At 34.9% G+C, this 60,948-nt stretch overlaps 2 protein-coding genes and 2 long non-coding RNA genes across 5 annotated transcripts; 1 reads left to right on the top strand and 3 right to left on the bottom strand.

The window, feature by feature from the left end:
* Window positions 1-16,809: 16,809 nt before the first annotated feature.
* Window positions 16,810-17,629, bottom strand: LOC133669198 (agamous-like MADS-box protein AGL80). The gene has a single exon (XM_062089249.1). It carries the CDS (start codon window positions 17,610-17,612, stop codon window positions 16,878-16,880), a length of 735 nt encoding a protein of 244 aa, XP_061945233.1. The 5' UTR covers window positions 17,613-17,629; the 3' UTR covers window positions 16,810-16,877.
* Window positions 17,630-28,351: 10,722 nt separating this feature from the next.
* Window positions 28,352-29,449, bottom strand: LOC133669327 (hydrophobic protein RCI2A). Of its 2 annotated transcripts, none has more exons than XM_062089418.1 (3): window positions 29,163-29,449; window positions 28,931-29,047; window positions 28,352-28,621 (listed from the first exon to the last, which is right to left on the bottom strand). In XM_062089418.1, the coding sequence occupies exons 1-2, from the start codon at window positions 29,241-29,243 to the stop codon at window positions 28,964-28,966; spliced, it is 165 nt and encodes a 54-aa protein (XP_061945402.1). In that variant the 5' UTR covers window positions 29,244-29,449; the 3' UTR covers window positions 28,352-28,621; window positions 28,931-28,963. The 2 variants fall into 2 exon arrangements, with proteins under 2 accessions (XP_061945402.1, XP_061945401.1); XM_062089417.1 differs by having other exon boundaries at window positions 28,352-28,625; window positions 29,163-29,435.
* A 2,547-nt stretch (window positions 29,450-31,996) lies between these two features.
* LOC133669210 (uncharacterized) lies at window positions 31,997-34,290 on the bottom strand. Its single transcript, XR_009833852.1, has 2 exons — window positions 33,597-34,290; window positions 31,997-32,690 (listed from the first exon to the last, which is right to left on the bottom strand). It is a non-coding gene; the product is annotated as an uncharacterized LOC133669210 (long non-coding RNA).
* LOC133669211 (uncharacterized) lies at window positions 32,669-34,411 on the top strand. The gene is made up of 2 exons (XR_009833853.1): window positions 32,669-32,794; window positions 33,010-34,411. It is a non-coding gene; the product is annotated as an uncharacterized LOC133669211 (long non-coding RNA).
* The last annotated feature ends 26,537 nt before the right edge of the window (window positions 34,412-60,948 follow it).

The following is a 60,948-nucleotide window of genomic DNA, read 5'->3' as shown; positions in this document are numbered from 1 at the left end:
CCTGTTCTGCAGATTTTATTTTGCAAAAAAGGGAGCAACCCGGAAAGCAGTCACTGCTTCTTTTCTTGTTTCTCTTTTCTTTTTTCACCTTGGTTTTCTTTTTTTTATGTTCTTTTTCCTCTCCCCCGCTAGGTCATTAGAAGGGCTTATATATAGTCTAACTATATGTCTATTTAGGAAAGATTCAATGCATTAATTCTAGGATGCAAATCCCTACTGATCTGCAGTAACAAAACGCAAAAAAGGAAACTAAAATATCATGCTTCCTATTCTGATTTCCGCAATTAGTTTTCATTGATCAAAGGGTGGTACATCTCATTTCTTTCCTTCCATAGCTGGGACCATGAGGCACCGACTGTTTCCTTTGAAATGAGGAAATAAAAACGTGGTCTGCAGCTCTCCAATCAGCAAGACAAACATGGAAACCAGCAGGAAATTTGCAAAGAAAAAAAAGAAAGAAATCAGATGGGTAAGGGTGCATGTTGTAAAGTCTTATTTTCCTTATTCGATGTGGTAGAAATCTCGTCATTGATGATGATCCAGCCCCCCTCTCCAGCTTTCAATATCCTTCTTTAATTAAATCCCTATTTTAGCACTTTTCAATTCAGACCTTGGTCCAAAAAAAAATCCTTTGAACAAAGCCCGCGAACTTGGGTTAAACCTTTCTTGCGGTAGGATTCTCTGCTTTCTTATTCAAATAGGAATAGCTTAGGCTTCTGATATTGAAATCACATGATTCAAAATCCTAAATTCATCTACACACCTAGGACTACAACTTTCATGAGGAATTCAAAGTGAGAAAAAATTGTTTTACAGAGCAGAATTTGGTAGTAATCTGGTTGGTCAAAAAGGGTCTCCTGATCTAATTCAGAAACTGACAATGTCAAGCATCTCAATATGACTGGGAGTATGACTTAAGAACAATAATCACCAAAATTGTGATGGAAGCAGAGTTTTTAGTGCAAAACTCGGGTCAGGATCCTTCTCGCGACAGAATTCTCTACTTTCACGTTAGATATTCAAATAGGAATATTATGAGCTTTTGATATCGAAATCAAGCAATTCAAAATCCCAAATTCATCTATACTTGTAGAGCTATAACTTTCATAAAGGATAAAAAATGAGATAAATTTGTTTTGAATAACAGAATTGCAACCAAACTCAACTAGAAACCTTCTCGCGACAGGATTGTATGTTTTCACGCTAAATTTCAAATAGAAATATCTTGAGCTTCTGATATCGAAATCAAGCAATTCAAAAGCTCAAATTTATCTACATGTCCCGGAATACAACTTTGATGAGGGATTTGAAGTGAGATAAAATCATTTTAGATAACAAAATCTGGCAGGAATCTGGTTGGTCAAAAAGGTTTTCTTGATCTGACAATGTCGAGCATCCAAATCTGACTGAGAGTCTGCCCTAAGAACAGTGATCCCTAGGACCCAATAAAGGTGTAGGTCAATTTTTCAACATGTCATGAGTGACAGAATATAGTTAGGATGGTCAGATATCATACGAAACCTAGTCAGAATCAGAGCCTAAGTTGGAAAAAAAATTGCAACAGCAGCAGAACCAGTTTTTTTAGTGCAAATTCTGAGGGATTTATCCAACCTTAAAGACCAAATAAAGAAGGAACGAATTTAACATTATGAAGACTCCTGATCAATCTAAGAAAACCTGACAAATTTGGCAGCAAAGGTGAAGAATAAAGAGAGTAGAAAAAAGCTCAGAAATGGTTTCAAAAAAATATTTCTCTCTGCTTTTATCAATCTTCCAGCAAACATGAGTTAAACTCCTAAACTCAGTTCAAAAGAGGTATACATCGTCTCCAACGTGGGGTCTAAAAATAAGTAACAAGAAGAAGAATATGAGTATTCAGGAGTTTTATTCTACTATGGCAGATCTTTGAGATCAATTGGTTCTTACAGAATCGGCAGAATTAAAAGCATGTGGTGCCTATATTGAGCGTAGAGAATAGCAATGTTTGGTACTGTTTTTAATAGCACTTCGTAGTGATTTTGAAGGACTTAGAGGTTTAATTATGCATCGTTCTCTACTGCCTTTTGTTGACTCTGTTGTCAGTGAGTTATTGGCTGAAAAAATACATCTTCAGTCTTATTCTGGAAAAAGAAATTCTTTCTGCTTCAAATTCTTTTGTAGTAGCAATACCCTCTGAGCCATCCTTTAATCATCAGAATAAGCCTTGCACAAGAGTTGGCTTTGATGAGTGCAGTTTTTGTAAGCAAAAAGGTCATTGGAAGGCCCAGTGTCCAAAGTTGAGATAACAAAATCAAGCTTGGAAGCATGGCAGCCAGTCATAATCTAATGCTCATAGACCACCTCAGGGTTATAAACCACTAAACCACAGTACTGCAGCAGTAGCTTCATCAAGCTTTATCACTAATCTTAGTACTCTTGCTGAGCAATTGAAGAAGTTTCTCTCCTTACAGCCACAAGCATTGTCTGCTTCTTCTTCTATAGGTCAGTTACCTAATAGCTCCCCTAGTATGTCACATTCTGATTAGGTCTTAATTTCTAGTGCTTCCCATCATATGTCTCTAGATTCTTCATCTTTTACCCTTATGTCCCCTTCGTCCTCCATTCCTGTTATGATTACTAATGGCAATCCCATGCCTTTAGCAGGTGTTGGTTCTGTTGTCACACCTCACTTGTCTCTCCCTAATGTTTATCTTATTCTGAACCTCAAATTGAATCCTGCTTCTATTGGTCAAATATGTGATTCTGGTGATTATTTAATCATGTTTTCTGGTTCTTTTTGTTGTGTGAAGGATCTGCAGTCTCAGAAGCTGATTGGGACATGTTGTAGGGAGAATGGACTATATATTTTGGATGAGTTAAAAGTGTCAGTTGCGGCCGCCGCCGCTACTACTATTGTTAATTTGTCTTCCTTTCATTTGAGTCCTTCATCTTCTTGTTTTTATTTATAGCATTCTCGTCTAGGTCATGTTTTGTCTTCTCGTTTAAGATTTTTGGCATCCACATGAGCTTTAGGAAATTTGAAAACTTGTGATATTTCTGATTGTAGTGGATGTAAACTGACAAAATTTTTCGCTTTACCTTTTAATCAAAGTATATTTGTTTCTTCTTCACCTTTTGATTTGATTCATTCTGATGTGTGGAGACCTTCTCCTATTACCATTAAAGGAGGGTCTCGATATCATGTTTTATTTATTAATGATCATACTCGTTATTGTTAGGTTTATTTAATGAAACAACATTCTGAATTAAATAAGATATACACAACCTTTCGAGCCCTTGTGAAAACTCAACATTCTGCTGTAAACAAATGTTTTAGGTGTGATTTGGGTGGGGAATACACTTTTAATAAAAAATTTCAGTTGCTTGCCTTAGATGGAACCATTCACCAAACTTCATATATAGATACTCCTGAGCAAAATGGTGTTGCTGAAAGAAAACATAGGCATATTGTTGAAACTGCTCGTTCTCTCTTGTTGTCTACTTCTGTTCCTAGTGAGTTGTGGGGAGAAGTTGTCCTTAATACTGTAAGTTTGATTAATACAATCTCATCTTCTCATAGTTCAGTTTGTCTCCTTTTGAAAAGTTGTATGGGCATGTCTCTGATTATTCCTCCTTTAGAGTTTTTAGTTGTACTTGTTTCGTTCTTTGTCCTCATACAGAACACAATAAGTTATCATCTCGTTATGTTATTTGTGTCTTTCTTGGTTATGATGAAGGTAAAAAGGGGTATCGTTGTTTTGATCCAATAACTCATAAACTTTACGTGTCTCGTCATGTTGTCTTTCTTAAGCATATACCTTTTTTTATATTCCATCCACTACTCATAACTTGACTAGACCTGATATTATTCGTATATATCCTTTTTTAGAGGATTCTGATAATATATCATCACAGGTTCCTAGTACCTCAGATAACCTTTCCCATGTTCAACCAATTTGTACTCATCATCCTACAAGTACTAACACTTTACTCTCTAGCACACCTGAAGCTCAATTCTCATCTACAGCCCCCCAAACTTCTTCTGAGATTGTGGATCCACCTATACGTCAATCCATATACATTTGTAAGTCCACAAAACTACCAGATTTTGCTTATTCTTGTTATTCTTCATCATTTACTTCTTTTTTAGCTTCTATTCATTGTCTTTTTAAGCTCTCTTCCTATAAAGAAGCAATTCTTAATCCTCTTTGGCAGCAAGTTATGGATGAGGAAATTTCTGCTTTGTATAAGACAGATACTTGGGACTTGGTTTCTCTACCTCCTAGTAAGAGTGTTGTTGGTTGTCGTTGGGTGTATAAAATCAAGACTAACTCTGATGGGTCTAATGAGCGATACAAAGCTAAGTTGGTTACAAAAGGATACTCTCAACAGTATGGTATGGATTATGAGGAGACATTTGCCCCTTGTTGCTACCCAATTTTTGACCCATATTTTCGGTAAATTTTCAAAAAAATCCAAAAATAGCGAAAAAAAACATTGAAAATCCAAAAAAATACATTTTTGATATATTTGCATTGTTTTTAGCATTTTCAATGTCATCTCAAAAGAATTTAAATTTTCAAAGGTATTTGGAACGCGTTCGAGTTTTAACGCGTAAATTTTATGATCACTGATTTTCCTTGTTGAGTTGACGTTGATATTGCTCGCTTTCAAAAATACAAAAATAAAAAAAAACCAAAATTTACAAAAAAAGAGGAAAAGAGAAGGAAAGGAAAAGTTGAGGGACTAGTTTGAAAACCTAGCAAAACTTTTTCTATAAATATCATGCTACACTGAATTTCCAGGGGGGGGCAATTTTGACAACATCAGAAAAAAGATACAAAAAAAAACCTAAACCTAAACCCATCTTTTTCTCTAAAGCCGCCCCCCCACCTGTTAAATTTTTTGGCCAGAACCAAGGCTGCATACAGCCCCCCCCCCCCTTTGTTGATTTCTGGTTGCTTCCCACCATCTTCTTCAGCTCCCACCCCCCGAAGCTTTTGATTTTTTTTCTTCCCCACAACAGCAGACCATAACAAACCAGCCACCATCTTCCTTGTCGCACGTCGGAAAAAACCCCGCGCGCGGCGTCGGCCCGTCCTGGCGATGGCGGTTTTTCTCTCTGTTATTTGAAATTGATTTTGTTTGGAGTCGCCACCTAGTATTTAATTGAGGGTTACTAGGAAACCCACGTTGACTGGTCTTGTCAAAGATTCAAGGGTAAGGGACTGATTGTAGTTAAGGAAGGTATTAGCACCCCTAACGCACCCTACCTGAGGTAAGCTGCTTCGTGGATGTGATGTGTTAAAGAAGTTTTAAAAATTTTGTCTTTTCATCGGAATTTAGAAATACAACTTCCGTACAAGTTTGTACTTCTACACCGCGATCCAATCAAAATATTAAATCCTTCTTTATTCTTTTGCCGTCTCATTATAAGAGGATCCCTGAAATAAATACAAACATGCATTTTTTTTTCTTTTTATAATTCAATAACATAATAAAAAATTACAAACACAAACACACATTTTTTTATTATATTATATTTTTTCTTCTTTTTCTTTTTTCTTTTCTTCTTTTTCTTCTTTTTTTTGCTTTTCTTCTTTTTTTTTTACATCCACAATACAAATTACAATATTCAAAAATAAATAAAAATTACACAAAATAATTTCAAATTTACAAAATGGTCCCCTAAAACTCCAAAAATTGCAAGGAACCCTTCTGCACAGGAATTGGAGGCAGGAACAGCTGGCGGCGCGTGTTCCAACGCGCCCCGCCACTGGGGGCGCGTGAGACCACGCGCCGCCGCAAATGACAGGAATGGGTGGGTCTGCAATTTTCTTCTCCCTTTCCCTTCCTCACCGGCGTGGATAGCCCCGGTCACCTGCAAGAAACAACAAACGCAACAACAAAACAGTCCAGATCCACTTTCAAATTTTGTTTCCCTTTTTTAGATCTGTGAATCCCATGTCTTCTTTCTCTTCTCAACTTCATGTTCCTCCTTCCTGCTGGTGGCGGATCTGACGGTTGCTGTCGTCCGTGGGCGCTGCTGCGGCTGGCGGAGAAGCTGTAGGCTGGATCTGCAGGCGCCACCGTAGGGAGAAGGCGGACTGCTCCGCGCCTGTGGGCAAGGCCGCTGTTGCTGCCGCCGTTGGGAGGAAGAGATGGGGATGGAGACGGCGCTGCTGCACAGGGGGGCGCCGTCGCTGCTGGAAGAAGAAGGAAGCGGCCGGCTTGAGGGGAGCAGATCGTGCTATGGGAGAAGGAGAAACCGAAGGGAAAACTTGGGGAATGGGTTGCAGCCGAGAGAGAAGATGAGAAGGAAAGGGAGAGATGACCGGCTGGTGTGGTTGTCAAGAGGGGAAAAGGAAGATTGTGCCGGTTTGAGGGAAGAAGAAGACGCTGGGACGGCTGAGCAGGAGGGAAAAGACGGAGAGGGAAAAGACGGAGAGGGAAGATTGTGCCGGTTTGAGGGAAGAAGAAAATTGGAAACCACCGGGTGGGGGGCGGCGGCTGCTGCCAAAAATGGAGAAGAGAGTGATGGTTTTAGGGTTTTTTTTGATTTAGGGTTTTTTGTATTTTTTTCTGATATTGTCAAAATTACCCCCCCATTTAGCTGAAAATGTAGGCTATTTATAGGCAAAATAGTTTTTCGGGCTTCAAAATTGGTCCCTCAAGTTTTGTGTTTGGCCCCTGATTTCAATTGATTCACTTGGTAAAAATTAAATTGGGTCTCTTAAAATTTCTGATTTTTTAATTAAGTCCAAATTAAGCTCCCAAACTTAATTTTTCACCAATTAAGTCCTCCAATTAATTTGACCCTCTTAAAGTATAATTAAGTCCTTGCACTTAATTAACTCCTTCAATTGGACCCAAATTAATTCTCAAACATAATTAAAATTCAATTTGGCCCATGATTAAATCAAATTGACCCATTAAAAATTTAATTATGTCATTAGACTTAATTTTTATGCAAATTCGTCCAATACTCATTTAATTTGACCTTGAATTTGCATTTTTCTACTTTTGGGCATAACAGCGTACAATTGGGCCTTGAAATTCTTCCGAAAATTGCAGCCTGATTTTCGCCTATTTTTGCAGCCTTTCTTGGTCGGTTTTCTCCGCATTGCCAGCCTTTATTTTATTTTTTGATTTTGATTTTTTTGATTTTTTTTTATTTTTTGGAAAAAAAACGAATTTTGGGGAATCACCCAAAATTGGGTGATGACATTCCTCTCCTCTCTCCCAGCGAGCTTGGCTTTCTTCTTCACCCGTAGGAGCCAGCAGCGCCCTCCTCCAGCAGTAGCGTTTCCTTCCTCATCAGCAACGTCTGCTTCCCCTTCGGTTTCCTCAACAACAACGGCCACAAATCAGCCAAGACAGCCCCGTTCTCACCAGTGAGCCAGCAACCCACACACGGCAGCGCCGGGGTAACACTTTCGTCATCTCCTTCAACCGGTCAGCAGCAGCCCTTCTCCAGCAACGGCACCCACAGACCCACGACTTCCCTCTTCAGCTGCAGAAGATTCTTCTCTCAACTGTGACGAACAGAAGCCGACCCACCTCCAGCAAGCACCTTCAGCAGTGCCCACATACCGACCACCAGCAGCAGCAGCCGATCTCCTTCACCGTCGGTCGCCAGCCTCCAGCACTCCTTGCTGCCAGTACATGGAACAAGGGAGAAGAGGATGAGCAGTAGAAGCTGATCTGCAACGAAGCAGACCCAAAAGAGGCCGTGGCAGATCTGAAAAAAGGAGAGCCAGAATTGTTTGTGTTGTTGGTTTACTTTGCAGGTGACCGGGAGATGCACCGCCGGTACGGACGAGAAGAGAAGAAGGAGACGATCCCGATCTCCTAGCTTGCCGGTCTTCACCAGCGGCGGTGCGTGAACCCACGCACCGCCACTGTTCCTGCGGCACTGTTCCGGCTTGTAGAAGTCCTTCCCTGCAATTTCTGGAGTTTTAGGGACCATTTTTGTAATTTTTAAATTATTTAATGTAATTTTTGTTTAGTGTTGAATTTTTTTTTAATTTGTAATGTGGATGTAACAAAAAAAAAAGAAAAGAAAAGAAAAGAAAAAAATATAGTGAAGGCGTATGTGTGTTTGTATTTTTTTTTTATGAATGTTTTTTATGATAAAATTGCAAGAATAAAGAAGAATTTAAGATTTTGATTTGCTCACGGATAAAGAATTATGAACTTACATGTAAGTCGTATTTCTAAAATTCGATGAAAGAACAGAATTTTTAAAACTTCTTTAACACATCAAGTCCACGAAGCAGCTTACCTCAAGTAGGGTGCGTTAGGGGTGCTAATACCTTCCTTAACCACAACCAGTCCCTTACCCGCGAATCTCTGATAAGACCAGTACCCGGGTTTCCTAGTAGCCTTCAATAAATTACTAGGTGGCAACTCCAACGAACCAATCAAAGCAAAATGACAAACGAAAAATCACTAGCCGACGCCGCGCGCGCGGATTTTTTTTGACGTGCGACACCCCTGTTGCAAAAATGACTACTATTCGTACTCTTATTGCTGTAGTTTCAGTTCGTCAATGACATATCTCACAACTTGATGTCAAAAATACCTTCTTGAATGGAGATCTTCAAGAAGAAGTTTATATGGCACCTCCTCCTAGTGTTTCACATAACTCTAGGTATGTTTGTAAGCTCAAGAAAGCATTATATGGTCTCAAACAAGCACCTCGTGCTTGGTTTGAGAAATTTTTTGTTGTGATCTCATCTCTTGGATTTGTTTCTAGTAGTCATGATTCTGCTCTTTTTATTAAAAGCACTGATACAGGTCGTATCATTTTGTCCTTATATGTTGATGACATAATTATTACTGGTGATGATATTGATGGTATCTCAGTTTTGAAGACAGAGCTGGCTAGACAATTTGAAATGAAAGATTTGGGTTCTCTTCGATATTTCCTGGGTATTGAGGTAGCTTACTCATCTAGAGGTTACCTTCTTTCTCAATCAAAATATGTTGCAGATATTCTTGAGCGGGCTAAACTTACTGATAACAAGACTGTAGACACTCTCATTAAAGTTAACACAATGTATTCTTCTTATGATGGTTTGCCTTTGACAAATCCTACTTTATATTGTACTATTATTGGGAGCTTGGTATATCTCACCATTACTCATTCAAATATTGCATATGTTGTTTATATTGTTAATCAGTTTGTTGCTTCTCCTACTACTGTTTACTGGGCAGTTGTTCTTCATATTTTATGATATCTTCGAGGTATAGTCTTTCAGAGCCTCTTACTTTCATCCATCTCTTCCTTGGAGCTGCATGCATACTCTAATGTTGATCATAGCAGTGATCCACATATCGTAAATCGGTTACTGGTTTCTGTATCTTTTTAGGTGATTCTCTCATCTCTTGGAAGAGTAAGAAACAATCTATTATTTCTCAATCCTCAACCGAAACATAATACTGTGCTATGGCATCTACTACCAAAGAGATTATTGGGTTACGTTGGTTACTTGCGGATATAGGAGTTTCACTTTCTCATTCAACTCCTATGTATTGTGACAATCAGAGTTCTATTCAGATTGCTCACAACTTAGTTTTTCATGAACGAACTAAGCACATTGAGATTGATTGTCATCTTACTTGTCATCATCTCAAGCATGACACCATTACTTTGCCTTTTATTTCTCTTCCTTGCAGATTGCAAATTTCTTTACCAAGTCGCATTCCATTTCTCGTTTTCATTTTCTAGTTGGCAAACTCTCGATGCTTGTAGCTGCCGCATCGTGAGTTTGAGGGGAGATGTTAAATAATATATTTATCTTGTTTTATTTATTAAGGGTAGAATAGTATTTTTAGCTTAATCTATATATAAGCTCTTTATATTTAGGTTAAAGGAAGAACAATAATGCAAATCAATTGAGGAGAATTCTAGCTTCCTTCCCTTTCATATTCGTATTTATTTTTGTGTGAATTGAATTGTTTTAACATAAGTATCAATAACTCAGAAAATTAATCTAGATTGATTATAAGGATACTATATAGTCTAGCTAACATCATATATAATCCTTGAAATATATAATTAATTTGATACTCTAATATGATCAGTAACACCTGGACATATATAAACTGTTTGGGGTTACCTCACTGTCAACATCTTCTAAATCTCGACTATAATTACCATAGATAGCTAGACTACTCATTCCCTCTCTCCCCCTGACCCCTTCTCCTCGATAGTCGATCTCTTCCACCTGCTACTGATTTTTTTTTCCTCTCCTAGCTAGGCAAGTCTTTATTTCTGTCTTTGATTCCTCTCCTCTCCCGTAACCCTGCTCATATTAGTCATCAAAAACTTAGCTTGACAAAAGAAAATTACTAATCTATGATCTTACGTATATTTTGTTGATTGGAGTGGGAAACCAGTGATATATAGAACATAATACTTGTTATCAAATACAGTGGGGGAATGCTTTGAGGTGTGAGGGCTAAAGTTCTAGAGCTGATGAGGAAAATAGTATTTCTTTTTTGGTTTTTGTGAATGCTTGCTTTGTTGATATCATATTGTAAGGTTAAACTCTCTGTGAGTTAATTGAAAACTGCTTTCTATGGTGATTGTGAATTTGTTATGGATGGATTTGATGAATTCCTAAGGTGGCTTTCGTGGTTAATTTATCTAAGAAAAGAAAATTAGATTTTGCCAATTTTTGTTTTAAAAACCCAAACTAAATCAAAATCAGTTGATTTGAATTAATTTTTAGTTTGGTGCAATTCTAATCTTGATCATTAAGATAAGTGCAAGAGGTTCATTAGTTTGGACATATACATATAAGTAAGTGTTGTTGAGATTAATGAATTGATTATGAGAATAAACTTTTAACCAGCGCATGAAATAACTTTAATTTAATATATGTTTTAAATACATATTTTATTTAGTTTTCCTATATATGAATCCCATAAAAGTGTTAATAAATCCAATATGATGGGATTATTTTTTTCTTAGATTATTTAGGAATTCAATATAAGTATTTGTAAGATTGATCGATGATCATGAGAATAAAATTTTAGATAATTGTATGAGATAACTTTATTTTACTATATTTGTTGTACGCATGTAATTGTTTAGATTTTCTATACATGAATTTCATAAAAGTGTTTATAAATCCAATATAATGGGTTTATTTTTTGTTTATATTATTTATGAATCTCATATAAATATTTGTAAGATTGATCAATTGATGATAAAAAGAAAATTATAGATAGTTGCATGAGAGAATTTTAATTTAATATATGTGTTGTACATAAATACGCATTATGTTTAGATTTCTTAAATATAAACCTCATAAAAGTTTATATAAATATAATATAATGGGTTTGTCTTTTATTCAAATTATTTATGGATCTCATATAAGTGTTTGAAAGATGAATTAATTGATCATGAGAGAAAATTATAAAGTTGTTTCAAATAACTTTGATTTAATATATTCATTGTACATATGTATCCCGTTCAAATTTTTTATATATGAATCTCATAAAAATGTTTATAAATCCGATATAATGAGATCGTCTTTTGTTAAGATTATTTATGGATCCCATATAAATGTTTATAAGATTGAATGATCAATCATAAGAAGAAAATCTTAGATGGTTGTACGAGAAAACTTTAATTTAATATATATGTTGTATAAATATATTATGTTCAGATTTCCTATATAGAAATCTCATAATAGTGTTTATAAATCCGATATAATAGAATTTTATTTTGTTTAGATTATTTATAGATCCCATGTAAGTGTTTGCAAGATTAACTATTGGATTAAAAGAAGAAAGTTTTAAACACTTATATTAGATAACTTTAATTTAATTTATCTCTTGTACATAAGTATTTTGTTCAAGTTTCCTATATATGAATCCCATAAAAATGAATCCAATAAAAATGTTTATAAATTTGATATAATAGGATTTTTTTTTTGTTCATATTTAATTATTTATGATTCTCATTTAAGTTTCAGTAAATTTAGTATCACGGGAGATGAGCTTTTTAAAGAGTGGTTTGAAATAAAAATAAATAAAATAATAAGTAGATATATTTGTTGTACATACCTTTTCTTGTTCAGATTCATCATTTATAAATTTTGCATATCTAAGTTTGTAAATCCAACTTAACGAGATAAACTTAAATGAGATTCTCACATAAGTGTTTATAAATCTCATATAATGAGATCATTTTTTGTTCATATCTCATTTCAGTTTGAGTAAGTTTAAAACAACAGGAGATGAGTAAGTCTAACAAAACAAGATAAACTTAAATGAGATTCTCACATAAGTGTTTATAAATCCGATATAATAGGGTCATTTTTTGTTCATATCTCTTTTAAGTTTGAATAAGTTTAAAGCAACGGGAGATGAAAGTTTTTAAAGAGTGATTTGAGTTTAAAAATGAATTGATATATTTGTTGTGCATACCTTTTCTTATTCAAATTCATTATTTATAAATTCCACATATCTATGTTTGTAAGTTCAACTTAATAAGATATACTTAAATGAGATTCTCACATAAGTTTTTATAAATCCGATATAATGGGATCATTTTTTATTCATATCTTATTTAAGTTTAAGTTTAAAGTGATGGGAGATGAACTTTTTTTAGAGAGTGGTTTGGGATAAAAATGAATTGTTATATTTGTTGTACATACCTTTTCTTGTTCAGATTCATTATTTATAAATTTTACATATCTATATTTGTAAGTTCACATAATGAAATAAACTTAAATGATATTCTCACATAAGTGTTTATAAATCTGATATAATAAGATTTTTTTTCATATCTCATTATTTATGGATATCATTTAAGTTTGAGTAAGTTTAAAGCAACGGGAGCTAAATGTTTTTAGAGAGTGGTTTGAGATAAACATGAATTAATATATTTGTTGTATATACCTTTTCTTGTTTAGATTTATTATTTATAAATTCAACATATCTATGTTTGTAAGTCCAAAATAACGAGATAAACTTAAATGATATTCTCACATAAATATTTATAAATCCAATAAAATAGGATCATTTTTTGTTCGTATCTCATTTAATTTTGAGTAAGTTTAAAGCAACGAGAGATGAACTTTTTTAGAAAGTGTTTGAGATAAAAAATGAATTGATATATTTGTTGTACATAACTTTTTTTGTTCATATTTATTATTTATAAATTCCATATATCTATATCTGTAAGTCCAGCATAATAAGGTAAACGTAAATGATATTCTCACATGAGTGTTTATAAATCTGATATAATAGGATTTTTATTCATATCTCATTTAAGTTCAAGTAAGTTTAAAGTGACGGGAGATGAATTTTTTTAGAGAGTGGTTTGGGATAAAAATGAATTGTTATATTTGTTGCACATACCTTTTCTTGTTCAGATTCATTATTTATAAATTTCACATATCTATATTTGTAAGTCCACGTAACGTGATAAACTTAAATGATATTTTCACATAAGTGTTTATAAATCCGATATAATAGGATTATTTTTTGTTCATATTTTATTTAAGTTTGAGTAAGTTTAAAGCAACGGGAGATGAACTTTTTTAGAGAGTGTTTAAGATAAAAATGAATTGATATATTTGTTGTATATGCTTTTTCTTGTTCAGATTTATTATTTATAAATTCCATATATCTATATTTGTAAGTCCAACAAAACTAGATAAATTTAAATGATATTTTCATATAAGTGTTTATAAATTCGATATAATAGGATCATTTTTTGTTCATATCTCATTATTAATGGATCTCATTTAAGTTTGGGTAAATTTAAAGTAACGGGAGCTTAACATTTTTAGAGAGTGTTTGAGATAAAAATGAATTGATATATTTTTTGTACATGTCTTTTCTTATTCAGATTCATTATTTATAAATTCTGCATATCTATGTTTGTAAATCTAACATAACGAGATAAACTTAAATGATATTCCCACATAAGTGTTTATAATTTTGATATAATAAAATTCTTTTTTGTTCATATCTCATTATCTATGAATCTCATTTAAGTTTGAGTAAGTTTAAAGCAACAAGAGATTAATTTTTTTTTTAGAATGGTTTGAGATAAAATGAATTGATATATTTGTTGTATGTGCCTTTTTTTTTTGTTCAGATTCATTATTTATAAATTTTGCATATCTATGTTTGTAAGCCCAATATAACGAGATAAACTTAAATGATATTCTCATATAAGTGTTTATAAATCCAATATAATAGGATGATTTTTTTGTTCATATCTCATTATTAATGGATTTCATTTAAGTTTGAGATAAAATGAATTGATATATTTGTTGTACATGCCTTTTTTTGTTCAGATTCATTATTTATAAATTCTGCATATCTATGTTTGTAAGTCCAACGTAATGAGATAACCCTAAATGAGATTTTTATATAAGTGTTTATAAATATAATATAATGGGATAAATTTTTGTTCATATTTTATTATTCATGGATCTCATTTAAGTTTGAGGAAGTCTAATGCAAGGGAGATAAACGGTTTTAAAGAGTAGTTTGAGATAAAATGAATTGATATATTTGTTATACATATATTTTCTTGTCTAAATTTATTATTTATAAATTTTGCATGTATATAAATTTGTAATTCCAAGGTCACAATATCAACTTGTCTTCGGATTTTATTATTTATGATTCCATGCAAGTGTTTGTAAATTTGATGTAAAGGGAGATGAAAGAATTTAAGACAATGGTATATGATAACTTTAAATTTATATATTCGTTGCACATAAAATTTGTTTTAAATCTTATTATTTATGAACCCCATACAAATGTCTGTAGGTATGATATTAATGGATAGTCTTTTATTTAGATTTTATATAGATCTTATGTAACGGAATTGTCTTTTGTTCAAATTTATAATTTATAGATTCCATGCAAGATTTTTTAAAAAAAGTTTGATATAAAGATAGATAAGAAAAATTAGAGGGCAGTATGAGATATCTTTAAATTATTCAAATTTTATTATTTTAGAATCTCTAGTTTGATGTAAAATGATATGAAAATCTTACATAGGTGCATGACATTTTTGGTTGTTTGGGTTGTGTATTCTGCTTCTATTCATTTGTGTTATTTTGTGTGCTTGTAATATTGCAGAAGTGTGGGTAATCTCTTGAGTTTGTGGGACAAATTAGTTGTAAGCAAAACACAAGTAAATGGGTGAGGAAAAGATTGAATCTAGTGAGATTAGACTATTCCGCAAGATCTATTTTTAGAATGAAAAATTGACCCCGTAACATTCTTGTAAGCGCAATGTAATGAGTTCGTTATTAATTTATTCAGATTTTATTATTTATGGATTACTATGCAAGCTTTTGCAAGCTCGATGTGAAGGAAGATAAAAATTGTAGACAATGACAAGAGATATCTTAAAAGTTTTTGTAAGTTTGATGTAAGAGTTGTTACAATATTGATGTGAGATAACTAATTCAAATTAATGTATTAGTTGTGTGTGTCTATATATATATATATATATATATATATATATTGGTTATGTTTCTTTATTTATGAATTCTATATAATTAAGTTACTATAAGTCTCATATAATGAAATCGTATTTTGTTCAAATTTTATTATTCATGTATCTCATTTATGTTTATGAGTTTAATGTAATTAAAAAGATCATGAATATATATGAAGATCTTAATTAAAGATATATGTTCGGACAACACCAGAATTTTCTCTGTTGTAAAACTAATTAATTTGGTTCCTATTATTATCAATTTTCAAAATCTTATAAGAGATTTTTAAATTAATTAATCCTTAAAATTATGCCCCTCGAAGAAAGGTGTAGTTTTAGATATATATATATATATATATATATGGCGGTATGAGAAGATTTTCCAAAATTAATATCTTCATTGTTAGACCTTAAGATTTTGTATTGATCCCTTATAAATGCTTTTTTTTTTTAATGTATATAAATCAAATAAATTAATACCTTCTAGTTTTCATGACTTTTGCATTGTATTTGTGTTCATTGCATTATATTTAGACCATATATGACTATTAATTAATTAAGTTGCCTACTCATTGATCCTTCTTCTTCCTCCCCCCCCCCCTCTCTCTCTGTTTTTTTTTTTTTTATCATGATGTAACAGAGATAACAGGCAGGACAATTTCCAGATCAGTACAAGAGGTTCATTAATTTGGACATATACATAAATATTTTTCTTCCAAATTCCTTCTCTCAATGTTTTTCTAGTTACTGAGTTGTATAACAGCGCTGTTTGTCTATTGCCTTTGATCAATTATTTTTTTGTGTTTTCACATTAATTATATAATTAGATCCTATAAATCTGCATAACCAGTTTGGCTAAAAATAAAATAATTAGGCCTTAAAAATCCTTAGTTTATATTATATCTGGTGAGAAATCATTTGTTTCAAATGGGAAAATGCAGTGTTAAATCTTATTAAATTTGTCTGATCTTGGTGGCCACTTATTGGATTTTTTTCTCTCCTTAATTACTGCATTTTCATAAATAAAAAAGAAGAAGAAGAAAATTGTCTGATCTTTCTGTCATATATGTTCATACTCCCTGCTTTAATTAGAATATGTAGAGTGATAATATTGTTGTAAGAAAATGTTTTGATTTGATTATATATTCCATCATGTCAACCAATCATAACATTTGATTCAAGAATTGATAATGGATGACACGATAAATAATATTTGAAATTAAATCAGATCGAGCAGATAGAAACAAAGCAATCGAAATACCATGAACATATTATAATTCATGTAGATTTGGTAGACAAGAAATTTATTCATAAGTAAAATACTGTAATGAAACTGTGTCCAAACAATAGCTAAAAAAGCTCAGGAAATTAAAGACAATTCATAATTAAGCAAGCAAATTAATTAACCATTTCAAGGGAAAAATGAATTGGTCCAAAGTCCATTCTGGCTGTTATCCCCAGAAGGCAGCACCATGTCTTCCCCGCCAAACCCCATATGCTCTTGAGGGGTCATCAAGTCCATGAACCATTCCTGCCTCTGCATGGCACCCACATTAACCTCAAAATCATTAGTAACCATCTGAGATGACTCCGGCGCTTGCTCTGTAGCACTGCTAGGTCCAGCCCCAGTGGTTGCAGCTGCTTCCAATTGAGAGGTATGGCCAGTGCCACTGCCACTCCCATTGTTTAGGGTCATGTCGATGTCCCTCAAGCTATGGTCAATCATCCATCCAAGGTCATTCAAGTCCATCATATGCAGGTTACCCAAGCTAACATTTCCACCCAGGCAGTGGAACATAGCATGGGTGACCTCCTTCTCACGGTTGTCCTTCCGCTGTTTCTTGATGTGATCACAGGATTTGGTGATCCTTTGTCTCAAGAAACTCTCTTGATTCACCATTTTCTTACCTTGCTCGATTTCTGGCATGGTTTTGAACTTAGTAACCACTCTTTGGACCCCTAGAGGAGAGGGCCAAACCTCAGGTTGAGAGTCATAAGGGCTATAAACGATAGCACAAGCATCAACACCACAAAGGGTGCTTAACTCGCTCACCTTCTTCATTAGGCCCTTCTTCCTTTTCTTGAAGGTGGCTTTCCTTGCAGAATCATTACAGATATATGCAAGCTTCACCTTCTTTCTAGTCATGGCTAGGTTGGGGGGCAAGATTCTTGGTTTGGGTATATCTTTCCTCAAACACTCTACCCTCTATATATAGGTTGGAGAGATGCTCATGCGTAACCCCACAGCAAGATTACGGTGCATTTTGTCAAATTCCTTCGCTGGACATTTTGATTTATTTGGCAAGTACTATCAAGGTTGCATACCTATATTGGCATTAAGAATATATATTTAGATACACAAATAATTTAAAAAATCTGTGGAATGGTGTGGAGAGTTGGTAGGAGTGTATATCATGGGCAATGCCTTATCTTTGATTAATAGGTCAAATACATGAATTATGCTGTTTTTTTTAGATTTGCTTATCTGTTCCCTTATTCAGACATTTAAGTGTTGTAAAAGCTGTGTGCTATTTTTGCTAATTATGGTTGCATATTCTTGTACTGTAGCCCCGGTGATAAGTCCTAATGTATATCCAAGGTTCATCATCTTACAATTATAATTAATATTTATTTATTTGTGGGTAATTAACCATATATAATCTTACAAGTGATTAATTATTTGATGTATGTAGTATTTTTTTTCATAATATACTATAAATATATTGGGTATTTAAATTAATTTATTAACCCATCAATTGAAAAATTGGCACACACAGCCATCATTTAATATGCCAATAAATCCCTTGAAAAGATAAGATTTACTCTATACCAATAAAAGGAAATCAAGTAAATTCTAGATATTGTTTTGCATGGTGATGATGTATATGACAAAAAAAACGGTATAATTCAGTACTATACCACAGATAAGCACAAAGTTTATCCTTCTCTATTATCCGAATATTGTTCCCTTATCCTTGCATAAGCAATTTATAGATATATTGACAAGATTATATATAAATTAATTATTCCAACGTATATTAATATATAGTCGTTAGGTTCTCGTTTGGCATTTAAATTCAAGCTAATATACACGAAAGCACCTTGAATATATATTTAAACTTTATGAAAAGTTGTTTATTTATTCATTATTTTTTAAAATATAAACTCACTCTAAATTCTATTACACAATCATCAAATTTGATTATAGTAATTGTTTTAAATATATTATAATAAAATAGATGACAATATTAAAGAAATTCTTAACCAAGCCTAATTAAAAAGTGTTCCTGGAAAAGAAAAATCTAGACTCTAGTGTGATATAATTTTTTTAAAAAATAATAATATTTTTGCTATGTTTGTTTTTTCAAGATTTCATTATTATGATTCCATATAAATATTTGTAAGTATGATGTAGTGGAATCTTCTTTTTTTTTTGTTCAAATATCATTATTTATGGATATCATATAAGTGTTTGTAACCTTTATCATAAAAAGAATAAAATTTTAAATAATTTTATGAGATAATTTTAATTTAATATATCCGTTGTACAATTTACATGTTTTGTTTAGATTTCCTATATATGAACTCTATATAAGTGTTTATAAATCCGATATAATGAAATTATCTTTTGTTTAAATCTCATTATTTATGGATCTTATTTAAGTTTTAGTAACTTTAATATATCGGGAGACGAACGTTTTAATGAGCGGTTTGAGATAACTATAAATTAATATGTTTTTTTGTTCACATTCATTAATTACTAGCTCTTTGACTCATGCTATGTTCTCGTTCTAGATCAAATCTTTGTTTTTTAAGTGTAATAAATATAAAGATGCTAAGAAGCTTAAAATACGATGCATGCTAGATGATACGCTTTTCAAATACTAAGATTATGACATACAGGATGACATTAAAAGAAAATTAAGATGATAATATAGTAGATCGATCTGAACCAACCCGCAACTTAAATCATAAGATCGGGATAACTTCATAAAACATAAATTTATATAAATTAGAAAGCCCAAGTATTTCATTCAATCAAATATTAACGGACAAAAATTAAAAAAAAATCGAATTTGAAAAAATAACTTGAATAAACCTAGAAAAAAAAAGTCATACATGTAACTCAAGTCATGCAAACAGGATCCTCCCATTATAAAATAAATAAAAAAAATATACAAAGGCAATTTTTTAACCAGCCCATTGTCGAAATATAAAATTATAAAAAATTAATTATAAAAAAAATCAAATGAATCCGGGTTAACTTACAAAATCCTCAACTTGCATTATGAGACCGAGATAACTTCATTAAAAATTTACACTTTAAAAAAAAATTAAGCAAAATTAATATTTATCCCGCTGTAATCTAAAAAACAATTATTTATGTATGAATATTTTAAAAAAATAAATTTTTTAGTTTTGATTTTATGAAAATGACGTTAAAAAAAATAAAGTAAAGCCCTTTAAAAACAAGCCCAGAAGTCTGAACATAATGGACCAGTTCCTAAGGCCGAAGCAAGGGCAGGTGTGCCTAGGCCTGCAAGGGTAGATTTTATTAATTAAGTCAAATTTCATTATTTATGGGTCCTACGCAAGTTTTTGTAATTTTTATGTAAAGGGAGATAAAAAAAAAATAGACAATGATATAAGATATATTTAAATTAATATATTCATTGTATTTTTATTTTTTTGTTCATATAAGTATTTCATTCAGATTTTATTATTATTTAAGGATCTCGTTAAAGTTTTTGTAAGTTTGATGCAAAAGGAGATAAAGATTTTTATGTAGTGATATGAGATAACTATAAATTAAATTTATGAGTTGTAGATACATTTTTATTTAGATTTTATTATTTATGAATTCTATATATGTTTTTGTAAATCCGATGTAATGGAATTGTATTTTTATCAAAACTAATTATTTTTGGATCTTATTAAATTAAGATATTGAGATGTTCAGGCAATGGTTAAAATTAATTTGGTTCCTATTATTATGAATTTTTCAAGATTTTATAAAAAATATGAAATTAATCCTTAGAAGATGTCCCCCTCGAAAAATGGTATAATTTTAGAGTGTGGTATGAGAAGATTTTCCAAAATTAATTTCTTCATTGTTAGACCTCAAGATTTTGCATTTATGGATTCCTTATAAAAGCTTGTTTCTATAAAGAGATCAAATAAATATCTTTTAGTATTCATGACTTTTGCATTGTGTATAAAAATTGCCAAGCGGCTCACGCATTTGCGTGGGTTTTTTTTATTTATTTTTTTAATGATTTCATTATTTTTTAATTTAAATGTATTTTATTTTCAAGCTTAAAAAACTTGAAAAGAAAAATCTTACTTCGTGTACATAATTTCAGAAAAATGTGGAGAGGGGAATAGGACAAAGAGCATAAGGGAAGAAAGATGTGGGAGAAGAAGTATTTAATTTTTTCTGATTAATGAGTTCAGAAAAATAAACCATAATATTATTTTAAAAAATAAAAAATATTTTAATTATAGTTACATTAATCTCATACTTTTAAACTCTCGCATTGAAATTTTTTAACACCTTAAAAAATTGCATACTTTAATAATTACAGTTTTAGTTGGTTTTGGGTTTTGGTACTAATTCTTATATAATTGAGAGAAAACATGTTAGAATCCACTATTTTTATTTAATAATCACAATTACCCAAAACAAATCTTAGATGCAATTAATTGTAAATTCTACTATGAGTAAATTGTAATTCAGTCTTGTGCTTTGATGGTTTTGGAAGTTAGTCCCTCTATTTTTTAAAATTATACGTTAGTCTCCCTATTAAAGTTGACTATGAATTTTCAATTTTGTTTTTGAAAACTTGAAATTACTCTTTTAATTTTGTGTGTGGAAGATAAAATTAGAATATTTGATTACAGACAAGGGATTTTTAGGGGGGGAAATAATTTAAATTTGATGAAAAACTAAAAAAGGGCCTAAGTTGCGTTTACAAGACAATCTTGGTTGTAATAATTGTAAAATCTATATAACCTTATTACAGAAATATAAATGAGTAAATTATAATTTAGTCCCTGTGTTTTTTTATGATTTTATAAGTTAGTCCCTTTATTCTTGAAAATCATAAGTTAGTCTCCTAACCAAAGTAAGCTGTTATTTTTATTTTATGTTCTTGAAAATTTTAATTTTTCCTTTTTAAATAAACATTTAATTCCGTCTGTAGTAGATAAGAAATTGAAAATCTTGATTATAAATGAAGGAGTTTTTAATTGTGGTAAAAAAACTAACAAAAATACCAAATTACAATCAAATATGAGAATATAGGGACTCAATATTAAATTAGAAAAACAAAACAGAGATTAACTAATTATTTCATTAAAAAAATTGGAATTAAATAATAATTTTTCCTTTAAAATCAATTGCAATTAATATTGTCAAACAAATGACATTGCAATAAATTTTACATATATATATATATATATATATATATATATATATAGCTTAAATATTTGACTTTTGAAAAGAGACAGAAAGCCCACATAATTATTATAGCCCACAAGCCCAATTGTTTGAGATTAAAGAAACACAAACAGGCCACAATTAGGCTGCAAAAAATCATCAAAAACTCAAACTTTTTTTGCCATTGATTCACAAGTTATTGTCAATCATCATGTTTTTCTTTTCTTGATATAAAATCTACCTGCTAGTTCCTGCTGCAAGAAAAATTATGGCGGGTTTTCTTAGATTCTAGTCTTTAGTATTTGAAAAATATTGGATACATAGTAGATAATACATGATTAATTTCCATGAATCTTCTTTATTTTAATCTTTAATTTCTTTTTTTTTAATCTTACTAAAATTTTTCATGTCTAATTGTTACGGTTATTGGATTTTCAACAATTATTTTTTTAATAAATTGAAAGTAATTTGAAATGCTTTATTTATACTTTTTTTGGAAAAAATAGATATGACTCATTGTACAAAAATAATAAAATTTAATTAATTTCAATACATATTGCATCTAAGGTATTACCATATGTTGGTTACTTTTAAAATTTTCTAGCATTGGCTATTTTGCAATTTTTTATTATTATTCATATATATACATACATATAATTTTCTTTTAAAAAACAAAATAATGTTACATAAATTATGATTCAATATTAATGATGTTTCAAAATATAATATGCTCCTGAATGAGATTATTTAGTATTTTAGATAGTAGTTAATCACGTATTTAGATCAATATTCTCTTTTCTAAAACTTGGAAAGTAGATGATTGATGGTAGAAAGCTCAATAACTACAAAATAGTCCCTTTTGTTAGGATTTAGGGAGCCTCGTATGATGACGTCAATGATTTTTTTAGTAAGGAATTGTAATAAATGAAAGAATAAAATTTAAATTCCAAAAATAAAAATATTTGTTCTTGTTTTATATAATAAATACTCTGATAATTAAAGTATAAATACTAGATGAGAGCAATTGTTAACCTTTTACCTAAGTGGTTCATGGGGCAATTATAATTTCTTAATCTTGTCGTTTTAATAGAGTAAAGGGGTTAGAGAGTCATTTTCTTATAATATAATTAATGAGGGATAAATATACATTACAAAACATTAATGAGAAAAAAATATCTCATACACAATATTAATGAGGGACAAATATCCCTTACACGTTAATTAATGAGATGGAAATATGATAGGCTATTGGGAAAGTTTTTATATAACTATAGATGTAGGGAAACAAATATCGTTGACATGAAAATTTCATGTTGAAAGCATTAAGAATAAATAAACAGAGTCTTATGGCCCTAAAATGGGCCTATAACAACTTCTAGACTAATTGGGCTTGGCATACACCTAAGTCCAGGAGACGTGGATTTAGCAACTAGTCAGACCGGTATCCATTTAGACGCAGCATATGGATTATCCAAGGATGTTGAACCTGAAAACTCATCAGACCTATGTTTTTTTGGACTCGGCCCATGGTTGACTTAAAAATGTTACGTTAAACAACTCGTCAATCTCATGTCCGCTTGCGCTTAGCACGTGATTGAATTCAAGTATGTTGGGCCTAGAAGTGAGCAGACATGTGTCATATGAGCTTGATATTCTACCAAGCTTAGAGATATTGGGTATGGATGCAAGCCTCACCCACATGTCAATGGATTAACATTATATTATTTAATCTTTTTAGACAGGGAACTAGGCTATTTCAAAAAACATCAAAAATATTAGTTCTTCAAATATTGATCAAAAATATTAGTTTTTCAAATATTGATTATGATTGCAATTAATTGAAAAAATTTATCATCTTATGTATTAGTAAGTGTATATAATGTAGAGAGAGCTAGAGGATTATAAAAAATGGGACTTTTTTACCTTTTGAACAACGAAAATTAAAATAAAATAAAAACAAGTGAACAACTAAGTAATATATATAATGGAAATTGGAATATTAAGAAGAAAAGAAAGATGCAAGAATTATAATCCATGATCATCCTAATTAATCACTCATGAAAGTTTCTCGGGAGACATTATAACACAAAGCTCAAATAATATAATTCTCAATTTCTCAATATCTTCCGACATATATTATTTAGGCAACGAGAGAGTTTGAATTGCCGTTTGATATTAAATAGTTTCTAGCATTAGTAGAATGGGATTTTGTTAGAGTTAATGTATAAAAAATTATTGTTAGAATATAATAAGAAGATTTAAAAGAATTGGAATTGAAAGTTTTAGAGTCTAATTTTTCTAATTAAATAAAAAATAATAATCTAAATAAAAAACCCAAATATTTAAACTTAAAAGTTTAAGATTTTTTTTATTTGAAAGTAGACACCTTACATGTAGCCTTTTTTAAATGAATTTATTTAATTTCTTTTATAAGATTAATATTTCAATTCAATGACTGAGAGGAGCAAATGCATATTTATTCAAGCAACTTTTAGATGCTACTTAACAATATCACATTGCTGAAACAAATCATCAAATGCTTAACTTATATGTTGAAATTTTGAGAGCCGAGATATGTGTTGTGAAAACAGCCTTAGGATCTCAAACCAATTGACATGTAAAGAAATATAAAAGAACAAATTCAATCAATCACATAAGAGCGCACAAGAGATTTATTTAATTCGACAACTTAGGCTTACTCCACTCGCAAGACGATAAAAAAAATTCACTATGAGAAAGTAGAAGATTACAAAATTGATTTAATCTAAAATTCAAAATTAATCAAAAACTCACTTTTTTCTCTCCTCTTTCTAACCATCTAAGTGTAGAGAATTGAAGTGCTTACAAATAAGCCTTAAACCTAAAATATGATAATTTTAGGTTTTTATACATGGATTAATTACATTACATGTGTATTTCTTTTCTTACTTGGATCTACAATTTAAGACAAACACAATAATATGCTTATTAATGGGACAAAAAGCAGGACTTTTATATGAAAATAAAGTGAAAAAAATAAATTATAAAAGAAGAAAGAAAATAAATAATTATATAAAAAGACTTTCAGTCCAGGTGGACTAAATTTAGTTTAAATTGGTTCAAATCAACTCCTCTGGCTACTGCTAATTATAGGTAATTGGAGAATCATTTTCCATAGGATGATGGGTTAAAATCACCTTCATCTAAAAGTAAATTAAGGGTTAATTTTTATTTAATTTAAAATATATGGAGGTGATGAAGTCATTAAAATTTAAAACTGGATCTAAATTTCCATAGTTGTATGATAGGCTGATGACTAACCTGCAAAATAAGTTTTTTTTGAAAAAATAGAGACCCTTCGGTATTTAAGTTAGTAGATGTAGAAGAGATAAAATACGTGCGTGAAGAAAAGATGTGTGGTACTGAGAATAATGTTATATATGGAACAAGAGAGTAATTGAATCAAATGAATTTATTTGAGCTTTTTACCTAATGACATGTGGTATTTAATGATATGTCGCACTGTTATTGAGGGATTAGGGTTGGTGTTGGAGAATAAGTCATTGGTAAAAAGGTGGTTAAGCCATGAGAGTTTGTGCAAAGTTAGGTTTAAAGATAGCCGTTGATGAAAAGGATGGACAAGCTAAAAGAATTGGTGTATCGTCAGCTTATGAATAGTCATCGGTGAAAAAGTTGGTCTTAGACAATTTAAAAGAGATAGTTATTAATTGGTGAGAAAAGACTTATTTGGAGTGAAAATTATAGTTAAATTTGACTCCAAATTGACTCATAAATCATCTATTAGCTAGGTTATGGTGATTTCATGATCTCTTTATCCTTGTGGCTTGGTTTTCTTTATACTTGGGTTGGGTTTTATGTTTTTTTTCTCATACCTTGCCTTGAAGCAAATCACATGACTAATGGCTGTAAAGTAAGTGTTCTCTAGAAATTATGATTTTAGAGCATTGCTTTGATCTTTGATCTTTGATTTTTTCAGGACGTTTTTCTATTGGAAATAATTGATCCAATGTTACAGCCAGTGAAAGCTATTATTACTATTTTTAATAATGCAACCAATAAGGAGTCCCTGGAATTGAAGAAGCAAATACATGGTTTTTTTTTAATGTGTTTTATTTGTATTCTTGTGTTTTTATGGTCACATACAAGTTCAGTTTGGTTTTTTTTATTTTTATTTTCATATCCTTGTCCTTGAACATTCTTTTTGGCTTTTTATACGTCTTATCTAGCTAGGTGTTTTCATGCATTTTTATGTTTATGAAATAAAAAAATATTGGCCATTATAGGTTAGGAGTGCTGTTAGCATAGAAGTCAATATTAGTATAGTCTTGGTCTGAGATGGTTTATTGGCAAGAAAAGGTGGTCATTGAAGGCCAGGTACAGGGTTTAGTTGGGCTGAAGATTGGATTGACCTTTTCTCCCCTTTTCCTTCTCTTCTCTCCACCTTTGGTTTGGTTTAGGATAAGAGTCGGCTAAACCAAGGTCGAAGATGGTTTTATTGGTCTAGCTAGGAAGGAAAGAGCTCAATCGTGCTAGGCTTAGAGAGGGTTCGGTTGGGCTAACCTTTCTTCTCCTCCTTCCCTCTTTTCTCTCCCTCTCTTCTTGTCTTCGCGAGCAGCCTCGGGTGGGCGGCCCTATTGTCTTTGGACATATATTTTATTTTCTTCGCACCATCTAGAGGGATTGATTTGACCAATATAAGAAGAAGTGCAAGGGCCTTGTTAGATTTTTAAATTGTCATAATTAGTTGTTCAAAATGGACGTTGAATGTTAGATAGACTCGACATCATTGTTGTTGTTTTTAATTACTGAAGGAACATAAGGTCGCGTAGACATGTTTTGAAAAGGAGGAATTCATTGAGATTAAATTTTCCAGCTTTAATAATTTAAATTACTTGGAAGGAAAAGGACATACTGAATTGTTGAAAGACGAGTAAGACAAAGGGAGGGCTAGGAATTGATAAATGAATTATATTCCTTATTATTTTTCATGGCTTCCTGTCGGCAAGGTTGTCCCGTGTTAATGTTCTGTTCTTGTCTTTATTTTATTTTGTTTTGTTAAGAAAATTGAAACCAAGATTTCTTACAAGAAGGGAAAATACTTGTATCAGTTAAGCTATAAAACATTAACTTTTAACACTTAAATGTTATGAATAACTGTAGGCGCGCAGTTTAAAGTTCAAAAATCAAACTTTTTAGGATTAGTTGGACGTCAAACATTAACAATGAGTTGCCGACAATATTATTAACAAAGGTTCGGTTTCAATGTCTTGTAACCATGAGAGAATGTCAATCTTTGGCGGAACAAGATGCTCCCATAAGATGTCAATCTAGAGAGTAGCCTGTCTATGTTTGTGTATCGTTTATTCTAATATTTCTATAAAATATATACCTGGCAAAAAGCAACGATCTTTTGTAACACACGGCTGGCTAAAGATTTCTCGTAAGAATTAAGAATTCGGAGACTATATATATCTTAAGGCAATATTTTGTTGGTGTCGGTGTGAAATCAAGAGACGGATTAGCTTGCGGGTTTCCGTCATGCATGTGTCTATTTCAGTACTATTCAATGATGGTGAAGCCGGGAAGACCGACATGCTGTTACTTTGTCAGTGGTGTGCGATTCTTGGATATATTCAACGTCTACAAGGGACAAAAGAAAAGGAATAATGTTATAAGATTTCCCATATTCCTGATTCGGGACTCTAGTAATTTTCCTTTGATTTCATGATCAGCCAAGTTAATAATTTCCGCCTCAAGTTATGACAACCACAATTCCCTGGTTGAACTAACAAATGGCAAGAGCCTCGACCTTCTAGATGAGAAATTAACACTTCTGTGATGAGCTCATCATCGATGATCATGGCTAAATGTATAACCGTAGTTGGGTTGTGGTGGGGCAGCCTGAGCTGGCTTGGGAGGGGATAGCTTCATGGCTAAGAGACCAATCATGGCTAAATGTATAACCGTAGTTGGGTTGTGGTGGGGCAGCCTGAGCTGGCTTGGGAGGGGATAGCTTCATGGCTAAGAGACAAATTAATTGGTCTCTGTCAAGAGCGAGCAATCGTCTTCTTGCAAGTAAAAGCACGAGCTGCAGCAAAGCTGGTTTCTTGGGATGAGATTCAAGACGATGCATCTTCCTTCCTTGTTTTGTCCTTTGTTTTTTGTTCTAGCCAGCTGCCACTACGTGCGTTTTATCGGATAGGAGACTGTATTTATGGTTAATTAGGTTTCGGGAATACAAGTTTCTAATTAAGAAAACATATAAATTATAGTTAATTTTTTCTAATCAATGTTTTAAAATATGATTTTAACCTCGCCGCATGATAACACTCATGAACGTACGTAATCATATATCATAATGATTAATTAAGCTGTTTCTCATGTATATGTAACCAGCAGCACTAATTGAAGGAAAATCAGAGGAACAGTCACCAAATAGTCAATGATTGCATCCACAAACAATTAGGTAGACAATTCCATTAACTAATCAAAACAAATTCGGATGTTCACAACAAATTAAGACAGGGAGATTAAGAACGAAAGAGACTTGCTTATTAAGCTTTACAAAATATCAATTAATACATTAAAAAAGAAAAAACAATTATGAAAAGGGAGTGTATTATAATCATCCAACTCCATACAAAATCAGGAGCTCTTCATTGAATCAGACGACCAGGAACTTTTTTATTGGATCAAACGGTACTGCGTCTCTCCACCTGTCTTTTTAAAGACAACAACAAATATGTTAAAAAATGAAGGGACCGGCCCCATGAATTAAATATATATAAACACATAATTCAATCATCTGTTGTGATCCTCCACTATTTATTAATATTATATATATAAATCTTCTTCTAAATTAAAACATATTTGATTTTCTCATAAAAAAGAAAGAGCACCTTTCAATATCAGAGCGCAGTATCAGTGTTTTTTTACTTAATTTCAAGAACACAGCTTCAAACTTATAGAGACAGTGGAAATAAAAGGGAGAGAAACTAATTAAGGAGGCGGATGAGAGAGCTTACAACAAGAGATCATGAAGAAGAGGGTGATATCGATCACTTGGTAATGATATAGACGGCATAAATGATTCCAGGGATGTACCCTAAAATGGTAAGCAGCAAGCAGATCCAAAACTCCGCCTGACATATTTACAAGAACAAAGGATTGAGATATACAGACACTTGCAAGTTCTATACGTACTAGCTAGCTAGGAATCGATCGAGAAACAAATGATCAGTGCTGCTAATTGCTTACCCCGCAACCAAACTTGAGGAAGACACCGAGAGGAGGCAAGATGATGGCCAGCAAGATGTCTATGAAGTTAGTACTTGACATCTTCTTGACTAATTAATTAACTGCTAATTAATTAACTTTAACAGGCTAGCGAAGTGCTCTTCAGGATCAGCTGCTGCTTCCTTCTCTGTTGGCGTAGTAATTCTCTCAAGGGCTGTTGTTGCTGGTTATATATAGAGAACCAAAACCACTCCCCCTACAATAACTTCCACGTCGTCTACACGCGTACTCCTAATTACGTCTAGATATCCACCTTTGTTTTTTTCATGTACGACGTCGAGGCAAAAGAATTAATAGATAAAGTAAAAATAAAAACAACATGCTTTTATATATATATATATATATATATATATATATATATATATATATATATTATTTTTGTTTTGAAGATGCAAAAAACAGATTAATTTTATCTGAATATTTATCTCTTATTCCTTAAAAAAGAAGTTTAATAGGAGGCAAAACAAGCATAATCTAACATTTGTAACATGACTATGATATCTTGTTTTGCGCTTCACCGATATTTTTGGATTGATTTATATATATAAATATTTGAGATTGATTTTAATTTTATATATAAAATTTCACAAATCTATCTTTTAATTCAAAAAATGATTTAAATTTATTAAGACCTCTTGTTGTTAAGAATCGTATTTGTACGGTTGACAGCCATGTTATCAACTTGTGTGGAGAGATCTTTTTAATTATTATTATTATTATTGTTATTATTATTATTTTATCTAGGAGAGTAAATTCAGAGGGCCGCTCCTAGGTTGACATGTCGTAGAGGAGGAGCAACAGCGGCGATGGAGGCTGAGACTGTGCAACGGGGACAGAAACCGATATGAATGTACGTAATTGTCATCAAGACGGACGTTACTGCCTACATAGGGCAGTCGCAGGCCCACGGGTGGCGGCTATCTTGGTCCCCCCTGACGAATTATTATTTTTGTTTGGAACTGAATTTTAATTTGTTTTTTTTTTAATTTTAAAAAAATAATAATTTAAATTATTTTTTTAATTTTTTTAATGTGATTATGTAAATTATAGATTTTAACAAAAAAAAAAAACAATCACTCAAAATCTTATTTATGAAGCGATATATTTTTCCATTGCGGGCCAACATTATCAATTTTGCTTCTACTGACTTGGAAGGACCAATTTAATTGCAAACCTTCATGTCGACAATCCCAAATTAATTCACCCCCTTGCCTCTGCGGCGCTGTCATGCATCAACCGACATCTATTTTAACCTCATGCATCATCATCATCATCATCATCATCATCATCATCATCATCTTGTTTCTTACAAAGAAAATGACCATAGAGTATAAATGCCCCCCACCACACTGAATGTTATTTCCTCTATTTTGAAAAATAATCAAATAACAAAGAAGATCTTTTGCTATTATATTATATCTTAGCGATGAAGAATTCAATATCACCAATTATTAGTATAAAAAAAACAATCAGCAAGTCCTTATTTAAGAGGGAAAGAACCCCTCCCTTGCCACGCAACAACATGGATCATCTAAGATAATCTAGATTTGTAAATAAATAATGTAAGAATGTTTTTGGTTGTGTGGTAACGGTTGCTTTTAAAATAACTTTTGGTGCTGAAATACATGTTAATGATTTTTTTATTTTTAAAAAATTATTTTTGACATCAGCACATTAAAACATTAAAACATACAAATCATATTAAATTTTAATAAAAAAAATATTTTAAATTTTTAAAAAATATTATTTACACCGCACCGTATTTCCAAATAATTTTTAAAACTGCGTATGAATAAAGAAGAAAAAAGCTGCGTATGAATAAAGAAAAAGAGTTGGGGCACATGAAGATATCATCAACGACAACTGGACAGCTGGTTCACAGGTCTAGACTTCAAGATATTTTTAGAGATAGAAAAGAAGGGGGAGGCGAGGACAGCCATGTGCCAGTGCTTAGGCCTTAAGATCCCGAGGGGGAGCCGACACCCCTTTTTTCCTTTTTTATTTAAAACATTATTAATATTCTAAATTGACGCGGCCATGAATCTAATCCCCAATGCTTTTATTAAGAAGATCATCTCCGATGCACTTAATTTGTTTTATCGGTCTTCTTTTCTTTACTAGAGGAATATAATCGGTCCCCTTGTAACTACACTTTTTTTTTTTGAATTCAAGGAAACCCCACCTCCCGGAAAGCGCATTTTGTGGGTCCAGGTGAGTGAGTAAAACCCCGGCTGTCCCAAGCTCTTACAAGAGATGCACCCCAACAAGCCATCCATGCAGTGATGAAGTATCTAATTAATCTTATCCCTTGGTGATCTTATCTTGAATCAAACATACAATTGGCTGCTTGAAACCGATGGCTGTCTTGAAAGGGCATCCATCTCCCCCCCACCTGAATACGCTACCAACAATGGGCTGGCTAGTGGCTACCTTTGTCAATCATCTACCTTTAACCTTTATTCGTCGTCTTCATGCTCATGATGGGAACCACATCTTGTGCGGGACCGCGGGAGGAACTGCTTAATTGTGTTACAGGGTGGTGTCTGCATGCTGATAATCAAAGCAAGGCTTAAATTTACATAGAGAAAGGTTTACTGACAATTCTCTTGTCCGTGAACAATTGCGAGTGTGGCACCTTGAGACATGCATGCTATCAAACTGGTCACTTTTATCATTGAAAATACCATGTTCTTGATAAATGCTGCCCGTATCTTTGCTGATAAAACAACTCTTCAGAGTTTAAAACATTTCTTAATAGTTTAATCAAAAGAAATGATAAATTGAGACTTCAACACTACTACTTAAGGGCCTAAAAGTTGTCATTAAACCCACAGACATGAGCTACATGACCCCTTGCATTATTTTGCAATCGAGGGAGAGATGTTTTTGCGTGGATAATAATCGAATAGGAGACATGCATCTAATTCGGATTTTCACTCCACTCCATAAAAATAGTCTTCAATTAGAACAAAACAAAAACAAAACAAAAAAAAGCAGAATCTTTGAACAAATACACAACCAAATCTTGGTCAACAACTTCACTTCCACTCCAGTTCTTCATCAACCTCCTTAATTTGCACTCTAAATGAGGTCACATTAACCAAACCCGGCGACATGGTCACTATTTCAAGAGATCGAGAATCGAAATGTAGTTAATTGGACAGCCATTATTGCAGCTTGCCAGCAACATGGTCATGCGAGTCGACCCATTGAACTATTTGAGGAAATGCTGGGAGAGAGTGAAACCTTATCACATTACATTTGTTTGTTTGCGTTATTTACAAGCAAGGCATGCATGTTGAAAGGGGGCATGATTACTTCAATTCCATGAAAAAGGTGCGCATGGTATGAGCCCTGGGCTTGAAAACCACGCTTGCATATGGTTGATCTACTTGGTCGTGCGGGATAAAGCTAAGGGGTTTTGCTGAATCAAAACCGGATTCAACTGTATTGCGAGCTTTGCTTGGGGCATGTGCATATCATGGCAATCTCGAAATAGGCAGAGAATTAAGTTGCAGAGAGGCTTTGAGACGGGACCAGAACATGAATAAACATGGAGGATATTGAAGCAATATGATTGAACATAATTATAGGTCTGTTATCCATCATATTAACATTACTTTTGATAACTATGTTATACTTTCTAACATGCATGCACGTAATGGGATATTAAGATCGAAGCTGATGTGCATAGTAGTGTTATTGCAGTTCTGCAAATATTACAATAATGCGGGGGGTCAAAGTTTGTTCTTTCCACAGCTGTTTAATCATGGGGTTAAGATTTGTCAGAAAAAATCTGTTTTTGCAGGCCTCTTCCATCAACCTATGCTGGCTAGTAGACACCATCAACTTAGTCCTCAACACCATATCATGAATTTAGTACTTTTTTTTTTTTACAATGGCCATTTAAAAGCTTAGTTGGGCTTCAAGCAGTCTCTTGGTGCATAGATAAGGAGATTTGGACAAGGTTTCATCAATGGTGGATCCTCTTGAAAGAGAGAGGGGGCGGGTAGCAGCAGGTTTCATCAATTTAGATTTTCCTTTGATTCAATGGTATTATGATGTATGAATTCAAAGGACTCAACTCAGGTCTGTATTAGCAATCGGATCTATAATTTTTCTTCTGAAATTCAGAACTAAACTCACTGTCTGTGTAATGTTTCATGAACAAGAACATGCAGCACTTTGAAGACAGAGAGATTTCATTTGCATAGAAATCACTTAAAAGAGTTAGATAGTGGATGAAAAGCAGTCAGGAAGATTCAGGACTATTTACAAGCAGATGAGAAAAACTAGATCCAGAACCCTACACACAAGATTCATCTATGATAAACTCAGATGCAAATAGAGAGATAGATCTAGTAGAAGCAGGTGAAGTAAGCAAACCAAGCATACTTGTAACGAGAGAGGAGCAGAGGTGAGGTGATGAGGAGAGGGAGGAATGATCGGAAACCTATGGGATGGGTGGAGTTGGGAAAATAACAAACACAGCTTAGTTATCTTCCCCACTCACCCATCCAGTAACCTTCCGAAAACCCTACTCCCTCTCCATTTCCTCCCATCCAACATCAACTTCAAGGCGGCTGACTGCCGAAGCAGTTGCGAACCCTTACCTACCCCTTGCCTTCCAGCCTTTATATACTGTGTCAACTTCAACCTAACTTAGTTGGTTACGGGCATCTGTCTGTTCTGTTGAGTGGACGAGAAAGATCCTGGCCGTTCATTCCAACATTTCAGTCAGTTAATGGAACATCGACGACCTTTGCTAGGCAGTGCCGTATCAGGATCGCTATTCCAGGATGGACTATGGATGCTATCGGTCAAGATCCTGGCCCGCTCCCCAGTTCTTGGTTACAAAAGGCCCTTTATGGGCTAATCTTTGTGACTAGTTTGGGCTTAGTCTCGTTTCATGTATGTTGATGTTGATTGAGGATACCTGCAGTGGCCCAGCCCATTATAATATATATGTGCTGTTGCAAGTTCATGTTGGCCTCAGAGTAAGAGCGGGCCCCCCTCTGGGTTTGTTTTGAGTCTAGTGATTGTTACCTAGCAGAAACATGTGTGTGTGTGAGTGTGTTTTTTAATGGCAAAAGGTCAAAGTAAGGTCAAAGAACTGGGGAGAAGAAACAATGTGTTCAGCAATGTTCTTCCTAACCTAGTTCAATTGTTCACTATATTGTTTAATTATATGAATAATGCAGTCTTTTTTCGGTTTTGGTTGTCAGGATTTTTTTTATTTACAATTTCTTCCTCTCAACTAACATTAGCATGATTGTATATTTTGAGATTTCTTTCATTTTGTATTTTCTTACGTGTACAAATTACCCGATGAATATTTTATCGATAAATAAAGGTTGATTTTGTAAAATTAAACTTCATTGCTAGCTAAAGAGAGAAAAACTAAAAGATGGAAGGTCAAATTTAACAAAAACAAACAAAATAGACCCTATTTGGATATTGTCAATAAAAGACTTCAATTTTCCATCTAAAGTTTCAGTTCGATCCCTGTTATTTTAAAACTTTATTATTTTTTTTTACACTTCAATCCTTCAATCCTTGAATATTGATAAAGAAGAGAGAAAGTTGCCAAACAATTTTAAAGAGAAAGAAAGCGCTCGATCCGATTGTGGCATTACGACCACCCAGATGTTCCTGTAGTGACTAATGTTGTAGACAGTTCTATGATATAGAAGAATATATACTGGAAGCAGCTAGCATAATTAAAGATGAAATTAAATGATTTACAGTTTTTCACTCCTGGAAGAATGAGAAAAAAGCCTTGTTGGTAGTCTTGCTGTCTGTTTGCATGCCTGATCTCACCCTTGAAAATATTAGTATTATGACAAAATCTTGAAGAAACTTGCGATTAAGGTGATGGCAATCCTTTTTCTTCTTTTTTTCCTTCTTTTTCAGCCATCCTAAACACCCCACTTTAATTAATTTAATAGTATCGTGCAGAGAGTAGAGATATTCATCTGGGCTTCATGAAAGCATGAATTTGTCTCTCTAAGGAGAAGCTATATATGGAGTATTATGTATCTTTAGTTCAAGGATCCAATATCATCATGAGTCTCTTTCAGGTGAAATTAGGTCAATTCCTTGTATAATCCCCAGTTCCCACAAGGAAAGAGGGATGTATTTTAACGTAAAAAGACGAAGTGGACAACTGGTGTGAAAAGTAGATCACTGACAAATAAATTAGCCAGCCAGCCATATATATAGCTAGGACCATGGTGGTAGGGGACCATAATTTATCGTTGTAAATCATGGGTGATGCTGAGACATGCAAGGATTCATCAAGAATGCATTTGTGGGGGCGCACGCACACACACTCACACGAAAACTTGCATTGATTGCTCTATATAAAAGAAAATGTAGAATCGAATATGGTTTCTGATTGATTTGATGCTGTTTCTGACCATGCAAATTAAGGCATCATCATGTGATCAACTTTCACAGACAGACACGATATCCTTAATTAATTAACCATGTCTCATCCTCTACTCCATCAAGATTGTCTCTTAATTCCTTTTATATTCCTTTCCCTTTATATATGATCTCGAACAGTTTGTGTACGTGCATCTCTTAGGGCTTGGTTACTTAGCTTAGCTAGGCAGGTGTCATTGATCCTCTAATGTAAATATATGTATTCTTTGAAGATATTATCAAATCTACTGAAGATAATACTAATACTAAAAATAAATATAATCAGGGATTACTATCATGATCAGGAATCACTGATACTGAAGATAATCATGATCTCTGATCATATCTGCACAAAAGATTATTACTGATACTGAAGATAATAATAATCAGTGATTATTGATACTGAAGATAATATCATATCTACTGAAGATAATACTGATACTTAAGATAATCATGATCAGGGATTACTATCATAATCAGGGATCTCTGATACTGAAGATAATCGTGATCTTTGATCATATCTGCACAAGAGATTACTGATACTAAAGATAATTGTAATCATATCTGCAACAGATATTCCAGGAATTAAGTGTATATCTTATCATTCATTGCATTCTTAATGATAGGATTTTTGAATCAGGGATTGTAATATATAAAAAACCATGATGTAACAGTATCGTTTAATTTAAGAAAACATATTTCTGTAATTCTTCTTCTACACATCTTTCTCTCTTCATTCTTTTATCTTACATGGTATCAGAGCCATTGAATCACGTCACACAAATGGCTTCTTCTTCACTAAACACCTCAGATGCTGCTACTAATGGCAATCCTCCACTTGTTTCTCCTCCAGCCATAAATGTTACAAAACTATCAAAAGACAAATATCATGTCTGGAAAGCTCAATTAATCCCTTTCTTCCATGGGCAAGGTCTCTTTACATACCTTGATGGAACCATTCCCGTCCCACCCAAAGAAGTTTTAATGGCTGAAACCTCCTCTGTCACCTTCAACCCTCTTTATGAACATTAGCAGCAACAAGATGCCATCATTGTTGCTATTCTTTTCCCTATAATTTCAAAAAACATCCTTATTCAAGTGGTTTCTCATACCACCTTTGCTGCAATCTGGTGTGCTCTAGCCAAATCCTTCTCCTCACAATCACGTGCTCGGGTTATTCAACTCCGCACAAAACTTGTTAACACTCATAAAGGTGCACAATCGGCACATGATTTTTTTATGCAGATCAAGCGCATGACAAATGAGCTTGTTGTCGCCGGCCATGCTCTTCACTTTGATGAAATCATCTCCTATCTATTATCGGGTCTTGGCCATGATTATGACTCCTTTGTTACTACCATCACAACCCGCACAGATCCTGTCACTTTAGAGGAAGTATATGCTCTCTTACTCGCCACCGAGTCACGTCTGCTGCACAACAATTCACCCATGTCCAGCCCACTATTCACATTACTACTCGTCAACCCCTGTCTTCTTCCTACAGAGAACGAAATCCATACAGAGACAGAGGCCAGAATTACATAGAAGTCTCCTTCTATAATGGCTCCAATGGCAGGAACACATTTCATAGAAATACTATGATATGTCTGTAAAAAAATATTATCATCAGTTTGATGTTACCTATCGTGACAATTGTTGTAACCCATTTTTGGGTCCCCCACAAAATATATATATAAATATATATATATAGCCAAAGGAGGTTAAGAAAAATAACAGGAGGCAGAAGCGCTCAGAAAATGGTCGGAAAATTGGTCAATGAGGTTAAAAATACAAAGATTGGATTTTTGACAGTATATTCTTGAAGGAGGAGAGCCCTGTTGAGGAGGAAATTTGAAATTGGAGGAGAAAAGCCCAAATTTGGATGATTATGGATTTAATTGGATTTTTAAATGAATTTTATAGGGGATTTGATTGCAAGAAAAATTGATTTTTAAGTCAATTTGGACTTTAATTAGAAGAAATTTAAGTTCTGGGGCCAAAATATATTTTTTAGGAATTTATTAGGGCAAATCAGGGGCTCAATTGCATAAATCAGAGACCAAGGACTAAAGTGAAAAACGCGGCCAACAAGAGGGACGGAGACCGAAATTGGCAGGGATGCAATTGAAAAACAAAAAAATAATTGAGGGGGCTGTTTTGAAACGTAAAAAAAAAAAAAAAAAAAAAAAAAAAAAAGGGGGAGGAATCAGGCGACGCGTCGCCCGGTACTGTTCATTTTCTTCCCCACCAAGCTGCCCGAGTGGCCGACTTCCAGACGTGTTTTCTGCCTCGTTTGGCCCCCAAATCCGACAAAGCATGCACCAACATGTCCACCTGGAACTCCTTTACCCCGGGGAGTGGTCCGGTCGGGTCGAAAAGGTTTGGAACGGCTCCGTTTATTGGGCCAAAACATGCACCTCGGGCAGTCTGCAAATTTGGCAGTTCGAGGTGCACACTTTGAACCGACGGTTTGGATTGCTCGAGTCGAATCAAGGGCTGAGACTTTTTCCCCATTGAAGAAAAGATTACCCTCTTTCCAGCCCTATAAATAGAGAGAATTTTCATGGTCAGACGGTTAGAGAAACGGAGCTCAAAGTTGGCACAAAATAAGCTTTTCCTGCGTGTTTTTTCCTGCAAACATTTTTCTTTTTCCAGTTTCTTCTCCCTCTGCTCCGCCAGCATCAGCGCCTCTATTTTTCCTTCCATCAACAGACCCTCAGCAGCCGAACAACCCTCACACACATCTCCCCTCCCTCTTCTTCATTTCTAGCCGCCAGCCTTAGAGCCACCCCCCTGTTTTTTTGATTTTTTTTCTTCTCCCTCAACCTGCCCCATCGTCTCCAGCAGCCCCCCAAAACACTGTCCCCTCTCCTTCCCATCAACACAAAGCCAGTAGCAGCTCCTCCCTCAGCTGCTCCTTCACCGCAGCTTCAGCAGTCCTCCTTCCACCACCGGCCTCCCAGCAACGCACCAACTCCTCCGCGCCAGGTAAACTTTCTTTCCTCCTCATTTTATTTGTGTCATCTGGGTTTCCTTCTGCATGCAGAAGGATGGGGGGAAAATAATTCCCCCCCCCCGTTGGATTCTTGTGCTGGGCCAGACTTGTTCTGGCCCAGCTGGTTTTGTTGATGGGCCAGGCTAATCCTGGCCCAGCCCTGTCTTCTGGGCCGGGTCTGGCCCAAAAAAAGAAATATCAGATTTTTGTTGGGCCGAGATTTCGGCCCGACATATTTTGGGGCTGAGTCCGGCCCAACGAATTGGGCCGGCCCAGCCCAGCCCAATTATATATTATGTACATTATATTGTGTTTTGTATTATTTATATCTAGATACATATAAAAAAAAAATTAATAATTTTCTTCGAAAATTATTTCCAAAAATATGTGATTTTTCTGTAAGTTTATTACTGTATTTTGATCAATATCGGTTTGTATTTTTATACTGTAAAGATACAAATCCGGTATTAAAATACCCGGTTTTCATCAAAACGTCAAAGATTTTCAAAATAAAAAATGTCTTTTGCTTTCAAAAATTTTCCTAAATATCTTTAAAAATATTGTTGATTTTTCTGCTTTTTTGTTAAAGTGGATTAATATTGGGTTGTATTTTTATACCGTAAGGATACCAACCCCGTATTAAAATACCCGATTTGCGTCAAAACATCAAAAAAAAATACATAATTAAAAAATGTTTTGTTTTAAAATACGGCCTAGTCTCTCCAATATATATATATAAATATTATAACATCATATTTTCATACAACAAAGAAAGTTTAAAAAAAAAAACAATATATGTACTAGCATGCATTTTGGCTTTTATAACCAGTTTATTCAAGCCATGAGAACTAGGCCAATATTTCAAAAATTCTAAAAAAATCTTTTTGTCTTCTTTTAGTATGTGGGATTACGAATTTATACGTAAAACGTATTCCTGATTAAATATGTTTTTACGTTGACGTTAGAACGGTTAGGCTTTACCCGATAAGATAAGGATCTCCTTATTGAGGAGGACTTTTCTTGAACCAGAGACGGACCAACAACTAGGAAACAAAACGAGACCTTGAATTTTATCAGACAAATAAACAATGCAGCTTACCTTAGGTAGGGCGTATTTGGGGTGCTAATACCTTCCCTTTACGCAACCAGTCCCCGTACCCAATCTCTGAGACCAGTTAGGGTTCCTAGTAACCAAAATACTAGGTGGCGACTCCCGTTCCATTTTCTACCAACAAAAGACAATATTTTTTGTCTCCCCACACTTGCCAAATAGATACCACACCTATCCTAGATTTTAAAAGTGGAATATTTCGCCGCGACGCCGCGCTCCCGCGACATGAATGGCGACTCCACTGGGGACCTTGTGGACTAAGCTTTGTTTTTTGTCTGATTGATTTGTGTTTTCATGTGTTTATTGTTAATTTGCTTTTTTATCTGCTTATATGCTTTAAATATTTTTACGCAATATTGTTCATGCATTTGTATAGAACTGTCACATGCATCACATACGTTAATTTTGAGAAGCACACACAAGCTTTAAGTTAGGTGGGGGAGTAGCGATCTGCCCTATGACTATTGGTCAGGGTTCAGATGCGTGAAACACCCAACTCATATCTGAGTGCCTGCTCGGTAATGGTGGGTATACTTACCTTAACTATTCCTTGCAACGCCCCCATACTGTCTTTACGAAGAACGTCACTGGGCAGATATGAGACCCTTCGAAACCAGATAGAAAACCTACCCGCTCTCACGTAATACATAGAACCTGTCCTTAGGATATGTATCTTACTTTCCTTTGCATCAAGATTAATAGTTCATCAAACCAGGTTTTTTGAGCTGGAATCATGACTAAATGCATCATACTTTCATCACGCATTTGTTTATAAATTATCATATGCACGTCCAGATCGTGAAACATAGGTCCCACATCCAAAATCCACAACACCCGGTCTCGAGCAAGAATGGAAAACGAAGAGAGAGCTCACTTAGAGTCACATTATCAGACCGAGTTGGAGTCCGTAAAGAATGAAGTTTCTCGGCTAACTGGCTTACTGGAGCAGCTTCTAAGAGCTAAGAATGGGGAGGGAACATCAGCACAACAGCTTGAAGAAGCACCAGCAGTTCACATTCCTCAAACATCTCAAAACCAGGGGGCAAACTCGGCCAATGGGCAGCAGTTTGTGCCTATTACTCCTATTCTACCAACTCATGCTCCAGTCACTGTTGACTTAACAGCGGAAAGAACCCCGGATAATAGGTCTCCCAGTCTGGTGGACCAGGACAAGTTGTTTGCTTTGGAAGAAAGATTAAGGGCAGTTGAGGGTAATGACTGGTTTGACCCTATGCGAGCAGCCGAAGCATGTCTGGTACCAAACATCGTGGTACCAAAAGATTTCAGGATACCAGAGTTCATTAAGTACACTGGTTTGGAATGCCCAAACACTCACCTTCGTTCCTACTGTAATAAAATGGCAGAAGTGATCCGCGATGATAAGCTGCTAATCTATTTCTTTCAGGATAGCCTCTCAGGGTCCGCTTTGAGTTGGTACATGAGGTTAGATAGTGTCAAGATCAGAAGCTGGAGAGACTTGGTGGAGGCTTTCCTCAAACAATACAAGTTTAACATGGAAATCGCTCCTGATCGAACAAGTCTAATAGCAATGGAGAAAAAGAGCCAGGAGTCGGTAAGGGCTTATGCGCAAAGATGGAGGGATGAGGCAATGCATGTCCAACCCCCTTTGATAGAAACGGAAATGGTGAGCTTGTTTGCCAATACCTTCAAGGCACCTTATTATGAGCATTTAATGGGTAGCTCATCTCAACATTTCTACGATGCGGTACGCATAGCTGAAAGGATAGAGCAAGGGATTAAAGCTGGACGTATAGCTGAGCCATTGGAGACGAAGGGTTTTATTGGAAGAAAGAGAGAAGGCGATGTTAACAACTTGGAAGGCGGGTATAAGGGCAAGAAAGTATATTCCCACAATCCACAAGTACCTACCTCTCCATTCTCACACATGAACTTTAACCCACCTTTTTCCCCTAATCGAACAAATAACCAGTCAAACCACCAAAATCAAAGACCCTATATAAGATACCCTTCAGAACAACTACCGCCCCTACCCATGCCTTTGAAGGACATGTACGCCAAACTTTTGAGCATTGGGCACATCGCTCCTATCCCTACACTACCATTACAACCACCATTCCCAATTTGGTACAAGCCCGAGTTAACTTGTGAGTACCATGCGGGTAATCCCGGGCATGGGATTGAAACCTGTTATGCTTTCAAGAAAAGATTGTTGGAGCTTATTAAGATAGGATGGGTATCATTTGAAGACAAGCCCAACATTAATTCAAACCCGTTGCCTAAACATGCCTCAAGTAGTAGTGGAATAAGCGTGATAGAAGTTGGAAATCAAAGTAAGATGTTGAAGGTGTCTATGGAAAAGATGTACGACATGTTAGTACGATCAGGATTTCTAGAGGTGAATGTGGGAAGCCATCCGGCGGTGGGTGATTATTGTGAGTTCCATGGAAGAGATGGACATCATATTAAAGATTGCATCGAGTTTGGGGAAATAATTGCAAAAATGTTAAAAATGGGGCAATTAAGAATTGAACCCATGGAGAGCAGGGTTGAGGTGAGCATGATGGAAGGTCAAGATGAGATGACAGGAGTATGCAGGATCCAACAAACGGCTAATGGGCCCCCAAGGCTAATCTTGGTTAAACCACCCTACACAAAAGGAAACCACAATGCCATGCCTTATAATTATGGTTATTCCTCCAACGTTCGAGCTCCTCTTCCTTTGTTCCAGACTGAGATAAGTGGTTTGACCAGGAGCGGTCGTTGCTTTACGCCTGAGGAGTTGAGAAAGGAAAAGGGTAAAGAAGTGGTAGATCTGGACAAAGCACTAGAAGTTAATAAGCCGGTAACGGAAGAGGAGTCGAATGAATTCCTGAAGTTGATCAAGCATAGTGAATATTGCATAGTAGATCAACTAAAGAAAACTCCAGCTAGGATCTCCCTGATGTCCTTGATACTCAGCTCTGAGCCGCATCGAAACGCCTTGCAGAAGGTATTGAATGAGGCATATGTACCCCAAGACATTGAACACAAAACCATGGAGCATCTCGTGGGGAGGATCCACGCAACTAATTACCTGTACTTCACGGCTGACGAGCTTGATGTTGAAGGTACCGGACATAACAAGCCCTTATACATTACGGTTAGGTGCAAGGACTACCTTATAGGAAAAGTACTCATTGATAATGGCTCGGCCCTTAACGTGTTGCCAAAGCGTATTCTGGAAGAAATGCCGATCGATGAATCCCATATAAAGCCGAGTACTATGATGGCCAGAGCATATGATGGTTCACCTAGGCCAATAATTGGAACTTTAGAAGTGGAGTTGTATGTGGGACCACAAATGTTCCTAGTAACACTTCAGGTTATGGATATCCACCCTTCCTATAGTATGTTGTTAGGAAGACCTTGGATTCATGCAGCGGGGGCAGTAGCTTCGTCATTGCACCAATGCCTGAAGTATATCATGAATGGGATGTTGGTAACTGTCAAAGCCGAGGAGACAGTATCCATGATAAAGAATGTGGCTGTACCTTTTATCGAAGCAAAAGATTGCAAAGATAATAATATCCATGCCTTTGAGATTGTGAACACTGACTGGGTTCCGGAGAACACAGTGCTAAGAAGGCCAAGGATCTCAAAAGCAGCAAGGATGGCAAGTCTATGCTTTTTGGACCGCGGGATCCCATTTCAGTACAACCTTATTATCGGGATACCAGGAGGGGTTAATCCGGCAAGGATGAAAAGTGCTGCTCAAAGATTTGGGTTAGGATATCAACCTAATCAAGAGGATTATCGGTGGGCTGCTGGTCGGAGAAGGGCAAGAAGGATGGCTAGAATTAAAGGAAGAGAGCCTGAGGAAGAAAAGCTAGAAGTCCCTCCTCTTAGCGTGTCATTCCCAAAAGCTGCATACATAATACAACATGATAAAGAAGCCGAAAGCCTTGGTCGAGAACTGTCAAACATGGGCATAAATACCTTGGGGGAAAACAAGATAGAAGAAGATGACATGAAGACAGTAGCAAGAAAGAGAGATGAAGCACTCCCACAACTGACGGTCTACACCATAGAAGACGTCTCCGCCAAGACCTTTATGTGTAAGTTGGCTCAGGACGAGAAGTTTCAGAACTGGGTAACCCAAGAAGCTCCAGTAGTTTTCAAAATGAATCCTGAAAGCAGATCTCCTACAACATTACATACATTCAACATCAAGAATAAATGGCCAAACTTGAATGAACATGTGATAACTATGGAAGAAGAAGAGTGGGATGAAAGCAATATTAGTGAATTCACCAGGCTAGTAGAACAATAGGAACAGACTTGGAAACCTGCTGCAGAGGAACTTGAAACCATCAATGTAGGCAGTGATCAGTTCAAGAAGGAGTTAAAAATAGGTACCCTAATTACTTCTGAGCAAAGGATAAAAATGATCGCCCTATTACAAGAGTATTCAGACGTGTTTGCTTGGTCCTATGAAGATATGCCTGGTTTGGATACAAATATCGTAGTACACAAGATACCATTGGAGGAAGGTTGTAAGCCAGTCAAGCAGAAGCTGAGGAGGGCCCACCCGGATGTTTGGATGAAGGTCAAGACAGAACTCGAGAAGCAATGGGATGCTGGCTTTCTAGAAGTAGTTAGGTACCCACAATGGGTATCTAACATTGTTGTGGTACCTAAGAAAGAGGGGAAGATTAGAGTGTGCGTGGATTTTCGGAATTTGAATAAATCCAGTCCCAAGGATGATTTTCCGCTACCGCACATAGATGTTTTAGTGGACAACGCTGCCCGGAGTTCCATATATTCCTTTATGGATGGTTTTTCAGGGTACAACCAGATAAAAATGGCTCCGGAGGATAAAGCAAAAACAACTTTTGTCACACCTTGGGGGACATTCTGCTACAAGGTCATGCCATTTGGATTGAAGAATGCAGGAGCAACCTATCAAAGAGCAATGGTAACTTTATTCCACGACATGATGCACAAGGAAATTGAGGTGTATGTAGATGACATGATTGCCAAGTCTAAAAAGGGAGAGGATCATGTTGAAGTTTTGAGGAAGTTGTTTGAGAGGTTGAGGAAGTATGAATTAAGGCTCAATCCTGCAAAGTGTTCATTCGGAGTTAAATCGGGCAAGCTGTTAGGATTTGTGGTAAGCGATAGAGGTATCGAGGTGGATCCAGATAAAGTAAGGGCCATCCAAGGTATGACATCCCCTAAGACGGAGAAAGAAGTAAGAGGATTCTTGGGAAGGTTGAACTACATTGCTCGGTTTATAGCTCAGCTAACAACAACATGCGAACCTTTATTCCAACTACTAAGGAAAAAGAATCCGGGGACCTGGAATGAGGAGTGTGAGGAGGCATTCAATAAAATCAAGCAGTACTTACAAAATCCACCTTTACTGGTTCCTCCAGTATCGGGAAAACCCCTCGTATTGTATCTAACAGTAACTGAAGTAGCCATGGGATGTGTATTGGGTCAGCATGATGAAACTGGAAGGAAGGAAAGAGCTATCTATTATTTGAGTAAGAAATTCACTGAATGTGAGTCTAGATACACTGAGATAGAAAGGCTCTGTTGTGCGTTAGTATGGGCAGCAAAGAGGTTACGACATTATATGCTTTACTATACCACATGGTTGATTTCAAAGGTGGATCCTCTGAGGTATATTTGTAACAAGCCTTTTCTCTCAAGCCGAATTGCAAGGTGGCAAGTTTTATTAGCAGAATATGACATAGTGTATATGACAAGGAAAGCCGTAAAAGGGAGTGCAATTGCGGACCATCTAGCTGACAATGCTGTTGAAGATTACGAACCTTTGGATTTTGACTTCCCCGATGAAGATATATTATCAATAGAGAAAGAAGAAGAGAAGACAGATTGGTGGACGATGTTTTTTGACGGGGCAGTGAATGTATATGGTAATGGGGCCGGTGCAGTAATAATCTCTCCTGATAAGAAACAATATCCAGTTTCGGTTAAACTGCATTTCGAATGCACCAACAACACAGCTGAGTATGAAGCTTGTATCCTCGGTTTAGAAGCGGCACTGGAGATGAGGATAAAGAAGATAGATGTATATGGGGATTCAATGTTGATTATCTGCCAGGTTAAAGGGGAATGGCAAACCAAGGAGGAAAAGTTGAGGCCGTACCAGGAATACCTATCCACGTTAGCAAAGGAATTTGAAGAAATTAGATTCACCCATCTGGGAAGGGAGGGGAACCATTTTGCGGATGCTTTAGCCACATTAGCTGCCATGACTACCATTGATCTCAAGTGCAAGGTACAACCGGTACACATTGACATTAGAAATGACCCAGCTCACTGTTGCTTAGTTGAAGGAGAGATAGACGGACAACCTTGGTATTATGATATCAAGAATCTTGTGCAAAATCATGAATATCCGGTGGGAGCTTCCAAAACGGATAAGAAAACCTTGAGAAGGTTGGCTACAGGCTTCTATTTAGATGGAGAGATTTTGTACAAAAGATCATTTGATGGAACCCTGCTAAGGTGTTTGAATGAGGCAGATGCTAGAAAGGCATTGCGAGAGGTCCATGAGGGGATTTGCTCAACCCATGCTAGCGGGCATATGATAGCAAGGAAAATCCAAAGGGCTGGTTATTTCTGGATGACACTAGAGAAAGACTGTATCGACTATGTCAGGAAATGTCATAAATGTCAAGTTTACAGTGACAGGGTCAATATGCCGCCAGCTCCGCTATTTAATCTGATATCGCCTTGGCCATTTGCAATGTGGGGAATTGACGTAATCGGTCCTGTTAACCCAAAAGCTAGCAATGGTCATAGATTCATCCTCGTAGCTATTGACTACTTCACAAAGTGGGTGGAGGCCAGTTCATATGCCCACGTAACACAGAACGTAGTGAAGAGGTTTATAGAGAAGGATTTGATTTGTCGATATGGTCCTCCGGAAAAGATAGTGACAGATAATGCACAGAATTTCAATGGCAAAATGATAGCAGAGTTGTGTATTAAATGGAAAATCAAGCATTCGAATTCTTCACCCTATCGACCAAAGATGAACGGCGCAGTAGAAGCCGCCAACAAGAACATCAAGAAGATTATTCAGAAAATGGTAGTCACATATAGAGATTGGCATGAGATGTTGTCATTCGCCCTTCATGCATACCGCACTACAGTCAGGACCTCGACAGGGACTACCCCATATTCTCTGGTGTACGGTATGGAAGCAGTGATGCCTTTGGAAGTAGAAATCCCATCGTTAAGAGTGTTGATGGATTCCGAATTAGAGGAGGCCGAGTGGGCCAAAGTGAGATATGAGCAACTGAACTTGATCAGCGAAAAGAGGATAGCTGCGATATGTCATCACCAACTCTACCAGAAACGAATGGCCAAGGCATATGATAAAAAGGTTAAACCGCGGTTGTTTCAAGAAGGGGATCTAGTATTGAAGAAAATATTGTCACTGCCTGGAGACGATCAAAGCAAATGGGCACCAAATTACGAGGGTCCTTACGTAGTAAAAAAGGCATTCTCAGGAGGAGCGCTGAAGTTGGCTAGAATGGATGGAGAAGACCTAGCTCGACCTATGAATTCTGACTCTGTAAAAAGATATTATGCTTGATGTAGGCTCTTAAATCAATAAAGCAAAGTTTGGCCATTGACTTCTTTCTCTTTTGCATTGATCTCACAACAATCATTTTTGCATTAATCCCAACAGTGCATGTCTTGTTGTTATCGCACCTAAAAAGTTTAGCATCGGCTGAACGAATTTCTTCTCTAGACAAAAGCCTAGGCTAGAATCACACCCCTACACTGGGGGCAATAAGAGATGTTTTCATGAAAAGTTTTACGTGTTTAAAATGCACGGAAGCCTATAGTTTTGAAAACCAAGCTAAAGCATTTGACAAAAGCATGACAAAGGGGCAATGACAAGTCATACATTTTGGGAAAAGGACTACTTGAAGAAAGTCAGAGACAACACGAGAGATGAATCCAGCATACGACGTCAAAAGCAAGCTCATGTTAAGAGGGAGTCCCATGAACTAGAAGAAGAGGATGGGGCCTATGTTTCAAAACCAGGTACGAATGCATGCATGGCATCTAATCATAAATCATTGTATATATGTTTTTTGGATCATTACAGGAGGAATTCTTAATGCACTCCCACAAGATTGGAGATGAAGAAGGAATCATATAGCAGATGATAGCAAAGAATCACAGTTGTGAATCATAGTGGATTCTGGAACAACGAGAAGAACAAGAAATAGAAAAAAAAAATGAGAAGTGTTGAGCCCTACCATCAGGAAGAACGACATCGTATTACATGTTGAATAAAAGGAATCGCCAGATGGGATTCCAAGATTGAAGGAGATCGCCAGAAGGGATCTCGTGTTTCGCTATTCGGAGGTCGCCAGATGGGACCCCGTATTACATGTTGAATAAAAGGAATCGCCAGATGGGATTCCAAGATTGAAGGAGATCGCCAGAAGGGATCTCGTGTTTCGCTATTCGGAGGTCGCCAGATGGGACCTTGTATTACATGTTGAATAAAAGAAGGAATCGCCAGATGGGATTCCAAGATTGAAGGAGATCGCCAGAAGGGATCTCGTGTTTCGCTATTCGGAGGTCGCCAGATGGGACCCCGTATTACATGTTGAATAAAAGGAATCGCCAGATGGGATTCCAAGATTGAAGGAGATCGCCAGAAGGGATCTCGTGTTTCGCTATTCGGAGGTCGCCAGATGGGACCCCGTATTACATGTTGAATAAAAGGAATCGCCAGATGGGATTCCAAGATTGAAGGAGATCGCCAGAAGGGATCTCGTGTTTCGCTATTCGGAGGTCGCCAGATGGGACCCCGTATTACATGTTGAAGAAAAGGAATCGCCAGATGGGATTCCAAGATTGAAGGAGATCGCCAGAAGGGATCTCGTGTTTCGCTATTCGGAGGTCGCCAGATGGGACCCCGTATTACATGTTGAATAAAAGGAATCGCCAGATGGGATTCCAAGATTGAAGGAGATCGCCAGAAGGGATCTCGTGTTTCGCTATTCGGAGGTCGCCAGATGGGACCCCGTATTACATGTTGAATAAAAGGAATCGCCAGATGGGATTCCAAGATTGAAGGAGATCGCCAGAAGGGATCTCGTGTTTCGCTATTCGGAGGTCGCCAGATGGGACCCCGTATTACATGTTGAATAAAAGGAATCGCCAGATGGGATTCCAAGATTGAAGGAGATCGCCAGAAGGGATCTCGTGTTTCGCTATTCGGAGGTCGCCAGATGGGACCTTGTATTACATGTTGAATAAAAGAAGGAATCGCCAGATGGGATTCCAAGATTGAAGGAGATCGCCAGAAGGGATCTCGCATTTTCGCTATTTGGAGGTCGCTAGATGGGACCTCGTAAAAAGAAAAAAAGAAAAAAGAAAAAGGGGAATCGCCAGATGGGATTCCAAGTTGATTAAAGGAGATCGCCAGAAGGGATCTCGTATTTCGATATTGGTTAAAGGAGGTCGCCAGACGGGACCTCATATTTCATGTTGGTTAAATGGAATCGTCGGATGGGATTCAAGTTGAGATTGCTATAAAAGACAAGTTTCAGCAGATCAGTTCCGGGAGTTTCCGTTTTGGGTTTATCTTTATAAAACTTACTGCGCAAAAACCTTGCTCCGTAAGCATTATAAAGAGGGGGCATCTGTTGTAACCCATTTTTGGGTCCCCCACAAAATATATATATAAATATATATATATAGCCAAAGGAGGTTAAGAAAAATAACAGGAGGCAGAAGCGCTCAGAAAATGGTCGGAAAATTGGTCAATGAGGTTAAAAATACAAAGATTGGATTTTTGACAGTATATTCTTGAAGGAGGAGAGCCCTGTTGAGGAGGAAATTTGAAATTGGAGGAGAAAAGCCCAAATTTGGATGATTATGGATTTAATTGGATTTTTAAATGAATTTTATAGGGGATTTGATTGCAAGAAAAATTGATTTTTAAGTCAATTTGGACTTTAATTAGAAGAAATTTAAGTTCTGGGGCCAAAATATATTTTTTAGGAATTTATTAGGGCAAATCAGGGGCTCAATTGCATAAATCAGAGACCAAGGACTAAAGTGAAAAACGCGGCCAACAAGAGGGACGGAGACCGAAATTGGCAGGGATGCAATTGAAAAACAAAAAAATAATTGAGGGGGCTGTTTTGAAACGTAAAAAAAAAAAAAAAAAAAAAAAAAGGGGGAGGAATCAGGCGACGCGTCGCCCGGTACTGTTCATTTTCTTCCCCACCAAGCTGCCCGAGTGGCCGACTTCCAGACGTGTTTTCTGCCTCGTTTGGCCCCCAAATCCGACAAAGCATGCACCAACATGTCCACCTGGAACTCCTTTACCCCGGGGAGTGGTCCGGTCGGGTCGAAAAGGTTTGGAACGGCTCCGTTTATTGGGCCAAAACATGCACCTCGGGCAGTCTGCAAATTTGGCAGTTCGAGGTGCACACTTTGAACCGACGGTTTGGATTGCTCGAGTCGAATCAAGGGCTGAGACTTTTTCCCCATTGAAGACAAGATTACCCTCTTTCCAGCCCTATAAATAGAAAGAATTTTCATGGTCAGACGGTTAGAGAAACGGAGCTCAAAGTTGGCACAAAATAAGCTTTTCCTGCGTGTTTTTTCCTGCAAACATTTTTCTTTTTCCAGTTTCTTCTCCCTCTGCTCCGCCAGCATCAGCGCCTCTATTTTTCCTTCCATCAACAGACCCTCAGCAGCCGAACAACCCTCACACACATCTCCCCTCCCTCTTCTTCATTTCTAGCCGCCAGCCTTAGAGCCACCCCCCTGTTTTTTTGATTTTTTTTCTTCTCCCTCAACCTGCCCCATCGTCTCCAGCAGCCCCCCAAAACACTGTCCCCTCTCCTTCCCATCAACACAAAGCCAGTAGCAGCTCCTCCCTCAGCTGCTCCTTCACCGCAGCTTCAGCAGTCCTCCTTCCACCACCGGCCTCCCAGCAACGCACCAACTCCTCCGCGCCAGGTAAACTTTCTTTCCTCCTCATTTTATTTGTGTCATCTGGGTTTCCTTCTGCATGCAGAAGGATGGGGGGAAAATAATTCCCCCCCCCCCCGTTGGATTCTTGTGCTGGGCCAGACTTGTTCTGGCCCAGCTGGTTTTGTTGATGGGCCAGGCTAATCCTGGCCCAGCCCTGTCTTCTGGGCCGGGTCTGGCCCAAAAAAAATATATCAGATTTTTGTTGGGCCGAGATTTCGGCCCGACATATTTTGGGGCTGAGTCCGGCCCAACGAATTGGGCCGGCCCAGCCCAGCCCAATTATATATTATGTACATTATATTGTGTTTTGTATTATTTATATCTAGATACATATAAAAAAAAAATTAATAATTTTCTTCGAAAATTATTTCCAAAAATATGTGATTTTTCTGTAAGTTTATTACTGTATTTTGATCAATATCGGTTTGTATTTTTATACTGTAAAGATACAAATCCGGTATTAAAATACCCGGTTTTCATCAAAACGTCAAAGATTTTCAAAATAAAAAATGTCTTTTGCTTTCAAAAATTTTCCTAAATATCTTTAAAAATATTGTTGATTTTTCTGCTTTTTTGTTAAAGTGGATTAATATTGGGTTGTATTTTTATACCGTAAGGATACCAACCCCGTATTAAAATACCCGATTTGCGTCAAAACATCAAAAAAAAATACATAATTAAAAAATGTTTTGTTTTAAAATACGGCCTAGTCTCTCCAATATATATATATAAATATTATAACATCATATTTTCATACAACAAAGAAAGTTTTAAAAAAAAAACAATATATGTACTAGCATGCATTTTGGCTTTTATAACCAGTTTATTCAAGCCATGAGAACTAGGCCAATATTTCAAAAATTCTAAAAAAATCTTTTTGTCTTCTTTTAGTATGTGGGATTACGAATTTATACGTAAAACGTATTCCTGATTAAATATGTTTTTACGTTGACGTTAGAACGGTTAGGCTTTACCCGATAAGATAAGGATCTCCTTATTGAGGAGGACTTTTCTTGAACCAGAGACGGACCAACAACTAGGAAACACAACGAGACCTTGAATTTTATCAGACAAATAAACAATGCAGCTTACCTTAGGTAGGGCGTATTTGGGGTGCTAATACCTTCCCTTTACGCAACCAGTCCCCGTACCCAATCTCTGAGACCAGTTAGGGTTCCTAGTAACCAAAATACTAGGTGGCGACTCCCGTTCCATTTTCTACCAACAAAAGACAATATTTTTTGTCTCCCCACACTTGCCAAATAGATACCACACCTATCCTAGATTTTAAAAGTGGAATATTTCGCCGCGACGCCGCGCTCCCGCGACAACAATGATGCCAAATCTAGCGATCTATAGGGTTTGATGGCTACAACAAGTGTTGTTTCTGCAACTAATTGGCATCCTGATACAGGTGCTACACACCATCTCACCAATAACTTGGCCAACTTGAATCTACGGAGTGAAGACTATACTGGTTTAGATCAAGTCCTTGTTGGCAATAGTGCAGGTTTGTAAATTTCTCAAATTGGTTCTTCTATTTTAACTCCCTCAAAAACACCGTTTGTGCTCAAACAATTACTTCTTGTCCCAGATATTCAAAAAAATCTAATTTATGTTCAACAGTTTTGCAGTGATAATCTTGTGTTTTTTGAATTTCATGATCGTTTTTTTCTCATTAAGGACTACTCAGGGAAAATTCTTCGTCGCGACACCTTTAAAAATGGTCTATATTCATTATCCAGCCTGTTAAGCACACTCCCTCCTCATGTATTTATTGTTGTACGAGCTTCTTACCAAATATGGCACAACAAGCTTGGTCATGCATCCTTTCTTCAAAAATCTATTTCTGCATTTACATTACCTGTTGCAAATAAAAGACTTCCAGTTTGTTCAGATTGTCAACTAGCTAGAAGCAGTCAATTGTCTTTCAAAACCAGCAATCATAAATCTATTAATCCTTTAGACATGGTACATACTGATATTTGAGGACCAGCACCCATGTTGTCAAACAGTGGTGCTCGATACTATTTATGTTTTTTAGATGATTGCACTAAATTCATATGGTTATTTCCTCTTAAACTCAAATCTGATGTTGAGAAAGCCTTTTTTCTTTTTACAACTTCTATTGAACGATAATTTAATCATACCATAAAAAACATTCAATATGATTGGGGGAGGCGAATATCACCGCATGTCTACACTTCTAACTCAAATTGGCATTCATCATCGTAGAGCATGTCCATACACTCATCAGCAAATGGGTGCAGTTGAACGTCGTCATAAACAAATTGTTGAAGTCGGTCTTTCATTACATTCACATTCTAAACTTCCACAACAATTTTGGGAAGATGTTTTTCTCACGACCACTTATATTATCAATCGTCTCCCTACTCATATTCTCAATCAAAAATCTTCATATGAAATTGTTTATTGTCATACTCCTGACTATCATTTCCTTAAAGTTTTTGGTTGTGCATGCTGGCCTTATCTTCGACCATATAAAAACATAAAATCGATTTCAGATATAAAAAATGTATTTTTATTGGTTATAGCTTGGACCATCATGGATATAAATGTCTTGATCTTACAATGGGTAAAGTTTATATATCTCATCATGTCATTTTTTATGAAAACCATTTTTGATATAAAAGTCATGATCACCACCCCTCTATCTGTCCAAACATAACCTCCATAATAGTTTTATTTTCAAATGTTATTTCTTCGTTGTCACTAACACCTGCAGGTACATGTGCAACTTCATCATCGCCACACATTGACTCCCATCTGCCAGCATCTTCTTTAACTCTAGAGCCGACACCTCAATTATCAGCAGATACTACCCCTACTTCCCCTTCCATACTAGTTCCAAATCCCACAGCCACAATCCCAGTTATTTCAAATACTCACCCGATGGTTACAAGATCCAAAAATCACATTTCCAAACCAAAAAAAACCCCTGATGGACACACCTTATATCCTCTGCCCCAAGCACTGCATGTTTTTGCCTCTCCCTCCTGCAAAGAACTTACCTCATTTACTGAAGCCTCCAAATCTTGTCACTAGCGATCTGCAATGAATTCTGAATTTGATGCCTTGCTCCACAATCAAACCTGGGAACTGGTCCCTTCATCACGCCATCTTAATGTCATTGACTGTCACTGGATTTTCAAGATTAAAAGGAAAGTTGATGGCTCCATTGAAAGATATAAGGCTTAACTGGTTGCTAAAGGTTATCATCAGCAGTTAGGGGTGGATTTTCATGAAACTTACAGTCCAATTGTAAAACCTACAACTATCTGGCTTGTTTTATCCATTACAGTCTGCAACAATTGGACAGTTCATTAGTTGGATGTCCAAAATACATTTCTCCACGTCAATTTGACAAAAGTGGTTTACATGGATCAACCTCCAGGCTTCAAACATCCTCAGTTTCATGATCATCTCTGTAAGCTCAAATGCTCCTTATATGGCCTTAAACAAGTGCCTCGCCAGTAGTTTTCTCGTTTTGCTGTTGTGCTGATACAATTTAGCTTTGTTGGCAGCAAGGCAGACTTGTCACTCTTTATGCACACTGACACCTCTAACATCATATACATCCTTATTTATGTTAATGATATTATTATCACTGGTTCTAATGCTGCTGCTATCACAGATATCATTCAGCGGCTGCATAAGGAATTTGTTATCACTGATCTTGGCCCTCTCAGTTTTTTCTTAGGTATTAAAGCTATATGTGATGCTACATGACTCTATTTCACTAAACGCAGATACATTGCTGATCTTCTTACAAAATCCAAAATGGATGGTGCCAAGTGGTGTTCCACTCCAATGTCCACCACTGTGGCATTAACAGCAACTGATACTGCATAATTTGATGATCCTACCCTATACAGAAGCATTGTTAGCGGCCTTCATTATCTCTTATTCACTCGGTATGATATTGCTTTCGCCATTCATCGCGTTAGCAAATTCATGCATCAACCGAAACAGTCCCACTGGATATGTGTAAAGAGAATCCTGCACTATCTCAAACACTCCATCTCCTACTGTTTACTATTGTCTTGCAGCAACTCCTTCACATTTCAGGCGTTCTTTTATGCAAATTGGGCAGGGGACACAGATGATCGTCAATCTGTTGGTGCCTACTGTGTGTTTCTTGGCTCAAATTTAATTTCCTGGCGTAGCAAACAACATGCTACAGTTGCTCATAGCAGTACCAAAGCTGAATACAAGGCTCTCGCAAACACTGCAGCTGAACTCCAATGGTTACAATTTTTATCTGCAGAAACTTTGTTTACACCTATCTCAAAGTCCAACTCTTTGGTGTGATAATATTGGTGCCACGTATCTATCCTCTAATCCAGTGTTTCATGCACACACAAAACACATCAAGATTGATTTTCACTTCGTCATAGATCTTGTTTCTAAAAATATTGACTGTTAATTTTTTGTCTAGTCGTCATCAGCTAGCCGATCTCCTTACAAAACTACTTTCTGTTGCACGGTTCAATCTTTTATGCTCCAATCTCAACATCCGTAACCTCCCGTTCAGATTGCGGGGGCTTGTTGAAGATATTATCAAATCTACTGAAGACAATACTGATACTGAAGATAAACATGATCAGGGATTACTATCATGATCATGAATCACTGATACTGAAAATAATCATAATCTCTGATCATATCTGCACAAGAGATTATTACTAATATTAAAGATAATAATGATCAGTGATTATTGACATTGAAGATAATATCATATCTACTGAAGATAATATTGATAGTTAAAATAATCATAATCAGGGATTACTATCATAATCAAGGATCTCTGATACTAAAGAGATTATAATCAGAGATCAATGATACTGAAAATAATTGTGATCTCTGATCATATCTGCATAAGAAATTACTCATACTGAAGATAATTGTAATCATATCTGTAACATATATTCTAGGAATTAAGTGTATATCTTATTATTCATTGCATTCTTAATGATAGAATTTTTTATATAAGACCATGATGTAACAGTATCGTTTAATTTAAGAAAACATATTTATGTAACTCTTCTTCTACACATCTTTCTCTCTTCATTGCCTTCAAGATTCATCACATATATAGAGAGAAATAGCATGCAGCTGTGTGGGCAGGCAAACCTGCCAAGACCGATCGTTCTTAACAATCCTTTTTGGTCCAGACATCTCGTCGTCCATATATATATATATATATATATATATATATATATATATATATATATATATATATATATATATATATATCAGCAACAAAAAAGACAAGAGGTTTATATATGGACGACGAGATGTCTGGACCAAAAAGGATTGTTAAGAACGACAAGAGGTTTATATATATATATATATATATATATATATATGAAATCCAGGTGACATGCATATTATGTTCCGCGCGCGCGCGCGCTTGATCGATCTTCTTCTTGTTTATTAATTATGCACTTGTGCTAGCTAAGCACTTAGCAGTTATCTCTGCCAGATTTTTAGTTCGTCAGCTAGCGCAGTGCTTAATTAATCAATCTTATTAGCTTCTGAAGTTAATTAATATTACGGCATGGCCGGGCTATTATAATTTAATAAAGTGGATCCTTTCTCCCAGCATGCTTCAACAAAGACAAATGTGTGCTTGCTATGGTGTTACTTATATAATTTTAGCGTGTCTATATATATATATAAAAGCAGCCAAATTAATGCACTTGATGGTATAAAGTTTATGATAGATATTTTTTTTATGGTTAATATGGGAGCACAAACAAAGAGGCAAGAGGCAAGAAATTAAGATAGAGTTTGACTAAGATATATATATATATATATATATATATATATATATATATATATATATATATATATAGGGTTATATATTCCACAAGAATCCCAAGTTTTATTCATGAAAATAAAGTACTATACATGAGATATGTTTTTTAAATAGATTTACAAGAAAAAAAAAATCATAATCCCTCAACAAAAAGATAAACTAACAAAAAAATCTAAAAGGAAACAGATTAATCTAAAAAAAGTAATAACAAAACATAATATGCATTATATGTTCCTTTAGATCTAGTTCAGCACAACAAATATATATATACTAGCTTTGATATCCGCGCGATGCCGCGAGTCATTTTTTTTGCATAAAAAATATTAAAAAAATAAAAATTTAAAAATATTGGGTTTAGAGTAATATTTATAATATTAATAATAAAATTAAACTTGTATGACCCTAGTTTAAGTGAGTCTGACTGTAACACCTGACCCAAGAATACTAGATGTGGGTCTGGCTATAAGGTCGTGTCATAAAAGTGTGATAATTAAATAGATTAATTAAAAAAAACAAAAAACAAAAATTAACAGGAAGGAAAAAATTAATGAAGAAAAGGAAAAAAAATTGAATTAATTAGGTCAGCCTTTTAAACCAAGTTATTCTGTAAAACCTGGGATTTGCGTCATGAAAGTTTGATAATTAAATAGAAAACAAATGACTGGTTTACCTAGAATTAACCGGGTTAACCTATCAAATCAAGTTAACCCGTCAAGCCCAGGATACGTGTCATGAAAGTATGAAAGTCTGATAATTAAATAGAAAGAAAATTAACTTTAACAAACTAAACTAAATGAAAAAATAACTCGTCAAATCAGGTTAACCCATCAAACCCGAGATTCGTATCATGAAAATCTGATAACAAAATAAAAAAAATTTAACGTTAACAAACTAAATCAAAAACAAATTCATAAAAAAAATTAAAAATAAAAAACAAAAGGAAAAAACAATTATATAATATAATACAATATAATTATAATTATAATTATAATTATAATGAAAAAACATGGGGAAAATTTCAAAAAATGAAAAAAAGTGGGGAAAGTTAAAGCTAAAGCTAAATTTTCAACCAACTCAATATTGAAAAAATAAATTTAACAAAGATAATTTAAAAAAAAAAAACATGTGGGGAAAACACTGTAGTAATCCATAGTGTTTTTTTTTTAAAAAAAAAAGCTACAAAGCTAATCTCTCAACCAGCTTAATATATAAAAAAGACCGACAAAAGCTATCTAAAAAAAACGAAGAAGTCAATTTTGGGTAAAAGAAATGAAAAAAAAATGTACAAAAAAGGAAACAAAAGCAAAAAAAAATACGTGGGGAAAGCTACAGTGTTTTAAAGAAAAAGATAAAAAAACTAAATTTTCAACCAGCTTAATAGTAAAAAAATAAAATCAACAAAAATAATTCTGAAAATAATAATAATAATAATAATAATAATAAAATATGTAAAAAATGATAATTTTGGAAAAAAAGAAAAACTACAAAGCTAGATTATCAGCCAGCTCAATATTGAAGAAATAAATTCGATAAAGATATTTTTTTAAAAAAATATATTGGGAAATTTATTTTTTAAAAAAAAAACTACAAAACTAAATTCTTAACCAACTTAATATAAAAAAAATAAAATCTACAAAGGCTATTTTGAAAAAAAAAAGAATAAAGAAATCATAAAAAAAAACAATGTATGAGAATATTATAGCAATCTACAATGTTTTAAAGAAAAAAACTACGTAGTTAAATTTTCAACCATCTCAATATTTAAAAAAATTTAGCAAAGATAATTTTGAAACAAAAAAATTAAAAAAAAAACGAAACAAAAAAAAGAAGAAGAAATCAATTTTGGGTAAAAAAAAGCATACAAAAACATGTAAAAAAAAACAAAAGTAAAAAAAAAAACTGCTGCTACAGTGAAAAACCCGATTTTGGGTAAAAAAAACATGTAAAAAAAACCGAAAAAAAAACTGCTGCTATAGTGAAAAGCCTACGCGTTTTAGAGTTCTTACTAGTTACATGACCCGTGCAATGCCGCGAGTCATTTTTTTGGCATAAAAAATATAAAAAAAAACAAAGATTTAAAAATCTTGGGGTTTTTTGCAAAGTTATACCCAAGAATCTTGGGTTTGACTGCAACGCCCGACCTAAGAGTAATATTTATAATATTAATAATAACATTAAACTTGCATGACCCAAGTTTAAGTGAGTCTGACTGCAACACCGGACCCAAGAATATTGGATGTGGGTCTGGTTATAAGGTCGTGTCATAAAAGTGTGATAATTAAATAGATTAATTAAAAAACAAAGAAAAAAATTAATGAAGAAAAAAATTTTAAATTAATCAGGTTAACCCTTTAAACCAGGTTATCCTGTAAAATTTGGGATTCGCGTCATGAAAGTTTGATAACTAAATAGAAAAAAATATGAAGGGTTTACCCATCAAACCGGGTTAACCTGTCAAGCCCAGGATACGTGTCATGAAAGTCTGATAATTAAATAGAAAAAAAATTAACTTTAACAAACTAAACTAAATGAAAAAAATATTTAAAAAAATCAAGATTAACTCATCAAATTAAGTTAACCCATCAAACTCGGGATTCGTATCATGAAAATTTAATAACTAAATAAAAAAATTTAACATTAACAAACTAAATCAAATAAAAAAAATTCATTAAAAAAAACAGTTATATAATATAATTATAATTATAATTATAATAATATATTAATAAGTAAATATATTAGTAAAGGCGTTGGAAAGCTACAGTGTTTTTACTGTCTAATCCGAGGGTCAGTCACTTAGAATTCAACTAATTACAATCATCAGATCTCTTCTTATACGTACCTTCTCCATTAGAGTTCAGCTTAATTAATGGTTGGTTCGAAAGTATGGCATTTTCCTGCTACTTTGATGGTTTGATATAATCAAATTTTTTTTTTAATCTGACTGGATCCCACTTGTTTTATATTTGCTAGACTGCCTATATATATATATATATATCTTTTAACCTTCACCTCTTTTTTTTCCTGCCTGACTACACCAGTGTTTTTATTTATTTTTTAATGGGAGAGAAATTTAATTGAATCTACCATATTTACTAAAGCAGGATTTGAAATATATATGCTTGGTCCAGCGGTGTTACATGACAAGAAAAGGAAGCATAAAATATAGTAGGAAGTCGGTTGTTCTTGTTTATAGGGCCGTGGAACTGTGGTTCTGGTGCTGGTAGCTCCACCCACATACACAGTGAAATAATACAAGAAAATAATAGTAGTAGATAGTGGTCCTGCCACGCCACTACATGGGAGGAGTGGTCATGTGCAGATTGCTGCTGGGAATGGTCCTGCCAGGAGGAGCGATGAGAGCAATTTATAAGGCTCCACAGCCAAGAAAGCATTCTATAAAGGAAGGGTGGGTGGTCACTTGGTATTATTTTACATTATCTTCTACTTCTCGTATCTCTACAACGCTAGTGCTGGCCACAACATTTCCCTTTATTATATAGTTTTTAGTGCCACTTAACTCAGGATGTCCCTCGCAACACTATTATGTGTTTTAGTTGTTCTGTTTATTATTATTATTATTATTATTCATTAAGAAAGATGTTTCCATAACATTGTCATTTGCTTATGGCCTATTTCTTATTTACTGGGGGTAGCGATTATATTTTTTAAAGTGTTTTTCACTTGAAAATTTATTGAAACAACATTTTTTAATTTTTTAAAATATATTTTTGATATCAACACACTAAAACAATATATAATTACCCAAAAAATAATTTAAAAAAAAATACAAAAAATTCATTTAAAAAAACATTTTTAAAACATAAAAATAAACAAAGGTTTAGTTTCACTGTATGATATGACACAAGAATTTTATAATATCAATGAGCTATGGTCATCATAGTCAAGAAACAGTTTGTTTTTGCCGCTCAGCCATGTTTCTTAAAATTTTTAATTTTTTTAAAAAATTTAAATTATTTTAATATATTCTTAAATAAAAATTATTTACAACTACAACTATTATAATAAGACCAAACAACTATAACTGAGAATGTGGGTGTCCGCAGAATTGCAATGTGCAGAGAAGAAATGTACAATGGCGGCTGCAAGACTCTTTCAATTTTTGGTGTTTTACATTGTTTTTGTTTCTTCTTTTAGGTGTGTGTTTGTAAAAACATTTTTGAACACGAAGAAATATTAAATTTATATAATTTAGTGTTCTATTATGATCTTGATAGAATGATATTAAAAATAAAAAAAATTGAAAACAATTTATTTCAATACGTGCATCTATATATATATTAAAAAAAGTTATTTGAAGATATGCTCTCGCACCACCAGGATCAGATGCAACCTTGAGACA

This window comes from Populus nigra, chromosome 12, assembly GCF_951802175.1.
Source record: "Populus nigra chromosome 12, ddPopNigr1.1, whole genome shotgun sequence".
In the NCBI taxonomy this organism is placed as follows: domain Eukaryota; kingdom Viridiplantae; phylum Streptophyta; class Magnoliopsida; order Malpighiales; family Salicaceae; genus Populus; species Populus nigra.
Note: the sequence above shows the minus strand (reverse complement) of the source record. Positions and strands in the feature narration are given on the sequence as shown.

Bases quoted from the DNA above. Each gene is read 5' to 3' on its own strand.
- LOC133669198 (XM_062089249.1), bottom strand. From the start codon at position 17,612: ATGACTAGAAAGAAGGTGAAGCTTGCATATATCTGTAATGATTCTGCA.
- LOC133669327 (XM_062089418.1), bottom strand. From the start codon at position 29,243: ATGTCAAGTACTAACTTCATAGACATCTTGCTGGCCATCATCTTGCCT. The intron at 29,048-29,162 runs GTAAGCAATTAG...TAAATATGTCAG, and splicing joins TCCTCAAGTTTGGTTGCGGG to GCGGAGTTTTGGATCTGCTT.